The sequence below is a fragment of the Pinus tabuliformis genome, chromosome 5_2 (assembly GCF_031772625.1).
Source record: "Pinus tabuliformis cultivar Carrire ecotype Pingquan chromosome 5_2, CPIR1, whole genome shotgun sequence".
In the NCBI taxonomy this organism is placed as follows: domain Eukaryota; kingdom Viridiplantae; phylum Streptophyta; class Pinopsida; order Pinales; family Pinaceae; genus Pinus; species Pinus tabuliformis.
The window spans coordinates 1,034,234,494-1,034,306,582 of record NC_142306.1 but is presented as its reverse complement, the minus strand read 5'-3'; the positions used below and the strand labels follow the sequence as shown (position 1 = coordinate 1,034,306,582).

At 39.1% G+C, this 72,089-nt stretch overlaps 2 pseudogenes; both read left to right on the top strand.

Moving 5' to 3' along the window:
• The first annotated feature begins 13,497 nt into the window (after positions 1-13,497).
• Positions 13,498-39,197, top strand: LOC149162767 (cullin-3A-like; annotated as a pseudogene).
• Positions 39,198-42,836: 3,639 nt separating this feature from the next.
• Positions 42,837-44,279, top strand: LOC149162766 (cullin-3A pseudogene; annotated as a pseudogene).
• Positions 44,280-72,089: the final 27,810 nt, after the last annotated feature.

The following is a 72,089-nucleotide window of genomic DNA, read 5'->3' as shown; positions in this document are numbered from 1 at the left end:
ATCCATGTCTTGAAGCTCATCTTTAGGAACTAATAGCTCCTCATCTGCATGCAAGTGTAGCTCCCTCTGAAGCGAACACTTCATGGCTTTCTCCTCTTGAAATTTTATATCCCATCGCACAACAGTCTTACCACTGTCTGGAAAATACACATGATAGTTGTGGGGCATTTCAATGTACCCCAAAAATATACCAACCTCTGCAGTCGGCTCCAACTTCTTCCTAGCATCCTTCGTCACATGCATGTAAACGTTAGCACCAAAAATCCTCAAATGAGAAAGATCAGGCTTCTTACCAGAATAAGCCTCCTCGGGTGTACTCATGCCAAGTATACTGTGAGGACAACGGTTCTTCACATAAACTGCTGTATTGCATGCTTCCACCCACAAGTGAAGGGGTAGGCCCTGATCATGCAACATTGCCTGTGCAACACCCACGATCGTTCTATTCTTCCGCTCAGCAACCCCATTCTACTGTGGGTTATCGGGAGCTATGAGCTCTCTTTGAATCCCTTCTGCCTTGCAGAAATCCTTGACTCATCAGAGATGTATTCACCACCATTATCGCTCCTAAGAGCCTTCACCTTCTTCCCCGACTCCTTCTCAACCAGTGCTTTGAATTCATAGAACTTTGAATATGTCTCGCTCTTCTTTTGCATGAAGAAGATCCAGCACTTATGAGATAAATCATCAACAAAAATCACATAATACCTATGTTTTGATGTCGAAGCTACTGAGAAAGGTCCACACATGTCTGTGTGAATTCTCTCAAGGATCATCGTGGTGTGACTATCCTTCTCGTGAAAGGTGGCTTTCACAAACTTTCCCAAAGTACACCCCTTGCACTGATCTGACTGTGCAAGAGTGCCTTTAGGAAGCCCTGTAGTGATCTACTATAGTATATTCAAGTCTCCATGGTGAAGGTGAACCAATCTCCTGTGCCACAACTCGCCATCATCCTGGCTCACCAATCCTTCTGCCTTGCATGCCATTGCTGCGCATCCATCTACATGCAACTGATAAAGGTTCCTCACTCGAACCCTTATCTTCCGAGTTTCTCTAGTTGTCTTGCTACGCAGGAAAGCCTTTCCCTCGCTGAAAACAACATCATATCCCTTGTCTTCTAACATCACCACAAAGATAAGATTCTTCTTCAATCTTGGAACCTACATCACTTCCTTCAATACAAAGGGTTTACTAGACTCCCTCTCAAAGGAAATGGTACCAATACCAGTCGCAGTGCATCTTTTATCATCGCTCATCTCGATGTGCACTCCAAGATCTTTCTCATCCAGATTAGAAAACAAGTCTCGATCTCCTGTCATGTGAAAAGACGCACCACTGTCCAAGAACCATACCGATCCCATCACACTTGAAACCAAGCATGTGATCAATGAAAAATCAAGCTCAAACTGCGAGGCTAGAGCCTCTCCTGCTACAGATCCAGCAGCTTGCTTGTTCTTCTTCTTCTGCGGACAATCTGTGGTTTTACCGGGAAAAGTGTCTATTTAGAACTGCTCTATCCCACTAAGGTGTGACAGCTGCCTTAGAAACAAACAGAGAAAAACTACTTTTGTATTTCCTTTATGAACTGTAGACAAAGAGGAATAGAAAGAACCAACCTGTGTCTTGCGCTAATCCTTTGATCCAATCCCTCTCTTCTTTGACAGTCTCCAGCTACCTGCTCCCTTACTTGCCCAGCTTCACCAAGTATAGGTAAGATCACAGAAGAAGAAAACTATACAAAGACATGGATCTATATTCATAAACAACTTAGGATCAGATTTAAGTTAACCATACAAATGTAACGAGCATCAATGATACAAAAGCATGGAGGAAAAACTCAAATAGTTTTTATTGATAAACAAGAAGATCCAAGAGGAGTTACAACCGATGGTTCCTGACCCAGCATCAACCTCCCAGCAAAGAAGCCCCTCTTCACCTCCAACAAAGCATAGATCACCCAATACTCTGATGTTTGTCTCAAAACCAACAACAATTCCTTACAATGTGCAAAATTCTAGCCTCTGGATCTCTGGGATGAGGGATCCATATATAGATGTGTGTAAGGAGGATGAGTCAGCTTGTGATTTGATTAGTGTCTTCTCTCTGTCAGTTCTTGCTTCCACTTGGATACTGCAGGCCTCTTACTCATCCTTGGTCGAATTCAGTGAGGCAAGTGTCATAGGAGAAGATTATGGAAGCTTCCATTGTCTCTCCACCTCGCGGAATGACACTGCCATTTGTCATTTCTCACCCAACGCACCCTCATAGTGCATTTAGGTGTGTTGCAACGCACCTAGCTAGTGTGTTTAGGTGCTATGCAACGCACCTAGCCAGTGGAGCAGCTGAAATGATCCTGTTTTGACTTATTCTGAGCAGTTTCTGGTGGAGAACTTCTGGGAGAAGCTGTAATTTGTTGACCTTGTTCCTTTAGGGGTTAGAACAACACTTTTAGGGACTTAGGAGCCCTTGGTTTATGGACATTTCATGCTTGGAGTTGCAAGGCACAAAAATGTCTATAACAGTTGCCCCCTAAAGTATGAGGCCGTTAATTGGGTGAAATGCTTTATTATGAGGATCCGAAGTTCTTTCAATGCTGGGAGGAGACCTGTAATAAGATACAATAAAATACATTATCTTCATACTGTTTTTCATGATCTAGCTGAGGCGGGCATTCCCATGCTCAGCTTTATAAATTCATTTTCATGTACATAGGATAGACAATCGTCTAATTGTAGACTGATGATTCTGATAGAGCCACCATCCTTTTGGTAGGATGATTATCTGTGCTGCAATGCTGTACATTTAATGTCTTTATTTCCCTGAATATATATCGCAGCCCGGATGGATGAAACTAGATCCGGGGTCTTGAATCTTGTCTGATCTTCACTCGGAGTACAAGTCGATCCATGTGAGAAATGTTTTGAAGTCGAACATGGAAAGACATCGCTTGATTACCAGTCAATGATGTAAACTGTTAACAAGCGCGAGAGGAATCACCGATAATGATAATGACCCTCAAGGTACTACAGTACAATTCACGTGGTGTGAATAAAGGACTTGGCGTCAAACACCACGCAAAATTTTTCGGTCGAAGGCCATTGATGTAAACCTGTCGCCGGAAGTGAGAAACTTGCCATTGAGGCATGCAAGCTTCAAAGTACTGAATGGGGTGTTCCTAGACCAACTTCTTAGATAATGAGCTGATGTCGACAAGAAGTGATCCGTCACAGGGGGGCCTTAATGAATCCCACATCAATGACACGAAACGGAGCAAATGATTTTGATGGAGGTGAAAAACGATCTGATGATATACGGTTCAGGGTGGCGGTCATGAAAGAGTGGACTATAATGTATGGCAGTGGGTGGGACACAGGTGGCTTCTCTGGATGACTTCTCTTGAACATGTCGGCGACACTGATGTGATGGATTGGTAGCATTAACCCCAAATGTGGATGGTATGGTGTGACCATGGCGATGTGACCAGTGAATGAAACAACCCAACCCGACTTGGACACGGAGTGGAAGTGTCATGTTCAAGAGCGACTTGCTACCAATAAAAATTCTTTGAGTTTTCTTCCCAATTTTTCCCCAGTCATTGCTGACCAGTACCTCTTTATTTTTGTCAAGCTTGAGGAGGATAACATATGCTTGTTCTATAATTTTCCCATCGGGCAAACCCATCGCTATGTTTTAACGAGCCTAGCGATAGTGAAACTCGTTCTCGTCTAAAGACAAGTTTGTCGCTATTAATCTTTTTAACGAGTTTAACGACAAAGATAACTCAGTCCTTTTCATTTTTAGAGAGTCTGGAAAGGTACGTAAAGGTAACTCCAAAATTCCTTTTTCGTCATATAATCCCTTAAGTCTGAAAAAGTATAAAACAATACAGAAGGGATGAATTTTCAATAGTTTTAACGAGCCGAACAAAACAAGCGCTCGATCTTTTTGTGCAATGATCCCTCAGGTCCAAAAAGATTAAAATCTAGATGAGGGATAGCACTTCCTGTCCCTTTAACAAGCTGGAAGGCCAAGGACTCGGCAATCTTTTCATATTTTACGAGTCAGTTGAAAAGAGCTTAAAGAAGACTCGTCTTTTGAGGAACGAGTGATAAAGTGGGTAGCGGCTGATTCCAGGTAAGGTTTGGAATTTTCCAATCACGGCAGTGTCACAAGGATGGCTAGTGAAATCACTCTTCGCAGCTATTCCTCAAAATGGATAAACCATCAAATGGAGGTGAATGATCGGCCAATGAAAAAGTGGAGGTGACGGTGCAAACACGACCAAGGCTTTAATGGTTGAAGTACTACATTCACAGTGGTTATTTACCGGGGAATAGTTCATTTTTTAACGAGCTTAAACACGGGTGGAAACATTTGCTCGGTGCGGGTTTATTTTTTAACGAGCTTGAACCTTGCGGTAACACTACTCGATTAATCCAGTCGTATGATAAGAATGTCTCATATAAAAACGGCAACTTTTAGAGTTTTTCCCCACATCCTTTCTTTATGCAAGTTAGGAAACGACCAATCCTAAGGGTTTAAAGGGTTAGAGGTCCTAAAAATTAAAAAAATAAATAGTCGCTCTTCGCTTGCATGCCCCTAGGTATAAAAAAAAGTTTCAAGGTCACCCTCTATTCGAGCTGACAAAACATTTGTTTTATCAGGAAGGGTATACCTCTTACAGGTTACCCAAAGATTGTTCTATTCACGGCGTAAATAAAACATTTCTTCGACGATGTCTACCGAGATAAACAAAGGTGAGTGGCGGCGCTTGCCAACTAACTTTGACAAGAGAATCTTGTTCTAGAATAACCCCCTCTTCTAATCACGGACGGGGGTACAGACTAGTCATATTCTCCCGCATAAACCTAACCTATACCCGAATTTTTCCTGCCGAAGCAAACCAGGATGCATGCCCCCTGGGTTTCAGTCATATCCCTTTGAATTACTCGCGCTCATCGGGAGGACGGACTAGAGATTGAGACATTTCTTGCGTGAAAAGACCATTTAGGGATGGTATATGACTATTTGCTCTGTGTGATCTGGGAAATGAAAGCTGGTCCACGAGCTTGACCACTCTTCCTTCGTGCGGAAAACACATTACTCTAAAGAGTGAGGAGACAATTGCCCCCATGCAATAAACATAGTCTTGTCCAAGGAGTAGATTGTAATCCAGGGGTCCGTGAACTACCATTACGTTCATGCGAATTGTCTTCCTTCTCAATGTTATGGGCACATCGGGAAGGATCCCTAAAGGTCGACTGGTTCCTTTATCAAAGCCTGTCAGATTTCTCATCTTAGGCAAAAGCGATGGCGAACCAAGCGCTTTCCAAACAGTTGAGGAAAGGATACTCACATAAGCCCCCTCATCTGTGATGGTACCAGCCATAACCATTCTATATATTTGAACGATAATTCGGAATGGTACGCTTGCTGGTAAGCGGGGCCTGCCTAGTTGATTCCAGTCGAAGGAGACAACTAGGTTGCTTGGAGGTGGGACCGAATAGACGGCCGGGTACGGCTCTGACGAACTTCCATCCTGCGGTAAAGGAATGGGTAAATTTCCCCCTTGTTCGTTGGAGTCTGTGTTTATGAAGAGAATTTGGACGGTGTCATCCTTGTTCTCTTTAGTGACTGTATCATCTGAAGATGAAACCTCTGAAGGCAAGACCGGGTCAACTGTCGCCTCGATCTTTTGACTTTCGTCTGGTATGGATCCAGATGGTTTATCTTCAATGGTAGGTGCTTCAGCCGACCACCTGAGCAGGCCAGCCGAATTTTCAAGTAGCGACGGACTCGGCAAGAGTTTTTTATATCCAGGAGGAAGTCGTAATGGTGAAACTGGACGATCATCCAAAAATCTTTTAGCTTTGTCTAAGAAGGGACAACGGTGGATGGCATGATCTCCTTTGCACAGTTTATAAGGAAACCTACATTTCCCTTTTTGTCCTGGGGCTTCACTTTCACTAGTTGACGGTGTGCTTTCAACATGCTCATCAGAGGTTGACGACACCGGGTTGTGCAAACGAGGAGACCAGTCCCTTAATATCCGAGGGATGCAAGGACAATCTCTGTGAAAGTGGTCTCCTTTGCAAATGACACATGGCGATTTAGGCCTGGTCAGTGCAGTGTGTGGATTTTCGTTAGACGACACTCGTTTTCCGCCATTCGCCTTTGGTTCCTTCTTCTCCTTCTCTTTCTTCTTCTTTTCCTTCTTCTCCTTAGGAACTTGACTTTTGGCTTTACCAGCCCCATCAAGCGAAGAGGAAGGAGGAGAGGAAGAATTAGAGGAAGTAGAAGGTTGGTGGGCAACTCTAGACTCGTCTAATTGCTGATTTGATTGTTCAGGAATAATGGTGTTATGAACGACAGAGGTTGAGAAGAGCCATACAGGAAAACTAATTGTCAGTCCTGGAAGCGACAATGTGGCCATATAGGGTGTTAGTGTCAGTCTTTCCAGCCTTCCTACAGTGATCAAATACACTCTTACAAAGTGGTCTCAGAGTGTCAAGGTCAAATTTTGTCATTTCAGTGAGTCTTCAAGCAAAATTTGGTCACTAGGCATTAGGTCTAGGGTTTGCCTTAACTCCTTCTAAAGTTGTCAAAATGTTGGTCCATGTCACCATTCAGCTGAGTCTATCATCATTCATAGGGTTTTCATTGTCATGCCAGTGTCTAAATGAGTCATTTTACATCTTGTTCATGCTTCAGTTGTGCCTTGGCAAGGTCATTTCCCTCTCCTAGGGTTTTGAAAGCCAATTTCTCTTGGATGGTCAAATCACCGACAAAACTTGTTTCCTGATGTTCATACACCTTCCCCTATCCTTAAAGTACCTTATCAAACACTTCCCATCCCTTAGATCTGCCAAATTCCTCATTTTTGCACAAACCCTAGTTTCTAGCTACAATCTGGCAATTTTCTAGGTTGGGCCTGTGTTTTTCCCTTTTGGACCCCTTTCCCTCACTCAATCCCTGAGATTCCACTTTCCCCTGCTTCCTAACATCCCTCCCTACTTCCAAAAATTTCCCCAAGAATTTAGAAGCCCCCTATCCCCTTCATTTCGCTCCATTTCGACAAGATTCCTTGTTTCACACATCGGGACAAGTCGCATTCAAATGATGTTCCAGAGCAATAAAAGATGAATTTTGGAAAAATGAGAGAGGTTTTTGTCCAAAACATGCCAAATAAGAAAAACCTCCTTCACTTTTTGCACAGGTGTCATGGTTTTAGAGAAATGTCAAAGTTACAATCGCCGGATCCAAGGCGGTTGGCCAAGGCACAAAAAAGGCGAAAGAGGCCCGATCCCCTCCATATCTTGGCTGAGGCTTCACCCAAATATCATGGTGCTCAATAGCCTAGCCACAGCTCAAATCCCAAAATTTTTTGAGAATTTTGGGTAATTTTGGCAATTTTTGGAAATTTACAGGTTTTGCCTCCTCAACGGGTCTCACCCCCGGTGAGACCCTTTGTCATGGCAGCTCCTTTTTGCAAAAACTCAGCATTTCTAGATTTTTCATGCAAAATTACATATTCCCATGGATGGAATTGAGTTTTTATGGGGTTTTGAGCCTCCAGAAGGTCAAAATACATGCAAAATTTGACTTTCTGCCCCTTTTTTGAGTTGCAGAAAGAAGTCTTGGGAGAATTGACTTTTGACTCGGCAAATGAACTCCAAATTCAAAAATTCTAGTTGGGTTGAAAATTATACTTGTAGACCTTTCCAACGAGCTATCCTGCACCCAATTCTGACACCTGGAAGTGCCCCAAACAGAGCTCCAAAGTGCGCAACCCGTTGAGAAAAGGGGCGCGACCCGTTGAGCAAATGTTGCCAGATTTGACCAGTTCAGCCCAGAAATTGCAGATTTGACCCTTTTCGACTTTCTGAGGTTAATGATGGTCCTCTTGGATGTAATTGTGACACTTTTTGGATACTTTTACTCTTTTTTAACACTTCTAGAAGATTTATTCATGTAAAGGGTAAAAATTGAATGTATGAACTGGTTTCCAAGTTTATAGAGGCAAGTTGTTTTGACTGCCTATTTTGTAGTGCTTAGTTTAGAAGTGGTTCAAACAGCTCCTAGGATAGTGAGCTCGACCCATGGAGGCAGGGAAAGAGGTTAGATCATCTATATTATGTACTTTCTTGCTCATTTTCATGGTTGGACTCTTGAGGGAGAAGCTATCATTGTATTATCACTTGTATCTCTGCAATTTTTGGCTAAGGAAGACCAGGGTTTTGCAGTCATCTTTGGGATTCTTGTGGACTCATGTGTTGATGGTGTGTTTCTTCATGTTCTTGTAAGCTTTGTTATGTGATTCATTTCCTTTCTTTACTGCTGCACATTAAACAAATGAAGTGATAAAGTATGAATTCATGCTAGCCATGCTCTGCTTTTAAATTTGTTTAATTTCAATGTTTTCTTCTGTCTAAAGAGAATTCAAAGTGATTGTTTGCTCTCTTTAGCTCCTCATCTTTCATTCCTGACCATTCATTTCAGTTAAAGGCATCAATACAGGCTCCTACCTCGCCCCAAAGACCTCCCTGCAGAAACTGTGTCAAATCCCCGCACCCTAAATTGCAGCTCCTCAATTTGCCACCAAAAACCCCAAAAACCCCCAAATCAACCTTTATAATCAGTTTACTAGCCTAATATCAGTGTTACCTTGTTGGTCATCTCATTCTATTGAAAAATCTACCGAGATTGACCGGAGAGAGCCTTCTCCTGCCCCGTAGGGCTAGCTACGAGGCTGAATGGTTTGATGTAGCTTTGAGGTTTGCCTTTTTCAGCCTGAGGTGAAATTTCAAGTGCTAACATGGGGCACACCAACATCTCCCCAAGAGGAGAAGGGACTAGGATTTCCTCCAAGGGGAATTCCTTGGTTGGTAGACTCCATTTTCTCAACCCAAGATAAACATAGGAAAGGGTAATGAATATTCCGTTTAAAATAAATTTTTACACGCTTTGACACAACTTGCTTTTTTAGTTTTTAAGAGTCGAGAAAAAACAAAAGATGACTCTAGTCTCCTTCGATTTTTAATGAGCCTGAAGTGACAAGTGCCTAGATGGACCTTTTCCGTTAAGGAGTCTGAAAAGGAACGAAAGGGACTGCTCTGGAGATCTAGGTAGAGGGAGTACCAAACCAATCGCAAAACTGCAGAATACTTTTTACGGTACAGTAGTCAAGCTTCCCGAATGCTGTGTTCAGTGCATTGCGATCGATAGGGCGGCAGACATGGCTTCCTATGGATAAAGGATTTAAGCCTATAGGGGTCTCCCAAAATATACTCGATGGTACGTGGGAGCACAAGTCCGTACTGGAAATAATCGTCTCAAAGTGGAGGAACCACCCAACCATCAATGAGGACAACATTTACCAGGCTTTACGACGCCGGAATACGTCTCTAGCCTAGACCTCTAAATGTTGTGCGTTAAGTTCCAAAGCGTTGTTAGATTCATTGAATTTATTTTAAGTTGATCTTGCTTATGAAGTTTGCCTGTTGGGTTCACCACGAGATGTAGATGTAATTCCTAAAATGCAATCTAAAGATGATAAACAAACTTTTATCTCTTTTGTGCAATGAAAATCCTAGCTACTAGAGGAAAAGAAAGACACAATCTTTTCACAAAGATCAAAGAGCACACTGTAAATGCACTTTCCTAAATCAAGCCAAACAGAGTGTCAATATGCAAATGCACATGCATGTATTTGTTTTCGACTTTCTTAGTATTGATGCTAAAAATAAAGTTGATGTACAAATCTGAATTTTTTCAAGCAACAAATACAAACAAGCTTCTTTTCGAAATCAAAAGATAGAGACGATTATGACACCTTACGATTTTGAAATGAATACTCGTTTTGACACTAGAAAATCACCAATTCAGACCAAAGGCAATAGTAAAAGTATAATCGACCATCAACAACAATCAAACTTTTTCCTATGATCGAAATCGACACTTGCGACAGATCCAAATCAAAGGACAACAGTACGACTATTCTACTTTTGCAATGGAAAACTGTAAACGACTCAACAAACACACAAAAACATCTACAGTTCTTTTGTACAAAGGAGGCGGAATAACAGAAAGGAAAGGGGTTTTAAATAGACATACACTGATCACAGGCAGCAAAATTCAGAGACAAAACTGGAAAGATTGAAGCACAAGAACCTCAGCTGCACAGGGCTAGTCTGATCAGCGCACTTGTAACACAGAGAAACTGCATTGCAGCGCAGGTTGCCCTTTCAGGAAGTGCATTGAAATGCAGGATCTCTTAACAGTACCTGCACTGGGCCAGACGAGAATCTGTCTGGGTTCTGGGTCACAGTTTGCAGTTTAGTCTTTGTTTTTTGGCCCAGTAAAAGCAATCAGTAATGCACAATCAGGGGTAGATCTAAGGAGGGTCTAAGAGCTATCACAAGGGCAATCAGATAGTTTGTGAATCGACTTTTCAAATCATAAACAGATCCAGTAAATGGATTGAAGCAGCAGATGTCTACTTTGCATTTGTTATGGCAAATGCAGTTCGAATGCTACTTATAAGTTTATGAAACAAACAACAAAGAGATACACAAACAAACTAATTAGACAATCGTCCCCAGCGGAGTCGCCATTTTGTTACCAGGAAAAGTGTCTATTTAGAATTGCTCTATCCCACTAAGGTGTGACAGCTGCCTTAGAAACAAACAGAGAAAAACTACTTTTGTACTTCCTTTATGAACTATAGACAGAGAGGAATAGAAAGAACCAACCTGTGTCTTGCGCTAATCCTTTGATCCAATCCCTCTCTTCTTTGACAGTCTCCAGCTACCTGCTCCCTTACTTGCCCAGCTTCACCAAGTACCTGTAAGATCACAGAAGAAGAAAACTATACAAAGACATGGATCTATATTCATAAACAACTTAGGATCAGATTTAAGTTAACCATACAAATGTAACGAGCATCAATGATACAAAAGCATGGAGGAAAAACTCAAATAGTTTTTATTGATAAACAAGAAGATCTAGGAGGAGTTACAACCAATGGTTCCTGACCTAGCATCAACCTCCCAGCAAAGAAGCCCCTCTTCACCTCCAACAAAGCATAGATCACCCAATACTCTGATGTTTGTCTCAAAACCAACAACAATTCCTTACAATGTGCAAAATTCCAGCCTATGGATCTCTGGGATGAGGGATCCATATATAGATGTGTGTAAGGAGGATGAGTCAGCTTGTGATTTGATTAGTGTCTTCTCTCTATCAGTTCTTGCTTCCACTTGGAGACTGCAGGCCTCTTACTCATCCTAGGTCGAATTCAGTGAGGCAAGTGTCATAGGAGAAGATTATGGAAGCTTCCATTGTCTCTCCACCTCGCGGAATGACACTGCCATTTGTCATTTCTCACCCAACGCACCCTCATAGTGCATTTAGGTGCGTTGCAATGCACCTAGCTAGTGTGTTTAGGTGCTATGCAATGCACCTAGCCAGTGGAGCAGCTGAAATGATCCTGTTTTGACTTATTCTGAGCAGTTTCTGGTGGAGAACTTCTGGGAGAAGCTATAATTTGTTGACCTTGTTCCTTTAGGGGTTAGAACAACACTTTTAGGGACTTAGGAGCCCTTGGTTTATGGACATTTCATGCTTGGAGTTGCAAGGCACAAAAATGTCTATAACATGTGGCATCTCCATTCTCAGCTTTGATGTTTCTAAGTTTATCCTTGAGCGCCATTCCACCAGCTCAAAACTCAACCGCTTCTGATCTAAAATTCGTGAGAACAAAGTATTTCTTATACAGAGATCGATTGTATGGGCATTCACCGGATATCTCACCTTCCAAAAGAAGGATGAATCTAGAGGCTACCTGGCCCGATTACAGACTCTGCCTGAAGAAATAAAATGTAATCACTTTCTAAATAATAGATCTGATGATCAATCCTCGCTTTGATATCCTGTAGAACTTTTTCTACAAATCAAAGAGCTCCGATACCATGTAGAAATTTTGAATAATTAAACACTTATTCACAGAGATTATCCCGATTATACACTATTGTGGAATGCATGCATAATACATAACCTCCTCTATGTTGATCATCAATTTAGTAGCATCAAAAACAATGAAACATCAATAGCATGTACACATTAACACAGTATGTAACCCGGGGAAATCTTACAGCTAAAAACCCCACACTATCTGTATATTAATGATTGAGAACATGTAACATTACATAGTACAATACTCCTCTCAAGTATCCAGCACTATCTCCACCTATTACACACAAACCAGCTCAGACCTAAACAAGTCACAGGTTCAAATCTCCTCCACTGCTTTGCCTGCCTCTATTGCACAAACCTGCTGAGAATCACTCACACTGGAAATCACATGAGCACAGGCTACAATTTCCTTGGTATTAGCCCACATTGCGCAGTCCTCATTGGCATAACTCAATCCATGCATGTGAAAAATCTCATGCACAACTGATAGTCACAACTCACTCTTTCACTTACCTCTAACACCTGTCTCTGTTGAACTGTCCATGCACTGAGTTAATTGATGTATTATTTAGTTCCTTTATGAGTTAATAATTAGTGAATTAATTAATATTTAATTCACACAACTCATTGCTAGAGTATTCTTTAGTTAGACTAAAATACAACTAGTTTAACCAAGTCAAACTGAACACAACTCCATCAACTCCACAATCAACTCCACCAAACTCAACCACTTGAGTCCTAATTGAAGTCCACCATGCAATAGCTCAACTGACCCACAAGAAAATCATATTTCCTTCTGACAGCTGCATGTGCCACATCTGTAGCTTAAACTGAAGTGCTCCAAGAGAATAAGATAATGTTTAGAGTCCAAATATTTCTAAGGGCTAATAATATTTGACTGTTTCTACTTTTAGCCTGGCAGTCTAAAAATAGACTCTGATCACTCTGCTGTGAACCAAAAATAGAAGTCCATCTATTTTTCCCAACATGACCAATCATCCATAAACAGCATCCTACAACTCATAGACCATGATCCATATGTCTAAAAATAGACATAGTATAAAAATAAACTTTGCGCCAAAATTTGCCTGCGGCCCACTTAGTGAAGGCGACTCCTTTCCACTAAGCTCCACCATCTTGTTGCATTCTCAACAATAGCAGCAAGAGGTAGACCCTTAGGAGATGCCTTCCCACATTAACACCCGAGAGAGCTGGAGAAGGGATGGACCAAAAAGAAATCCAAACCGACCAAGACCTCGCTGGACCCTATCACATTAACGGAGGGCAAATTATATGACATCGGTGACATAATCACAGATGTCACGTGGAAGTGTTGCAACAATCTGAAAAGTAGCAGCAGATCATCCTAGGGGCCATCCAGACTAGGTTGCAGGAGTTACAGACCCACGTGTCGCAATTTGGTATGCTGTCTACCATTTAGCTATCGACGCATCAAAGGCTGCTGATATGCCGTGCACGAAGGCTTCCAGTGTGATAGTGCTACCAGATGGAGCACTGACCATGGAAAATGAGGTTGACAGGCACACTTTCAGTGCATTGAAGGGAGTTCGAGTGAACCTAGTAGTGCTTTCGGGCGAAGCACTCCACCTCTTGCAAGATGGAGTAATTACTGAGCTGAGCGCTCGTGAGCGTTGCGCCCTCCAGGTGATCAGCAAACAAAGGATAAACAATGAATAGATGGCCCTATAGTGAAATGCTTCCATCGCCATTGAGGCTGAGGTGACCACCTAGAGCAAGAAGATCATGCAGGTCATGAAGGAGGTATGCAGAATGGTCCCAGAGGGCCATTCTGGGGGAGGAGCTAGTCGAGGTCCACATTCGCAAATTGGCCACAGGGGCACGTGACACTTGGACAGAGATGGCGCGAGTTCTCTTGGAGCTGAACCTACAGATTACAGAACTATAGTTGAGGGCTCAACCTTCAACACCGCCAGGGGTAAAGGAACAGTGGGTGGCCGCTGTCACAGAAGCAGTCACGTCGGTGGAGAGTGCAGTAGCAGACTGCACACAGTTGTTTGAACAATCATTTAAGGTCTTGAATGTTGGAAATAATGTTGAGAAGGGGGTGAATTAGTATTATGAGATCAATAATTTATTTCCCAAACTAATTTATATATGCTACTTCAGTGAAGTGAACTAGCTTGTACATGCAACTGTGATTAAAGAAACCAACATATATCTAGAGAACGTGTGATTTAAACAATTTATCATGTGTTGAACTTAAACCAGTACATTAGTAACTTATTAGACAATGCAGTAAAAGCAGAATAAAGCATCACACATAAGAAACACACATGAACACCAAGATTTAAGGTGGAAACCCAATGTGGGTGAAAACCACCTGCTGCTGTCATCTCTGTCTTCTTTTAATAATAAGAAAATTTGTTTACAATCTTGTACTGGCGTAGACTCATAGCAGTACGAAGGCACCCACCTGTAGAAGGCTACAACCTTCTCTCGTTTTCCAGCTTCTACTGGAAGGGATTTGCAACCCCCTATCTCTTGTACTAGCCAATATGATTACTAGTACGTAGGCACCGACCTACAAAAGTCTACGACCTTCTTTCTTCCTCTAGGGATCACGTTTCATGAATTTTCAGACTGGACACTCCTGGATCACAACACCACAATATGAACGCCACATTTCATCCAATTTTCAGACTGGACCCATAAAAAACTTTTTAAACTTAAATTGCATAAACCAACATTCAATTAATATGAACAATCAAATCATTGACACCAGAATACTGTGCTGAACCCAAAACCCTGCATCATCATTCAGAGCTAGTTGTAACCTCAGAATTAATTCATTAGAGTGTATATGCTACTTGGCTAAACCAAAACTGCATGTATACACTACTTCCATTAATCAAACCTGTGTATATCTTCAAAAACTACTACAAACATAAACTTTTGAATCAAGTTTGTGTTAGTGTCAGTCTTTGCAGCCTTCCTCCAGTGATCAAATATGCTCTTACACAAGTGATTTTAAGGTGTCAAGGTCAAATTTTATCATTTCAGTGAGTCTTCAAGTAAAATTTGGTCACTAGGCATTAGGCCTAGGGTTTTCTTTCACTCCTTTCAAAATTGTCCAGATGTCAGTCAATGTCACCATTCAACTGAGTCTAACATCATTCAGAGGGTCATAATCATCATGTCAAGTTCCATTGGGTCATTTCACACCTTGTTCATGTTTCAGTTGTGCCAAGACAAGGTTCATTTCCCTCTCCTAGGGTTTTGAAGCTAATTTCTCTTGGATGGTCAAATCATCGAAAAAACTTGTATCCTGATGTTCATACACCTTTCCCTATCCATAACGTATCTTATCAAACTCTTCCCATCATTGATATCCCTCAAAATCCTCATTTTCGCACAAACCCTAGTTTCTTGCTACAACCGGGCAATTTTCCATGGTTGGGCCTGTGTTTTGCCTTTTTGGACCCCTTCCCCTCACTCAATTTCTGAGATTCCACTTTCCTCTACTTCCTAACATCCCTCCATACCTCTCAAAATTTCCTCAAGAATTTAGAAGCTCCCTATCCTCTTCATTTCGCTTCATTTCGACAAATCCCATGTTCCACACATCGGGATATGTTTCACTCAAAAGATGTTTCTAAGAAATCAAATATGAATTCAGGAAAACTGAGAGAGTTTTTTTTCCAAAACAGACCAAGGAAGAAACACCTACTTCATTTTTTACACAGGTGTCATGGTTTTGAAGAAATGTCAAAAATACAATTGTCTTGGGAGAATTGATGCACCTCTGGAGCGACCTTGGAAAAATCAAGTTTTATCCTAGCTTGGTTGGCCAAATGACTTGCTTGATGATCCAAATGATAACTAGAGACAAGTAGCTTTCCCTTGAGCTATCATGAGCTCAATGTGGAGTTGAGGAAGGCATTCAAAAGTTTACTGTAACAGCACTTTGCCTTTAGGAAGCCTCATTTGGCATAGTTCGACCAGTCTTGGGAGATTTGATGTTTGAAAAGGAAAATTAACTCCAAATTGCAAAATTATGGTTGGGTTGGAAAGTAGACAGGACGGGATTTCAAATGAGCTATTGTAAGCTCAATTTGGGATTGAGGAAGGCATTCACAAGTTGACCGCAACAGCACTCGGCCTTGAGGCAGCCTCATTTGGCACAGTTCGACCATTCTTGGGAGATTTGATTTTTTATAAGGAAAATTAACTCCAAATTAAAAAATTCCCGTGGAGTTGAAAATTAGACTCAAATACCTTTCCAATGACCTATCCTTCACTCAATTTGGACATCAGGAAGGCCTCCAAAAGTCACCTGGAAAAGAGCACGACGCACAGGAGGAGGAGCACGACGATTTTATAAATATTTTCACTCCATATGGTCAGTTATACAAGTGGCAAAGGAAGGCAAAGGGTCACCCAAGCCATGTGTCATGTTTTTGGTGCTACACCTGTAGCTGATGCTTGGCTCTCCACCTTCATTTTTTGACTCTTGGGTGTTCTATCTCTTCATGGCACATTCTATATATTGTATGTAAACCATTTGCAAACCAATTTTTGTTTGGTTGGCTTGTAACTTCTGGGAGATTGTGGGAAAGAAACTTTGTTTCTCCGCTATGTATTTTTGACAGAGAATTAATGAGAGGCAGCATCTCTATTTCATGAGATTCATGTGGTTGTGAGTGTAGCAAGTGTGTCTCTTATCTTTCATATGTATCTTGTTATGTTTCATAGTCCATTTCATATTCATTTCTAGTGAAGTTTTTTGAATGAGATTAGGTAGAATTCAATTTTATTTCTCTGCCTAGAGGAAAACTTCATGTATAGTGTTCATTCTTCTGTTGAAAAGGATTCATCTCCTATGCCCTTTTCACCTTCTTAATCAATCTCTCCATTCCGCCATATTTTAAAACTAAATTGCTATGCTTTCCGCCTACCTTGCCTCACGAAACAATCTATGCCTTTATGTTAAGTTCTCTGTTCATTGAGGTCCAGAGGTCCCATAACATCCCAGAAACAAAGTCATTCATAAAAATCACTCTTTATATTCATTTTCACTTACTAGCCTAAGACAAATAGTTCATTGTAAGTCATCTCAGGCCATTTCATTTACTTATTCTTTGAGTGTGACTTGGACAGAGCCCTCTCCTGTCCTCGTAGGGCTAGCTACGAGGCTGAGCTTGGTTTGATGTTGCCTTGAACCTCTCCTTCTTTCAGCCTAAGGCAGATTCAAGCGCTAACAGTCTGTACCAACTGGCAATATATTGAATATCTACTGTCAACTTATAGAGCTTTACACAAGCAGTGACATAGATCACTTCTTCTCACTTATACAATCAATCAATCAAATACCAGCCTCCTTATGCATTCAATTTTACATTCAGATCTAAGAAGACTTCATTGACAGATAGCAGTAAAACAACAGCACTTATCTGATAGATTAGTCATCAAGATTTTTCTTTTGCATACGCTACTTGGAAGAGCCAAACCAGTGTGTATACGCACCTTCATCAAAGCGAACGAGCATAAAAATCTGCAAATACTTCAAAACTTCGTTGCACCTCTGGACTTCAAACAAACCTAGATCATGATATTTAAAGAATAAAATAGGTGTACATAATCAGATCTAACCCAATATCAGATCATTCAATAATAATAAGTCATTATGATATTTATCCATCATTAGATCTCATCCATCATCAAATGCTCAGGTGCACATTTAGTCTAGATCAAGAAAAGCATTAGAAACCCATAACATGTCTATTTTCTTTTGATATGACACTTTATAAAATATTCATTACTTGTGCACTTAGCCCTTTGATCTTCTCCTCCTTATATACTTAGATCCTTTGTCAATACCTTAGACCAAAACCACTTAGGACCAATACCTTAGACCAAATACGTAGGGTCAATACCTCAAACCAAATACTTTGGACCAATACCTTGGACCAAAATACCTTGGACCAAATAACTCAGACCAAAACCTTGGTTTTCCAACATGTACATGCTTTTCCTCCTATGGGAGTGCGCGTATATGCATACGCTCCTTTTGTTCTGTGGACCAATGTGTATATGTTGTTTTGACTAAGTGGACCTAGGTATACTTCTTAAACTGCTTTACATCAACCTTTTCCTTTACATTCTTTATTCTGATCAGTAGACCTAAGTTCCATCTTCCTGTTCTTCTGTACTAATGTCTTGTTACTTCTAAATAGACTTGTTACACTGTAATTTTCCATATTACTTATGAAGTGATTCCTTTAAACTGCCATGCATTCTGTCACATCTGATATCTCTCCTGTAGATACATCTAGTTACCATATACAAGTGAGTTGTTCTATTATAAGTGGGTTGCCATCAAGTACAACACATGTATCATAATGCCAACAATCTCCCCCTTTGGACTTGATGGAAACCATGTTGGTGTTGATTACTGCACGTTGTAGAAACTGTTAGAGATAACAAGCAACACCAAGATACTCTCCCCCTTGACATCAAGGGCAAAGGGTGGACCAAGATATTTTCCCCCTTTGATATGAAGAATGTCATATCTGAACAGCTTAATATAAACATTGATCATGCTCCCCTTAGGAACATGCTGAATTCTCTGATTAGACTCCCTCTTTGTGCATGTTCTGATATCATTGTACATGTTGTGATGCACTAACCGTCCATGCTCCCCCTGAGCACATGCAGAGTCTGCAAAAATATTTTCCAAAAGAATAACGTGACTCTATAACTCAACTATGTGAGTTTGAACTTCCTATCACCAATGACTCATACATACATTAATCTCCCAATCAAGTCGGGATATACTGAATTTGACTCATCCACCCAACCAAGTGGGGATATACCAATTGTTTATACATGACAGAAATACAATAAATATTATATCATCCATCCCATGCAAAATGGGGATACAAATTACATCATTTGTCCAATAGGACTCATTCAAATGTATGGGAAGTCATATCACACTCTAGACTTTTACATGACTTAAGCAACAAATGGTATAAATATCTGAAGCCATGGTTGGACTCAGCAACCATAATGGCAACAATGCAGAATGCGTGTGAAGGCTAATGCCCCCCTTGAACCTGTGCTACCTGTGCATTGTTAACAAGTCATTAATCAAGGCATCTTTGTCAGTCAGATAAAAATTAATGAACAAAACATATCCTTAGACTGTAATCATCAACATGAGACAGAGCACCCATATCAAATTCTGACCCACTTTTTTCCTGTAAAAAAAACATATACACTTCCTCACCCACAGAAACTTGCGTGTATAAATGACTATACTTAATGAAACATGCGTATATTAACCTTCTTCTGAAAAATTGGATTTAACAGTGTTGGGTGTGGAGCTCGATTATCTTTTGTATTCAAAGGTTTCAGCTAGATGTATACCCCAGGAAGATTGTACACCCCTCCACGTGGGGGGGTGCAGGGGAACTTGCCCCCCCTCGTGGGGGTTTAGGGGGGCCGATCCCCCCCGGCTGGGGGGTCCAGGGGCTAGTGATCCCTCGGCAGGGGCTCAGGGGGCAGCGCCCCCGGAGCTAAAAGCAGATATAAAATTGTCTTGTAAAAGTATAATAATTTCTAGTTAATCTGGGCCGTTCATTAGGTGAATGATATGACGGTAGAAGTTATGTTTAGTTTAGGGTTTTTTTCCCTAGAAGGCAACCCCTCTCTATATATGAGGGAATTGTATTGCCTCTATTTATATTTGTGTTCTGAGTGAGGAAAAGAGAGGAGATTGAGAGTGAAGAGGGAGTGACAGCAGATCTGTTGTAGGTTGTATCTCTTCAGTTTGCTGGATAATATAATAAAAGAAGGACTGGTTGTTTCTCCATGGACATAGCCCAAACTGGGTGAACCATGTATATCTGTGTCTCTCTTGTTTTATGCATTTTTTGTGTTTATATTTCTACAATATTTTATGTGTTCCATTGCTCTGTAATATATAATTTCTAACAAACAGTAGGATGATGCAGCAACTACTCCCAACTTTTGTCTAATATATTCAAATGTTTCTCTAGGTAGTGGTTTAGTGAATATATCAGCAACCTGTTCTTTGGAGGGAACATACTCCAATTTTACCTTTTGTTCATGCACTTGTTCACGTAGAAAATGGTACTTGATGGGTATGTGCTTGGTCTTGGAGTGCATGACTGGATTCTTTGAAATACTGATGGCACTTGTATTATCACATAGAATGGAGATGGGTGGAGTACATTTGATCTGAATGTATTTCAAAGTTTGCATCATCCAAAGTAGTTGTGTGAAGCAAGATGCAACAACCACATATTCTGCTTCAACTGTAGATAAAGCAATTGAACTTTCTTTCTTGCTGAACCAAGACACTAACTTGGAACCCATATAGAATGTGTTAGTGTCGGTATCTTCATCCCTCCATCAGTGATCAAATTTCTCTTTTTGCATGCATATTAGGTGTCCCATCCGATCAACCGCATTCCATTAGGTCATGGATCAACTGATGGTAGTGGTTCATTGTCAATTCCCTCATGGAATTTACTTGCTGGCTTGTTTTCACATGATTAGGTCATTTATTGCCATTTTTGTTTTATTTCATTTACAAAAGTTAGTTTTAGGGTTTTAGTCTCATTAGGTCTAAAGTTTGCCACCATGATCATCCAAAACTAAATAAAAGGTCAGCAGGCACATGAGGAGGTTTTATAAGTTCAGAGAATCATAAATTCACTGATGATATGCTCAATAAATGGTTTTTACCTCAAAACTCTGTTTTGAGGTGAAAACAGGTTTTTTTTTTTTCATTTTATGTACAAATTTTATGTAATTTAATGTGTTTTTATATGTAATAAGGTCCAGCTGCTGCCCTTGTTCACCTTGCCAACTCCAACCACTGCAAACAAAAGCAAAAGCATCAATGCATCAGTTCATCAAGTGATCAAGAAAAGTCAATGCAAATGAAAAATAGAGTTTTAAAGCAAAAGTGACTATGACATTATAAAAGTGGGTTTGAAAGAAGGAAAAATCAAAAGGCATCCATATATAAAGTGAAAGGAGTGATATTCATCTATTTCATTGTGCAAGATACCCTTGGAGAGCTAAAATCGCGATTTGGAGGCAAATTGAACAAAGGAAGTTGAAAACCCTGTTTTCCAAGCAAATCTGCCTGGCGCTCCGCATTAGATTGGCATTGCGCATTAGTGGGTTTCTGCTAGTGTTAATTTACAAGGGCATTGCGCATCAGGAGGGCGCTGCACATTGGGCCCAGTGCGTTGCGCATCAGCCAGAAAGCTGCCAAAACATTCCAAATCACCCAATAACCCTAAAAAATGTTGCATTTATCTTCTACAAGTAAGTCTTCATTGCAGTTGAGCTGAATTTGATCTTCTACATGTTCACTTCATGAGTTTTGCATTTTAAAACATCAAACCCTAGCTTGTCTTCATCATTTTCCATTTCATTGTACAACTTTCACTCCATAACCAAACCCAAGATCATTTTCCCCTCTTCTATCTTACATTGCCCTAAATCAATCCATTAATCCCATTTTCCATATCCGACTCCCCTAAGACAACTCATTCCCTTCATGAAACCCTAAATCCCTCACAAAACCCTAGTTTCCTAAAACCTATCCCTTCATTCCCCAACTCCATTTCCCATTAGTAAAATATCTTCATACTCATCTCCCTTGTCCTCCCCCATTATCATTTTCCAACATATTATCATCACATCACTTCCCTAAGACAAGCACCAAGTACCATGACAAGAAACAGTGAGTCAAGTTATGACAAAGAAACATTAAGTGACAGCTCAAGAGAAAGAAATGTAAAGCCTAGGAGACCTCATAAGGGTGGAAAAATTATCAGAGAAGAACCTATTAGCATGACTGGAGTCCTTGCTTGCCCCCTTGCTACCACTTGTTTCAGATACTAATCTTGCTTTGAGTTTTGTGAGATGGTTGAGAGGGTTAAGTATCATCATGAGTTAGCAAGGCAGTTTGTCATAAACATGGAGAATAATGTGGTACACCTTGCTGGGATCAATTTCACTCTTTCACTAGCTATTATTGCAGAAGCCACTAGAATGCCAGATGTAGGGGAAAAGTGGAACAAAAGGTAGAATATCAGCAAGCAGCATTATGAACCATATATTAAGGCCAAATATCATGGTAAACTAAGCAGGGTGTTTCCTTTCAAGTTCTTGGAGGACCAGTATGTTCCACTTATGAAACTTATCATCAAATACTTCACATGTGAGGGTAGGTTCTCTAGACTCTATGCCTACCATATCAGATTACTTATGCACTTCACCAGGGTCAGAATGATGAGTATTCCATATTTCATATGCAAAAACATAGAGAGGATGATTGTGATTGCAAAAAGAAAACCATACCCACAATAGCTCAACAGTATTTATCACTTTGCTGTCATCAAAATTGTTGTTGTGCATCAGCTCACTCAGTTGGGAGTGTCATGGGAAACTTTCATTGCCCATGAAATCTTCAAGGGGCCTCAAATTTTTGTAGATCCTCAAGAGGAAGGTGAACCTTCCGGGCAACAAAAAGAGCCTGAAAGAAAAATTGAAGAGGCTCACATTCCTGTGTTTATAACTTATGAGAAAGGCACCAGGAGGCTTTTTGCAGCTACCAAACGAGTATTATCTCCACCAGGGGTGGAAGGGGTCTCGTTTTCTTCATCAGATCACAGGAAAATGCTATCTTCACCTGGGGTGAAAGGGGCTTTGCCTTCTTCTTCAGCTGAACAGGTACAAGACAAGGACAAAGGAAAGCAACAAGTGCATGATGAAGGCCCTACTGAAGGGTAGGATAGGGATTTTGTTTTGGTTGAGGAAGATGACACTGATTTGGGCTCTCAAAGCTCAAGACTCAAGGATATGATCATCAAAGAGAAAGAGGCTGAAATCCAAGCCTTATCACTTGACCTTGAGAGGGCTAAATGGATCATTAACTTCCTTGAGCAAGAGAACAAGAAACTGGAGGACAAACAAGCAATTATGGAGCTGCAAACAATTAGAGAAAACAGGCAAGTGGCAAAAAGAAGAAAAACCAAGATGACATCCCTAGAGCAAGAAATTGAGGCTGACCGAGAATCATGGTTGGAAAGAGTGAATATCCACCTTGAGAAGCTACTTGATAAGGCTAATAAGGAGAAGAAAATTTTGCACCACATGGCTTATCATTACTTAGCTCAGAATAAAATTTGCAAGACAAGGATAAATGGCCTAACAACTAAGTTAAAGAAAGCCTTGAGAGCCAAAAAGAGCCAAGAAAAACTTAGAATTTTGATTGAAGCTTCCTTGGCTCAGCAAAGCAATTTGTAAGCTTGACTCTTGCGAAATTTGAAGCAATTTTGAGAAAATTTGTCATTTCACAATTTTTAAATGTAAAATACAGGACTTTTCAGCCGATGGAGCTACGCATTGAATTGGCTAGGAATTTTGTAAAATGGCTTGCATTTTTGGATTCCTCATGGAAAAATAATGAAACCCAAAAAGTTTAATGAAATTTGGAGGAGATCTGGGTCACCTAAAGAGCAAAAAACACCTAAAAAATGCCCTCTCTGCCACTTTTTGGACCCACAGGAACCAGTATTGGGAGAAATGATTTTTGAAGGGGAAAATGGACTCCAAATCCAAAAATTCTAGTTGTCTTAGAAAGTAGATAGGTAGAGATTTCTATCAAGCTATCGTAGGCCTAAGTTTGTGAAGTGTAAGGCCTTCAAACGGAGCCTTGAAGTGGCGCTACACATCAGGCAAATTTTTGCCAATTTTGCCTAAAAACTCAGAATTTCGCCTAGTTTGCTTCCAGTTTGACTTTTTCTTCTTTCTTTGGTAAATTGATGATGTAATATGATGCAAAAATGATGAAAAATGACTTGAGTAGGTAGATACATCAGTTAGAGTTGGTTTAAGGATGAATGAATCAATTTCCATAGTTTTAGAGGCAAGCTATTCCACTGCCTATTTTTCAGTTCCTAGTTTAGATCTTGTTGAAACAGCTCCTTGACTCATGGATTCGACCTCTGATGGCTATAATAGGTGGTTTGATGCCTATATCTTTTACTTTCTTAGTCATTTGTCAAGGTTGGACTCTTGTGGATGCATTAAGCTTCATTGTAAATCACTTTTGCAGTTTGGCAAGGGAATGAACCAGGGTTTTGCTGCATTTTTTGGGCTTCTTGTGGTAATGTGTCTTTGAATTGTTTCTTCCTTTGTTATTTAGTTTCTCTTATGTGTATATGTGCCAGCATCTACTTCTTTCTTCATAACTAAATGAATCAAGATAAATAAGTGGAATCCATTGATATTTAGTGCTCTGTTTTGAGGTTACATTTAGTTTTAAATGTTTTCTGTTGTTTGAAGAGGACTCATGAACCTTGCATGCCCTCTCCAACTCCTCACTGGTCTTAGACTTACCATCACATCCAATTCAAAGTGTCAAAACCAATTCAAAGTGTCAAAACCAATTCAAAGTGTCAAAACACCTACCTACCTCGCCCCATAGAACCTCCTGCAAATCTGAGTTGATTTCCCAGACCCAAAACTGCCTTCCCCATATGATCCAGCAAACAACCATTAAAATTAATCAAATTCCTCTTAGAATATACCTAGCCTGAATTAGTATTCATTTGAGTCATCTCAAGCCTTGTCATATTTTCTTTGAGATTGACAAGGAGAGAGCCCTCTCCTGACTTGGTAGGGCTAGCTACCACGTTAAGCATGGTTTGATGTTACCCTAGACCTGCCTTTCTCAACCTGAGGTAGATTTAAGCTATAACAGAATGCACCACCACTAGTGTTTTTCTATCATCAACACTTCCTTCCCAATATGTATCTGTATATGCATGAAGAGTAAGATCTGCATCTCTAGGATACCATAGTCCAAAGTCTGGAGTTCCTTGAAGATATTTGAAAATTATTTTGACTACTCGAAGGTGTGATTCCTTTGGATTTTCTTGGAATCTTCCAACTATTCCTACTGCATGCATGATGTCAGGTCAAGTACCTATTAGATAAAGCGGACTGCCAATCATGGATCTGTAAGTTGGTTGATGTACCATTGTTGATTCATCATTTGAGCTGAGACTAAGCTGAGACTGCATCCTATTACCATTGGGGTATATACAGGTTTAGAATCTTCCATTCTGTACCTTTTCAAGATCTGGTTGAGATATTTGGCTTGTGAAGAAAAATTCCATCTTCAGTTTGTTGAACTTGTAGACCAAGAAAATAGGTAAGTTCACCAACTAAAGAAATTTCAAATTCTTGCTACATTATTGAAGAAAAATTCTGATTCATGGATTCTTCATTGCTACCAAAAATGATATCATCAACATAAACAATAATAATTAGCAATTTATCAGTTTCAATCTTTGTATATAGATTTCTATCTGCAGAACCTTTTGTAAAACCTTGTTGGTGTAGATATTTGTCAATGCGGTAATACCAGGCCCTTGGAGCCTGTTTTAGACCATAGAGAGTCTTTTTGAGTCTGCATACAAGTTTTGCATCATTTGCAAGAATGAATCCTTTTGGCTATTCAATATAAACTTCTTCTTCTAAATCTCCATTAAGGAAGGTTGATTTTACATCCATTTGGTATACTTTGAATTTCCAAAAGATAGAAAGAGAAAGAAACATCCTTATGGCTTCAAGTCTGGAAATAGGTTCAAAAGTTTCTTCAAAATCTATACCTTCTTGTTGAGCATACCCTTTACAAACAAGTTTGGCCTTGTTTCTAATGACTTCTCCATTTTCATTCAGCTTGTTCTTGAATATCCATTTAGTTCCTATAATATTTTTATCATGAGGTCTAGGAACTAATTCCCAAGTATCATTCTTTTCAATTCGCTCAAGTTCTTCATCCATGGCCTTGACCCAACATTCATCTTTGCATGGTTCATTTCCATTTTGAGGTTCAGTGGAGGATAGTAATACTAGATAGCTTGAGGTCCCTGTAATAGTTTTTCCTGTCTATACACCTGCCTCCTTTTCCCCTAAAATTTGAGTTTCTGGATGGTTTTCCTGAACATACCTGGATGGAGTCTTTTCTTCTACCATTATATCTTCTTCTAGTGCTTCATTGGTTTCTTCTTCAATGTAATTTTGATTTGAAGTGGGAAAGTAATCCCCATCTTCCTCATTGTCATAATATTCTGTTGATTTTATATGTTTTGGATTTTTCCATGCTTCATCAACTACAACATCAATGCTTTCAACAATTTTTCCAAGACTTTTATTATAACATTTATATCCTTTACTTCTAGAAGAATAACCAAGAAGAATACCTGCATCTGCTTTGGGTTCAAACTTACCAAGTTTTTCATCAGTTCTTTAGATAAAACATTTGCTTCCAAAAACTTTAAAGTATTTTACAGTAGGAGTCTTACCATACCAAAGTTCATGTGGATTTTGAGTGCTATTTACCCGAACATGTGCTTTGTTGAGAATAGTCATGGCAATGAATGCAGCTTCACCCCAGAAGGTTGTAGGAGTTCTATATTCATCTAGCATAGCTCAAGCCATTTGTTGAATTGTTCTTTTCATTCTTTCTACCACACCATTTTGTTGAGGAGTTCTTCGGTGCAGAATTGCATTTTTATTCCATGTTGTTCACAAAATTCAAATAATTCATCTGATATAAATTCCCTCCTCAATCAGATTTGAGGCATTTGATTTTTAGATTTGATTCATTTTCAACCAAATATTTGAAGGCTTGGAACTCCTCAAATGCTTCATATTTATGCTTTAGAAGACCTATCCAACACATTCTGGAAAAATCATCAATGAACAAAATAAAGTATTCTTCTCCACGAGGTGACTTTTTCCATGTTGGTCCACATAAATCAGTATGGACTAGTTCAAGAGGCTTACTAGCTGACCCATGTTTTTCCATGAAGTGAACTCTGGTTTGCTTACTAATTTGACATGGTTTGCATATTGTATTTTTTTGGATGTTGATATCTGGAAGATCACAAACAGGCTTGAGTCTACATGCTTTTCTTATTTGAGAAAAGCTTAGATGTCCCAATCTTCTATGCCACAGCCAGTTTTCATCATTTTTGTTTACATAGCACTGTTGTTGTCCTCCTTTGAGCATGTATAAGTTGTTTGGAGTTCTTGTACCTTTGATCACGGTCTCTCCTGTATCAATCTCACGAACAACACATCTGTTTGATCGAAACACCACTTCATTTCCTTGATCACACATTTGACTAACACTCAATAGGTTATGCTTTAAACCATCTACATACATAACATTTCCAGCTTTAACCTTTTCTTTCAAGAAAACAAAACCTTTACCTTTTATGACAGCTAGAGTGTCATTTCCAATTGAGACATTCTTTTCCTTTTATAAGGCATTATATGAGTGAAGTTTTTCTTTGTCACATGTCGTGTGTTTGGAGCATCCACTGTCGATGTACCACTAATTTTCTTTTCCTTCTGCATACAAGGCTATACCACATCTTTCTGTTTGAGATTCTTTCCTTCTCCATATCTTGGGATTTAATGGAATTTGCTCCTTTTGAGGTGTTTGCCGAAATTTTCTCCTGCATTCAGATTATTCATGACCAAAGTTATTATAGATTGAGCATTCTATTTCATTTTCAAGAGGAGAAAAGTTATTATAGGAACTTCTCTTTGATCCCTGTTACATTCATTTGATTTCGTGCTTCTCTAGTCATGATGGTTTTGTAAGCAACACATTGAGTAGCTTTGTGCCCAAAATTATGACATGAAAAACATTGCCCATTAAAGAAGTTTCTTCGGCTTTTGAATTTATTTACCTATTGATTGTATTTTCTATTGACATTCATCTTTGGAGAAAATTGAGTATGATTTTCTTGAGGTTGGTTGTGGCTTCTATTGATATTCATCCTTGGAGAAAATTGAGGATGATTTACTTGGTGATCAATTTTATGCCTTTGCTGATGATTGTCATACTATTCGCTGGTCTTTTCTGCATCAAGATAGCTTTTGGTGGAGGTTGACGACTTTTGTGATTGAGATGCTTCATCAGTATATCCAAGACCTGTCTTTATCAGAGGAGAACGCTAAACTTTGATAATTTCATTTAAAGTTTCTGATCCTTTAGCAAATATAAGATTGAGAGATTTTGTTTTCTCAAGATCTTTTCTTAGACCCACAATTTCACATTCTAGTTTTTCATTGTTTTTTTCTTTTTCAACAAGTTGGTATGTCAAGGTACCTATGATCATATTCTTTTCTTCTAAACATATTTTGAGTTTAGAGATTTCTTCATGAAATTTTTCCTCTTCTAAAGCATCCCAAAAATTATCATCGTCATAATCCATGAGAAGTCTATAATCATCACTATTAGATAAACCATCACTATCCTCTTCTAAACTATCCCAAAAATCATCGCTATCATAAGCCATGAGAAGTCTGTAATCTTGTCCAGTTTCATCTTCATCACTATTAGATAAACCATCACTATCTTCATGAGTATAGTAACTCCTTTTATTCACAACTTGTTTCATATTCCATTTTGCATATTCCTTTCCTTTTTTCATATTTATCTTTATGAGGACATCCGGTAGCATAATGACCGACTCTACCACAAGAAAAGCATTTGAAAGGGAGCTTACCTTTAAACCTTCCAGAACCCCATTGAAGCTTATTGACAGAATTTACCTCATCCTCTTCTTTTGAAATGTGTCCCGATTCATTGTTTTCTTCCTTTTCTTTTCCTTTTGCTGAAGCTTTAAATGCAGCTTCTCTCATATCTGATGGACCTCCTTTTCTCATCTCAAAAGAAGTTAGGATTCCGTGAAGTTGTGTCATAGTGATATTCTGTAGATCCTGTTTTTCTTCTATGGCAGACACTTTTGATTCAAATTTAGCAGTCAAGGATCTCAAAATTTTCTCAACTAAGGTAACTTCCTTTATTTCTTCACCCAGATTCTTCATACAATTAACAACCTCATTTATACGTAAGAAGTAACTAGATATACTTTTATTACTATGCATCTTAAGAGTTTCATACTAAATTCTAAGAGTTTGAAGCTTAGCATGTTTTACCTGAGAGTCTCCTTCGTAGCTATAAACGATTTTGTCCCATATCTCTTTGGATGATTTGTGTTGCATGACTTTGACAAACTCTGATTGTGAAAAACTTCCCAATAAAGTATTGATAGCTTTGGCATTGGTTTCATATTTCATTTTACCTACCACGTCGGTTGGAATTGCTGTTGGAAATGTATATCCTCCTTCCACAATTTCCCAGACATCTGTTCCAAGAGATTGTAGATAGGATGTGCCTCTTATTTTCCAATAAACAAGGTTTCTCCCATCGAAGATTGGTGGTCTAATGGGTCCCAAGCTTTCGTGATTATTCATCTTGATGGATCTCCCTTCAAGCGATCAAGCTTATTTTGAAGGACCTGCTCTGATACCAATTGTTGGAAATAATACTAAGAGGGTGGGGAATCAGTATTATCAGATCAATACTTTTATTTCCCAAACAGATTTATATACACTACTTCAGTGAAGTGAACTAGCATGTACATGCAACTATGATTAAAGAAACCAGCATATATCTAGAGAACTTGTGATTTAGACAATTTATCATGTGTTGATCTTAAACCAATGCATCAGTAACTTATTAGACAGTGCAGTAAAAGCAGAATAAAGCATCACACATAAGCAACACACATGAACACCAAGATTTAAGGTGGAAACACAATGTGGGTGAAAACCACCTGCTGCTGTCATCTCTGTCTTCTTTTAATAATAATAAAATTTGTTTACAATCTTGTACTGGTGCAGACTCATGCCAGTACGCAAGCACCCACCTGCAGAAGGCTACAACCTTCTCTTGTTTTCCGGCTTCTACTGGAAGGGTGCTGCAACCTCCTAGCTTTTGTACTAGCCAATATGATTGCTAGGACGTAGGCGCCAAACTACAGAAGGCTACGGCCTTCTTTCTTCCTCCAGGGACCACATTTCATGAATTTTTAGACTGGATACTCCTGGATCACAACACCACAATCTGAAGGCCACGTTTCATCCAATTTTCATATTGGACCCATCAAAGACTTTTTAAACTTAAACTGCATCAACCAACATTCAATTAATATGAAAAATTAGATCATTGACACCGGAACACTGTGCTGAACCCAGAACCCTGCATCATCATTTAGAACCAGCTGTAACCTCAAAAATCATGCATTAGAGTGTATACACTACTTGGCTGAACACAAACTGGATGTATACGCTACTTCCGTTAATCAAACCTATGTATATCTTCAAAAACTACTATAAACATAAACTTTTCAATCAAGTTTGTATCAACCAACAATATATTGAATATCTACTGTCAAATTACAGAGCTTTACACAGGCAGTGACAAAGATCACTTCTTCTCACTTATGCAATCAATCAATCAAATACCAGCCTCCTTATGCGTTCAGTTTTACATTCAGATCTAACAAGACTTCATTGACAGACAATAGTAAAACAACAGCACTGATCTGATAGATCAATCATCAATCTTTTTATTTTGCATACACTACTTGGAAGAGCCAAACCAGTGTGTATACACACCTTCATTAAAGCGAACCAGCATACAGATATGCAAATACTTACTTCAAAACTTCGTTGCACCTCCAGAATTTAGACAAACCCAGATCATGATATTTAAAGAATAAAATAGGTGTACATAATCAAATCTAGCCCACTATCACTTCTTCTCACTTATGCAATCAATCAATCAAATACCAGCCTCCTTATGCATTCAGTTTTACATTCAGATCTAAGAAGACTTCATTGTCAGGCAATAGTAAAACAACAACACTGATTTGATAGATCAATCATCAAGCTTTTTCTTTTGCATACGCTACTTGGAAGATCCAAACCAACATGTATACACACCTTCATTAAAGCGAACCAGCATACAGATATGCAAATACTTCAAAAATTCGTTGCACCTCCAGACTTTAGACAAACCCAGATCACGATATTTAAAGAATAAAATAGGTGTACATAATCAAATCTAGCCCACTATCAGATCATTCAATAATAATAAGTCATTATGATCTTGTTACATAATTAGATCTCATCCATCACCAAATGCTCAGGTGCATATTTAGTCTAGATCAAGAAAAGCATCAGAAACCCATAACATGTATATTTTCTTTTGATATGACACTTTATAAGATATTCATTACTTGTGCACTTAGCCCTTTGATCTTCTCCTCCTTATATACTTAGATACTTTTTCAATACCTTGGACCAAAACCACTTAGGACCAATACCTTGGACCAAATTCCTAGGGTAAATACCCTAGACAAAATACCTTGGACAAAAATACCTTGGACCAAATACCTCGGACCAAAACCTTGGTTTTCCAACATGTACGCGCTTTTCCTCTTATGGGAGTGCATGTATACGTATACGCTCCTTTTGTTCTGTGGACCAGCATGTATACACTGTTTTGAGTAAGTGGACCTGCGTATACTTCTTAAATTTCTTTACATCAACCTTTTCCTTTACATTCTTTATTTTGATCAGTATACCTAAGTTCCATCTTCCTGTTCTTCTGTACCAATGTCCTGTTACTTCTGAATAGACCTGTTACACTATAATTTTCCATATTACTTCTGAAATGATTCCTTTGAACTGGTATGCATTCTATCACATCTGATATCTCTCCTATAGATTCATCTAGTTACCATATACAAGTGATTTGTTCTGCTATAAATGGGTTTCCATTAAGTACAACACATGTATCATAATGCCAATATTGACTAGCTTACAGGAGGACCCAAACATCCAGAGGCTAGAGATTGAAGCATGTGAACTTCAACAGCGCTATGACGAAGTTAAGGGTACAACACGAACTGTTGCACTGACACAGAGGTTAGCCAACCTGCAGGAAGCCAAGCAGTTGAAGGAACAAGTGGATGCAGCGCTGCACAAGGAAGTAGTGCTCAAGGCACAATTAAAGGCATGGCTGGAGGAAGCTTACACATTCATAGGAAACATTGAAGGAAAGCTTGTGACTCTGCAAGCGACACAACAAAATCTTCAAGCTAACAGTGCATGAGCAGTAACCTAGAAGACAATTGAAGATGCAAAGCAAGAAAGAGCTCAATGCACTAACGAAGTTGCGGTCATCTAGGTTGAGCTAGACAGACTTCGCACAAAGATATCCGTGCCTACTGAGTGACTTGAGGGTGAGTCAAGATGTTTGTGTTGGGTTCCTATTGGGAGAGGGATCCCCCAAGGGCAGTTTTGGGGCTAAAAGCCCATGTTTAAGTCAATTTTTGTAATATAACTGTAAAGACTTCACATTTTGTGGTCGCGAAGTGTGAAGGTATTATGGGTCAAAAAGGGTAGTCCGCCCTTAGTTTTGTAAAGTAAACTCGGCTGTAAGAGACCTACCCGTGGTCTTCGGACCATGGGATTGTATAAAAAGAGCTAAGCTCTTAGTAGTTAGAGAAGAGATAAGAAAATGGGAGATCATGTAATAGAGTTATAGCTCTAAAGAATAAGTCTAAGTCTTGGGTCATAGCATAGGTAGAGGCTCTATAGTTGAGTGCGCGGAGGCTTAGGGTAGAAGTCGACAGTGAAGTGTGTAGACCCCTGTAGCTATGTGCGCAGGGTGGATAGAGTCTGTAAACGCTTGGAAGATATTAATAAAAGGAGTTATTCTACAATTTTTGTCTTTGTTTTGTTGATGCGTTTGGATATTTTATGTATGAATTTCCTTTATTATGCTAATATGATGCGCAAATGAATGCAAGCACATTGAATAATTGAATGCAATTGAGAATATATTCTTGTGCGGTGATAGCTTTAAGTATTTGATAAGATAAGCAAGTCACTTAGACTAATTGGAGAACTTGTATGGCACACTGCTCTAGCAGCGCGAAAGTACCCGAGCAGCAGGCTAGGGCTACGCGATGGTCGATCATATACTTTTGCGAAGGTATTGAAGGCCGGAATAGAGGATTTGTCTTGCAAGCCCTAGAGCAAAGCGACCTATGCAAAGGCAAGGATATAAAGAATCAAACGACATCACAACCATCTCACGGTGCGAAAACTTGGTTCCAGCATCCCCCCATACTCTTTCGGGTGAGACTTCGGTCTGTGCTCTGCGGGCTGATGCTGAAAGGGCCAGTAGTGTAGGGATTTGTTTAGCTAATTAACATTGAACCTCAGTCAGGCCCCCTCAATCCAACAGGCTCCAAACTTCAAATGACGGAAAAGTTTCAAAGGGATCTTGTAACAGCTACAACACTTGGCGATTCACTAGAAGAACCCAGACTTCTCTGTTTAGGTCTAACTTTAAGCATAGAGCCTAGCCTTTTAGGAAGTATTGTCTCATCCTATAGATTACCTTGGCTTATTTACTTAGCCTAGTTATAGATTTAGCTTCTCCTATTCGTCTTGTATGCTTAACACACTTCACAAAACTACTCAACATTTAGTTGTTTTGATTAGGGAGAAGGATAATATGAGTTTCATGAGTTTAATATGTTGAAAGCGCTAATGTCCTATCTTGTTTTTCTCTACTACCAGCAAGCCTATGCAATACCCTAGTGGAGTCACTTCAAGGAATCACAAGCATTGCTTCACTATCAGTAGGCCTGTTCAGTACCCCGACAAAGTTTCTTTCTTCAAATCTCTGTGCCGGAAGCATTTCTCTTCTTTCACCCTTTATTTATTTTACCTTACTATGTGCATTTAAATTTTATGGGTGTTTATTTCTCCAAGGGAAGAAGAAGGATCCCCACTTATTTTATGAGAAAGAGACGGTTTTCCTTGTTTTGCAGAGACTCTTATGTATGTTCCTTTGAAATTAGTTTGCTTTCTTAAGTTTTATCCTTTCCTTTCTCTACTCGACTGAGTTGACACGTTAGAAACCAATCAATATAAATGGATGATTCAAGGAATGAATATCCTATAATGGATACGAAGATCATAGATCTTCTAAGGATTTTGTTCAGAATGAGTTGTATTTTCTATATGTGCATCATCGAACTTTATAGATATTAAGGCCCAAATAAAGAAGGAGAACAAAATTAAGTTTTAGTTGTCACAGTGCCCTCTTTTAAAACTTTCACCACATTTCCTCATAGCTAAACAAACACTTTACACACAAAATCTTATTTATGTACAACAATCGAGAAAGGAACACATACATGAGGAAATAATATAGTTGTAGGTAATGTAGTGTAATGAAGAAGAAGATACCAATCAAAGATATAATAATGTAGGATAGTTTACACAATGAACTGTAATGCGAGGACAAGAGATAATGAATATAAAAGATGCCGAATGCCTATATAAACAGTGAAAAAAAGTACAACAAATATAATAAAGAAAGAAATGCAACTGAACCCAAAGCCTAGTATAATAAAAAAATAGGTCAGGTTCAAGTGAAAGAAAATTGTTGCTTTCAAAACATGCACATGAGAGATGAGGGGTTGATCACTCACATAATTTAACAGGCATAAATATTTCGGCCATTGATGATGCCTATCTTGATAATCCAAATTAAAGGTTTCAATGTTGGGTACATTCGTGAAAGATATGCACTTCAATCTTGGATTTGATACAAGAGGTTTGCATCAACATGAATTATTTAAACCAAAATCCTTAATCTGATTAGAAACCCAATGTTGAAAATTAGGAAAATTATCTTGAAAACATTGAAAATCTTTCAAGGATGTGTTTACATCTAATGAAATAATGTGAAGAATAGAATCTTATAGAAAAATTCTAACCTAACCTAGTTCGAGGATCTTATTAAGATCACGAGAACCTGACATAACCATCAACGAAAGTCGAAGTGCCTCAACTCCCTAACAAGTCCTTGAACTTTGAAATGTTGGATGGTTAAATTTTGAGGGTACAATCATATCAACATTTTCCTGCAGACAAATGTCATCAGTTATTTCAACAAGATCATTATTAATCAAATGGAATATATTAGAATCAACAGTTTCATTGGACATTTCAACATAACCAAATAGATCACCTAATTCATGAGATTCTCCAAGATTTATAATTGGAGATGCATAAATTGAAGTGGTTTCATGAACAACCCGGACAAGTGAATTAACCTCATCAGAAACTAGAAATTGTGAACCATAGGATTTTTTTTAATGATTACATTATTTTCATCTTTACCATGGGTGACCTTAGCACCTTGTTTCAACTTCAAATTTGATTACTCAGATGGTGAATTTGAAGAGCATGGAATATTTTCATCATTAGTTATTTCATTACATGTTGTAGGACACAAGGGGTAGTGGGCCGAGGAAGGAATTTTCATGAGATATTCTTCTTTGATCAGAGTAAATCTCATATCTAAGCCTTTCATATCCAAGTCTTCTTGAGAAATCGAGAGATTGACAGATGTACCTGGGCATTCATCACCATATATAATAATGGAGTTATTTTTGTTAGGATGATGGTTTCCCAAGCCTTTATCTTGGTTAAGATATTTGGTTTCATTCGACTTATTATCAAGATCAAAATATCCTTGATCAACAAATAATGTAGGAACATCATCTTGACATAGAGGAATTTGAAAGAGGGAAGAGAGATGGAATTTGTATTCATTATTTGTTCCTTTATTTGTGATATGTGACCACCTTGTATCGGATTTCCATTTGGACCAACAAATTGAGAATCAACAATATCTAAAACGACTGCTAGTGGAGTGGATTGATCAAATGAACTGAGGTACAAAGAGCTAGGAGGTGTAAATGATAGAGGATGAAATGTATCCCTTGAAGAAATAACGTTGTTAATCAATTAAAATTCATGGTTTAACTAATAATAATTAATGTCACCTCGAGGAATCAAGGGATCAGTCTTAACCTCGGGATCTATGAATTTATTAGAATATTCTAAGTTCTCCTAGAAAAAATATTGATCATGTAAAGAAAATGAAGGTGGAAGAAGCGGATCAATAATTTCATCTTTAGATTTCGCAACTCCAACATTGGCACAAGAGACCGCTTTATTTTGTAATGAAAAAGGAGGAAGAGAAGGGGTAAAAGAGGTAGTAGATTCCACCTATGAGATTAGAGGTGTCTCGTGACTAAGAAAAGTTTGAAAAATATAATTTTGGATGAGACATGTTTGATTTGCGATTTTAGTATAATTATCATTATAAGATGACCCATTATCAATAGGGAATTTAGATTCAAATTGTTTCAAAGATATTTGAACCAAATGTTGAAACTTTGAGCATGATTTTCCTATGTGGGTAGAAGAGGAATAAATTTATCAATCATCACCCTACCTGACTTTTAAATTAGAAGCCACCATAGGTAGTAGACAATTGGATGAGACTAATTTAATTGATAAATTTTTGCGGAAAAATATCTTGTTGCCATGCAAATTGATGGAATAAAAGAAGAACCTTTATGAAAAAATGAAGTTAGTCCATGTGAAGAATTACTCATTGTCAGTTATGATCAAAATAATGTTAAAATTGCAGAAATCAACCCCTCTTGAATTCAAAAATCATCCCTTTACTTTCAACTGATTAAAATGAACAATTTCTCACTGTTTTAAGGTAGAACATTGATGTTTTTTCTTGGGATTACAAAGAAAGGAAAGGAGTCCATCCCTCAATCTTTACACATCATATATACATCAAAGAAGACCATAAACCTATTCTCTAACCTCAAAGGATAATGAACCATGCACTCAAGGATATTATAAAGGAGGAATTGCAAAATAGTCAACCTCATCTCCCTTCCCGTGCACAATCTTAGTTCCAGTGTTCACAGCTTGTCACTAGGGATCAAAATGGGCTCTTAATATGTCTGGTTTTTAGAGATATTTTTCACAGGATCTTCATCTCAAAATATGCCATAAGTGTTTCCATCAAAAGAAGCTTGGAAAGAGCTTTCCAATGGTATATCACACTCCCAAAATTGGCACCTGGTTCAGAAGACATGACCAAATGAATGATTGACTCAAAGGTCTCCCCGCACAATAGTTCATGTGTTTAATGATCTTGAGGAAGCTAGCAGATGTCAACAGTGGGATTGTGATAGAGAAGAAGAGAACATAGCATTTAAGGTCTATTGTTGTGCTGCTAATCCTCATCTCAACATATGGCGAGCTTGTTTCTTTGCTTTGATTGAAAGAGATATCCATGAACCTGTGCAGAGGGCACTGTACATTGCTGACAGTGATATTGTTGGTGAAAAGTTTATAGCTGTTGGTCTCATGGTTCTAGAAAGAAATAATTGGAGATTTATAGGTATGAATCTTGGGTGAGGCAATTGTTACGGGCTATGATGCCATGCACTGCAGATGATTCAGGACATTTTGATGAATATGGATAGAACTAATGTTACAAACCCCAACAAAACACCTGTCCATGAACATGGATTAAATCTATGGAGAGACCATATAGTTTGTGCTGCAAAAATTAAGGATAGGCTATTGAATACTCTTCTTGAACTTATACATTGTGAAAGAACTGGAGAAGTCATCACTCGAGGTTTAGTGTGTAATATCATTAAAATGCTAACATAGTTGGGGCCTTCTGTTTACCATGACAATTTTGAGAAACATTTCATGGAAGAAGCATCAACTTTTTATTCTATTGAATCTCAACAATTTATTGAATGTCGTGATTGTGGTGACTATCTGTAGAAAGCTGAGAGAAGGTTAAATGAAGAGATAGAGAGGGTTTCACATTATCTTGATTCAAAGAGTGAGGTAAAAATTACATCTGTTGTTGAGAAAGAAATGATAGCAAATCATATGTAGAGGTTGGTGCACATGAAGAATTCAGGGCTTGTAATCATGATTGTGAATGATAAGTATGATGATTTAGGATGCATGTGCAACTTGTTTCGTAGGGTTCCTGTAGGACTTCCTACAATCTGAGATGTAATGACTATCTATTTACGTGAAATAGGGAAATAGTTAGTCACTGACCTAGAGAAACTGAAAGATCCAGTGGAATTTGTGTAATGCCTTCTTGATGAGAAGGACAAGTATGAAAAGATTATAAGTGAGGCTTTTAGCAATGATAAAACCTTCTAGAATGCCTTAAATTCATCTTTTGAGTATTTCATCATTTTGAATGCAAGGTCACCCGAGATTATTTCTTTATTTGTTGAAGACAAGGTTCGAAAACAAGGAAAATTTTAAGGATGGAAAATTTTCTTGAAGTTTAAAACATTGGCGAATCTCACTAATCCCTAATATGCAAATTATAAATGTTTATGGATATATTTGTAAAATTAATCAAATTTATAATTATTTTATATATAGTCTCTCTATAATGTTGGCGATTTTTAAGGTAAAATAATTTTATATTCTAAAATTTGGGCGAATCGTCTTTTATAAAATTGGAAATTAGCGAATCTTTTTTTTGGAAAAATCATGGAAAATTAGCCCACTGGGCGAACATTAGCCCCTAAAATTTTCCATGTTCGAAAATGCCTCAAAGGGGTCAATGAGGAAGATGTTGAAGTGGTTTTGGATAAAGTGATGATGTTGTTCCGGTATCTTCAAGAGAAGGATGTCTTTGAGAAGTACTACAAGCAACACTTAGCTAAGAGACTTCTATCAGGCAAGACTATTTCAGATGATGCAGAGAGGATCCTAATTGTAAAATTGAAGATAGAATGTGGTTATCATTTCACATCAAAATTAGAAGGTATGTTCATAGATATGAAGACTTCTCGTGACACAATGCAAGGTTTTACTACAATGTTGGCTGAATCCAGTGAAAGCAATGAAGGCCCTACTTTGGCTGTCTAGGTTCTCACGACAGGTTCGTGGCCAACACAAACTAGTGCCAGGTGCAACTTGCCTACAGAAATCTTAGCAGTATGTGACAAGTTAAGGCATTCCATCTTAGCACTCATACAGGTAGAAGGTTGACATGGCAGAAAACCATGGGAACAACAGACCTAAAAACAACCTTTGGAATGGGTCAAAAACATGAACTTAATGTCTCTACTTATCAGATTTGTATTCTTATACTTTTTAATTTAGCAGAGCACTTGAGTTACAAAGACATTGAAGCCAACCCCAAAATTTCATATTCCCTGCATCAAAAATCACAAATTTTATTTAAAAAATTAAGAGCCGAAGACCCAACTCAGCTCCAAATTCCATGTTCCCCTGCATCCACAATACACACAAGTAAAAAAATGAAAGCCAAGCCAATCTGGAGTGTGGCGTTGCGCTTTTAGCTATGGTGCTATGCTTCTAGCTGTGGCGCTGCGCTTTTGGAGTGTGGCCCTACGCGTAGCGCTTACACCTAGGAAACAAGCTAAATGCTTCCTTTAGGGTTAGATTGATCGTTTGACAACTACAAATGAAGGATAACCAAAAGAAACATGGAGATCTTGATGAGAAAAGTCATGTAGCAAAGTTGATTTGTTAAATCCCCTCAAAATTTGATTTTTGTATGCATTTGGATTTCTGATTTAAAATTTGATATTCAAGCAAGCAAGGATATTATTATCAATCGAGATGTGACATGTTGACCTCCAACATTGTAAATCAAGATCATGATTAGTTTTGAAATGATCCATCTCCATATCTTTAAGCCTTTGATCATCCACCAGTCAAAGACTGTGGAAGCAGAGCTTTACTGACAAGTCGTTTACACCGACAAAGGCAAGATGAAGAAGACTTTTAATTAGATTGTCAGATAGGGAATTTGACAGATACAGGGATGATGACCGATATGTCAAAAAAGTGATTCGGGATAGGGATTATGAAGTTGAGCTACAATGCAAGAAGAAATGGTGTTGCGCGTAGATCCTGTGTGTCGAAACAGGATTCACGCTTTGCAGAAAACATTCTAGCTTTTCATTCAACATTTTCAATGCGGTTTGCAGCAAGGCCTAAATTTTGTGAATCCTAGGATCACAAGGTAGATTTTAAAGAATTTTTATCTTCACTTATGAACATGGTGGACCGATTTTTCCAAAAAACAATGGTATGATTGCCTAATGGGACGAAATTGAGTCTACAATAGATGTTTTGAAGGCAAGTTTAAAGCCAATAACTAAGGTGGATGAAGAGATTGCTTGGCCTCCAAAAGCACCCAGAAAGTATGACTTTGATGCACAGGGAAATAGTATAGAGGGAATAAGAAGGTCAGTTGGATGAAGTTTTTCATTTAGAAGTCAAGGCAATGTCTGATGCAGCTAAGTCTGGTTGGTCACAATTTTGCAAATAGCTTGCAGAATTCTAGGTACAAATGGCAGCCAAAGAACATCCAAAGAGGAACAAGAATAGCAGGTTGATCAACCAACTCCAAAATTCGTGCAGGCAGGTGCAAGGTGGTAGTCAAAAGGAAGATTTTGTGGAATATGGTTCCACACTTAAAGGAGCAGATATAGTGATGTTAATCCACTTGGAAAACCTTCACTTAATTTGGGTTCTCAAAAACTATTTCTCATGGTTCTTAAGATAGTTTGGGATTTTAGTTGCAAATTAGTTTATAATATTGTTTTATGATAGGATTTTATTATTATTTTATTTTATTTCCCATTTCCTATGTTGAGGAAATCAAAATAGATTTGTAATTTACTATATCTAGGATTATTTTTAAAAGATAGAGGTTCGATTTTTGCAGCAGAGAGAGACTGCTTGGGACTGTGTAAAGTTTTTCTTGAATATTATTTTAATAAAGTAGTTTCTACCCTTTAGACCTCGGATCCATTAGGGTGTTTAATGTCTAGTATGTTTTTCCTATAATTCACATACATATTTTGTTTTTTCTACCTTGTTACACCATTATCTAAGAGATGTGTTAGGAATTCATCTACACACGATGCTCCTTTCATGATGATTTTGTTGTTAAATGTAGTGGTTGTGTTTGTAGAATCCATCCTCTATTAGATTCTTTGTTGAGTAACCCTGTGTTTCTCTTTCGTCTAATGTTGCTACTGTAGATCCATCCCCTGTTTGATGCCTGTAGGGCAATGGGCTTTCTCCCCTATTCTTCTCACATTTGCAATATTTTATCTGGCTGAACATTGCACTTACTTTTCCCCAAGTTTGCCGGCAGAAACTGGCATCGACTCCATAGCCCAATGGTCCTTTCTCTTGCTGTTTTCGACCCAAAAACCTTTCAAACAAATCCCCACACTCCATAGCTAGCCTAATATTCAGTTATCATAGCCACATTTTGTTGGCAAAGAGAGAGCCCTCTCTGGTCTGGCAGGGCTAGATGCCAGATCGAAAGTTTGGTCTATGGTTACCTCGGAATTGCCTCTTCCCAGCCTTGAGGTTCATTCTGAGTGCTAACATATTGGGGCCTCTGCCGGGGAACAAGGTGACAGATCTTCTCTGGGAAAGATCGTTCAAGTTGAAGATCTAGTTGCTGATGGTGGACAACAGTCAAACACATATGAAGGCTAAAATCATCTACCTGATGACTCCATTGTTCAAGATCCCAAGCTTCAAAGTTTCAAAGCGACTTCACTGCCAACAAATCCAGAATCTAGATTTCAGAATGTTGATGGTAATCACCGATGACAGGGTATGTGGCAAATTCGTTATCTAGTGAAATGTTATTGACTTTAAGGGATGAGTTAGCAAAATTTCAGATTGATTAGAATTTCTCAACATCAGTGTTTCTTTGTTTGAAATCTAGCTGACTCACACCTGAAAGTAAATATTGTTTTCTCAGCTTAGTTGTTGAAATATTAGAAAATGAAATTGAACTATTGGATGTTCAAATTAAATCAAATGAATTTCGAGATCCTAAAAAGTTCTTGGAAACTCTCCCTCCTTCAAAACAAGAAACAATAGGGTTGTTTGTGGATGTTTTCATTGACAGTTTGTAGTTGGATACCTGTGTTGAGGAGTTAGGGCAGCAAATGGAGTTTGGTCTCTTTGATCCTATTGTAGCATACATGGAAAAAAATTTCAGTTTGAATGATAAACCAGATTGTCATTTACACAACTAGACTCATTTTGTGCATGTATGGCTGTCAGCATTTCCAGTTGTGTCTTAGTTCAAGCACTTCCAAGCAACATCCTTGTCACAGTTACTTGATTGGTTGATTTGGTATTACAACATCACTTGATCTATTGATTTTGTAGCAAAGTAGGGTAGGTTTGTGCATAAATAAGCTGCCCAAGGCAACACATTGCTTCCGGTATTTGTTAATGTATAGGTTGCAGTGTATCTATGTTTTTGGTTGGTATAAGTTGTTCAGGTTTGCAACTGTTTGTTACCGTATTTCCCAATGGATGAGGCATTTGTTCTACAGTGTTCTTGACACCTCCAAGGAGCTATCATCCCCAATAAGGTTGATGTTACTTCCAGTCTTCGCAGCCTGTCACTAGGGATCAAAATGGGCTCTTATTATGTCTGGTTTTTAGAGATGTTTTGCACAGGATCTTTAGTACAAGACATGTCATAATTGTATCCATTAGAAGAAGCTCGAAAAGAGCTTTCCAACAGTATATCACACTCTCAAAACCGACTCTTGGTTCAAAAGATATGACCAAATGAATGATTGACTCAAAGGTCTCCCCGCGTAGTAGTTCATGTGTTTAATGGTCTTAAGGAAGCTAGGAGATGTTAGTGGAGGGATTGTGATAGAGAAGAAGAGAACATAGCGTTTAAGGTCTATTTCCATGCTGCTAATCCTCATCTCAACATATGGCGAGCTCATTTATCTGCTTTGATTGAAAGAGATATCCATTATCCTGTGCAGAGGGCATTGTACATTGCTGAGGGTGATATTGATGGTGAAAAGTTTACAACTACTGGTCTCATGGTTCTAGAAAGAAATACTTGGAGATTTATAGGTATGAATATTGGGCGAGGCAATTGTTATGGGCTATGATGCCATGCACTGCAGATGATTCAGGACATTTTGATGAATATGGATAGAACATATGTTACAAACCCTAACAAAACACCTGTCCATGAACTTGGATTAAATTTGTGGAGAGACCATATACTTTGTGCTGCAAAAATTAAGGATAGGCTATTGAATACTCTTCTTGAACTTGTACATTGTGAAAGAACTGGAGATGTCATCAATCGAGGTTTAATGCATAATATCATTAAAATGCTAATAGAGCTAGGGCCTTCTGTTTACCATGATAGTTTTGAGAAACATTTTGTGGAAGAAGCATCAACTTTCTATTCTATTGAATCTCAATAATTTATTGAATGCCATGATTGTGGTGACTATTTGTAGAAAGCTGAGAGACGGTTAAATGAAGAGATAGAGAGGGTTTCACATTATCTTGATTCAAAGAGTGAGGTAAAAAATACAGCTGTTGTTGAGAAAGAAATGATAGCAAATCATATGTAGAGGTTGGTGCACATGAAGAATTCAGGGCTTGTAATCATGCTTGTGAATGATAAGTATGATGATTTAGGATGCATGTGCAACTTGTTTCGTAGGGTTCCTGTAGGACTTCCTACAATCTGAGATGTAATGACTACCTATTTACGTGAAACAGGGAAATAGTTAGTCACTGACCTAGAGAAACTGAAAGATCCAGTGGAATTTGTGCAATGCCTTCTTGATGAGAAGGACAAGTACGAAAAGATTATAAGTGAGGCTTTCAACAATGATAAAACCTTCCAGAATGCCTTAAATTCATCTTTTGAGTATTTCATCAATTTGAATGCAAGGTCACCCGAGTTTATTTCTTTATTTGTTGATGATAAGTTTCAGAAAGGCCTCAAAGGGGTCAATGAGGAAGATGTTGAAGTGGTTTTGGACAAAGTGATGATGTTGTTCTGGTATCTTTAAGAGAAGGATGTCTTTGAGAAGTACTACAAACAGCACTTGGCTAAGAGACTTCTACCAGGAAAGACTATTTCAGATGATGCAGAGAGGAGCCTAATTGTAAAATTGAAGACTGAATGTGGTTATCATTTCACATCAAATTTAGAAGGTATGTTCACAGATATGAAGACTTCTTGTGACCCGATGCAAGGTTTTACTGCAATGTTGGCTGCATCGAGTGAAAGCAATGAAGGGTCTACTTTGGCTATCCAGGTTCTCACGACAGGTTCGTGGCCAAAACAAACTGGTGCTAGGTGCAACTTGCCTAAAGAAATCTTGGTAGTATGTGACAAGTTAAGGCATTCCATCTTAGCACTCATATAGGCCGAAGGTTGACATGGTAGATAACCATGGGAACAACAGACCTAAAAGCAACCTTTGGAAAGGGTCAGAAACATGGACTTAATTTCTCAACTTATCAGATGTGTATTCTTATACTTTTTTAATTCAGCAGAACACTTGAGTTACAAAGATATTGAAGCTAGCTCCAAAATTTAATACGCCTTGCATCAAAAATCACAAATTTTATTTAAAAAATTAAGAGCCAAAGGCCCAAATCAACTCCAAATTCCATGTGCCCCTACATCCACAACACACACAAGTAAAAAATTCTAAGCCAAGCCAATCTAGAGTGTGGTACTGTGCTTTTAACTGTGGTGTTGCGCTTCTAGCTGTGGCGTTGCGCTTCTAGAGTGTGGCCCTACGCGCAACGCTTACACCTGGGAAACAAGTCAAATACTTCCTTTAGGGTCATATTGATCATTTTATAGCTGCATGTGAAGGATAACCAAAAGAAACATGGAGATCTTGATGAGAAAAGTCATGTAGAAAATTTTATTTGTTAAATCCCCTCAAAATTTGATTTTTGTATGCATTTGGATTTCTAGTTCAAAATTTGATATTCTAGCAAGAAATGATATTATTATCAATCGAGATGCAACCTGCTCACCTCCAGCATTTTAAATCAAGATCATGATGAGTTTTGAAATGCTTCATCTCTGTATCTTTAAGCCTTTGATCATCCACCAGTCGAAGATTGTGGAAGCAAAGCTTTATTGACAGGTTGTTTACACCGACAGAGGCAAGATGAAGAAGACTTTTAATTAGACTGTTAGAGAGGGAATTTGACAGATACAGGGATGATGATCAATATTGAAAAAAAGTGATTCGGGACAGGGATTATGAAGTTGAGCTACAATGCAAGAAGAAATGGCGTTGCGCATAGAGCCTATGTGTTGAAATTGGATTTATGCTTTGCAAAAAACATCCTAGCTTTTCATTCAACATTTTGGATGCGGTTTGTAGCAAGGACTAATTTCTGTGAATTCGAGGATGATAAGGAAGATCTTGAGGAATTTTCATCTTCACTTATGAATGTGGTGGACTGATTTTTCTAGAAAATAATGGTATGATTGCCTGATGGGATGAAATTGAGTCTGTAATAGATGTTTTGAAGTCAATTTTAAAGCCAATAACCAAGGTGGATGCATAGATTGCTTGGCCTCCAAAAGGACCCAGAAAGTATGATTTGATGTGCAGGGAAATAGTACAGAGGGAACAAGAAGGTCAGTTGGATGAAGGTTTTCTTTCAGAAGTCAAGGCAATGTCTGATGGCAGGTGCAAGGCAGTAGTCAAAAGGAAGATTTTGTGGAATATGGTTCCACACTTAAAGGAGCAGATACAATGATGTTAATCCACTTGGAAAACCTTCACTTAATTTGGGTTTTCAAAAACTATTTGTCATGGTTCTCGAGATAGTTTGGGATTTTAGTTGCAAATTAGTTTATAATATTGTTTTATGATAGGATTTTATTATTAATTTGATTTTTATTTTTATTTTAATTTCCTATGTTGAGGAAATCAAAATAGATTTGTAATTTAGTATATATAGGATTATTTTTAGAATATAGAGGTTTTATTTTTGTAGCAGAGGGAGGATGCTTGGGTCTGTGTAAAGTTTTTCTTGAATATTATTTTAATAAAGCAGTTTCTGCCCTTTAGACCTGGGATCCATCATGGTGTTTAATGTCTAGTATGTTTTTCCTATAATTCACTTACATATTTTGTTTTTTCTACCTTGTTACAAGATTATCTAAGAGACGTGTTAGGAATTCCTCTGAACACGATGCTCCTTTCATGATGATTGTGTTGTTAAATGTAGTGGTTGTCTTTGTAGAATCCATCCTCTGTTAGATGCTTTGTTGAGTAACCCTGTGTTTCTCTTTCATCTAATGTTTCTACTGTAGATCCATCCCCTATTTGATTCCTGCAGGGCAGCGGGATTTCTCCCCTATTATTCTCACATTTGCAATATTTTATCTGGCTGAACATTGCACTTACTTTTCCCCAAGTTTTCCGGCAGAAACAGGCATCGACTCCATAGCCCAATGGTCCTTTCTCTCACTGTTTTCGACCCAAAAAACTTTCAAACAAATCCCCGCACTCCATATCTAGCCTAAGTTTCAGTTATCACAGCCACATTTTGTTGGCAAAGAGAGAGCCCTCTCTGGTCTGGCAAGGCTAGATGCCAGATCGAAAGCTTGGTCTGTGGTTACCTCAGAATTGCCTCTTCTCAGCCTTGAGGTTCATTCCAAGTGCTAACACATAATTCATGCTTTCCCAATTTTCGGATCACGCACGGTTCCCCTGAACCCGTGCACCTAGTGATAAGTTCCTGTAACCCTTTGACTGCCTTGCTGTCGCACAACAGTTTCATGCATGTCTCCAGAAAGGTAGTGAGCATGGAAGGATCCATCCCTGGTTCTAGTTGATCCTTACTACCTGATGCGAAGGCCTCTGTGAATCTCTTCTTAGCTTCCGTGAATGTCTCCTTCGCTCATTCTAAATAAAACTTGGGTTCCTTTACAGAAGCCTACCAAAACCACGTTCTTTCTTATGGCTGCTTCCCCTTGTCATCTCCCATTGTCACATCACTCCTGAGCATCATGTTTATATTTGGATCTTCTTCACACAGTTCAGACCTCATCATCTGTAAATTCTGGGTTAGAGGGGGCTGGAGTACCCCCTTTTCGCGCATCTTTACTATCAGCAAAGGGGAATCTTCTACCTCATTATCAAACTGACTATAGTACCAACATGATATCCTAGTCGGGTTCATACAATCGCAGGCACAATGCTCTGGCCCTCTGCAATTGTAATAGATTATTTGTCCGCGACCCCTTCCTGGTCTCATTCCTCCTCGACCCCGACCGCGCCCTTGAAACCCAGCATGCACCATCCCTACATTTGGGTTGAGGGCTTGTTTTTCAGCTTGCACCCTGTAGGTAGGAGTCTGATCGATCATTAGTTCATAGCTTCGGCAGGTGCGTTCATCATGGCCTACCGACCTGCAAAAATTACAAAACAACTGCTAGGACGTCTACCTGTACTTCTGGAATAGATGACAATTATCCGTGGTATGTTTTCCTCCTATATGGAAGATTGTGCAACATAATGCAAACGCTGCGCTTGGCCCCACCTATGCCTCCGATCTTAATGGTATTGGCCCTCTTGCTGCCAAGTAGTTCGCGAACACTGAACAATGATCTTTGTCGTGGCCTTGACTTTTGCATTTTATTTACCATACTTCCTCACACACCTTTGGCTGAGGTGCCCTATCCTGTTTCAAACTCTGCATTTCTAGACACAAATTCTGTAGCTGTCCATAGATCTGTTGGACTCCCAATCTAGGGTCTTGTATAGGGATCTCATGCAACCTCATTGCCATCTCCAATGCTTTGGCCTGGGTAGAAAGTTTTTGTTGTGACAACGCCGTCCTTAAGTGTGGCGTAATTGAGGCCACAAACCATGCATGATGATGTGCATCCGTTAGCGTCATATTAGCTTTGTGAATCATAATTTTTAGGCTTTGGTCTAGATCCCACGAAATCTCGCCTGGGAGCATCATGATCACTTTAAACTCAATGATTTATTGCGTCTCTAATTTTGGCCTGCTAAATTCCCTGTTCAATGCAGTCTGGATTTCTGCAATTCCTACGTTCGGCTGGTCATTAGAATGCTTGATATACCATGTTAATGTGTGATCCTGCAGCATGCTCACCAATGTAGCCTTTTTAATGTTATCATCCACGATGCCCTGTGCTTCCCATACTGCTCTTACCACAAACCAAAATTGATTCGGGTCTTCATTTCCTACTCCTCTGAACACCAGCAGTTTGATCACACTTGCCATACTAAATTGCGGAGGTGGTGCAAGTAGAGTGGGTGGAGATGGAGGTGAGGGAGGTGAAGCAGATGATGAGGTGGGTAGGGGTGGTAAACGCGGAATTCCCTGCCTTATCAAACTGATTGCGCTTCTTGGAGAAACCTTCACAAGCTCATCCTCGCTCTCTCACGAGGGTGAAATTAAGGGACTATTTTCTAATTCTTCACTGCTTCCGCTTCTATAGATCTTTCCACTCCATGCAGTTCCAAACATTAATTTATTCGCATAACACGCTTTTCACACAATAGCATATTAATCCAAGTGTTCAAAGATTTAACATACTTACCTCGCGGTCCCTTGAGAAAACGTCGCTCTGCCTCGTTGTAGCTGACAGTCATGTCTACCATGAACTCAATGATAAATCCTCCTATATTCGGTCGAGCTAGTGGTCCACAACGCGCGCTAAATTATCTTATGAGGCTTCTAGTCTGCGCACTAGTTCTAGAGTCCACACTATTGGTTTGTCGAGCCTATACCTTCCCTGGCTGTCTACTAACTTTGTGATCCACTCAAACAACTCAGATGGAAAAGATGCAAATAAGATTTCATGGATTTCAGTGTATAAGTGGTGATCCAACCACTGCTCCTTAGATACTCGCGAATTTCTAATTTCCTGCACCGCGAACTCGTGAATCTTCTTGTCCAACCACTCTTCAATTTTGTTCTTTGTAGGGTTCTAGTGGCACGACATCAGACATCCTTTATGCAAATCCCCGATCTTGGCAACAAAATCATTTGTTGGCTTAGTGGGGCTTGACCCAGGTTAAGAGATGATTTAGCTAAGCAAATCCTGGTACTACTGGCCCTTTCGGCAATAGTCTATGGAGTGCGGACTAAGGTCTCACCCGAAGTAGTATGGGAGGGTGATAGAACCAGGTTTCCGCACCCTTGGGACGTCTGATGGGGTTCTAGAGGCTTGCGATCTGACTTGTCGCTATGCACACTTGTGATCCCTTCGTGACCTACGGTGCGGCTTCTGCGTAACCCTACTTGTGGTGTGACCCGTATGATACTCAAGATCCTTATTAATTAATCGATTACTTAACATGTGTGTGTAGGATTTATGGTTAGTACAACATATTCATCAATCCTAACAGTATGCGCAATACATAAACGAATACAACGATAAAGAAGATAATGCACATCAAATACACAGGAATATGAATCAACTTTTATTATTCTTCAATCTTTCTTACAAACCCGTCACCTCCCTGCGTACTCAGCTATAGGGGTCCACGCACTCGGCTGCAGACTCTACCAGGCCTCTGCACACTCAACTACAGAGTCTCTTCCTACTACTACAATCCAAGACACTTAGAACTCTACTCTAAGCTTGAACCATTCCTTCGCTATTCATCTATCCATCACTTCCTTCTCTTGCCTTTACAACTTAGAGCCTCACTCTATTTATACAATCCAATGGTTTGTGGACCATGGGTAGGCTGAATTTACACTAATTTACAATACAATGCTTAGGGCGGACAACCCTATGACTCAATTGTACACTTCGTGCTCCACACCCATAATTTGTAGAGTTTTACAACATCTTTGACCAGAAATTGGGCATTGAGCCCCAAAAACCTACTATGGGGGGATTCCATGACCAACACTGATGAATTACATGTTAGAGAAGATTTCAGCATAGTTTTTAAGAACTTTATTTTTGGTTCTGTTGTACCTTAAGAAACCAATTTCCTGGTTGTGTAGAAATTGTGCTTAAGACATTAATGATTATAATGATTGTCACTTGTTTGTCACTTAATTGTATGTTGTGTTCTCAAATGAAGGACCTGGGAGACTTGTTTTTAACCCTCAATACTTAGGTGACATGAACATATCAAAATGCCATTTGATTACTAAATATAAATGATAAATGAAGAAAGCTTGAAGAAGTCAGAGACAATATGTTGTTTTACACAAAATCTACTATCTATGACACTTGGAGAAGTTAAAGATAATATGTTGTCTTACACAGAAACTACTATCTATAACTTAGAAGAATGGTAGAGGTGAGAACTTCAAGTATAGGAGTGCTCTTTTAAGGGATTTTAACTTCATTTACATAAGAAAATAAATACCTACAGCTTCATTACCATACTTAAAGGAAGAAAACATATGATGACACATAACAGAGAAGACACAAAATCATACCCAACAATGTGTGGAAAACTTCTGATTCTTTCATTAATCAACAATTGTATCAGGAATACTGTGGCCTAGTATCTAGGTTCTCCAAATTTCGAACCCATTCTCTGTAAATTTTCCTCTTTTTATACATTATGAAATAGTTGGTAATCACAAAAATTGTCAAACTACTTAACTATTCTCCTAACTATCTAAAGTAAGATTTATTACAGAATATTACATAGAGGATAAAAGACACCTCGTAAATAAAATAACAAGAAGTAACAAAATTTAGAAAATGATGATGATTTTTCACTTTTTTGATTTGTTGCTTCGCTGCTGATGAAGTTTCTTTGTAGATGCTTTGATAATGGTTAAACTGTTTTAAAATAACAAACTGTATTTGACAAAACCCTATGTTTGGACTTGGGCCCATGTATGTATCGGGAGTGTTTTGATTGGCCAAAACACAAGGAAACCCGACCAATCACCAACCCTTTGAAGTTTTGATCATCTCCCTCTAATTTTGATTATTTTTCTTAAATAGAGAAATCGACTAATTTAGACGGAACATAGTTTACCACGACACTGAAAAGGATTAACAATCTGGTTTATAAACCTGTCAGGTTCGCCTTAGTTGTATGCGAACCGCCCGATCACTCATTCAATAAATGGTCTGATCCTTTGGAACTCACGAGACTTTAAACCTGTTTGAACTAAAGCTTATCAGCGAAATAAATATGGGACAAAATCGTTCTAAGCTACGAAGGAGACTCTCAGGTAAAACATGCTAAGCTTCAAACTCTCAGAATTCAGTATGAAACTCTTAAGATGCATAGTGATTAAAGCATAGCCAATTGCTTCCTACGTATAGATGAGGTTGTCAATTGTATGAAGAATCTGGGTGAAGAAATTAAGGAAGTTTCCTTAGTTGAAAAATTTTTGAGATCCTTGTCTGCTAAATTTGAACCCAAAGTGTCTGCCATAGAAGAAAACAGGATCTGCAAAATATCACTATGATGCAGCGTCATGGAATCTTAACTGCCTTTGAGATGAGAAAAGAGGATGATCAGATGTGAGAGAAGCCACATTTAAAGCATTAGCAAAGGGAAAGGAAAAACTCTATGAATCAGGACACATTTCAAAAGAAGAAGATGAGGTAAGTTTTGTCAAGAAGCTTCAACGGGGTTCTGGAAGGTTCAAATGTAAGCTACCTTTCAAATGTTTTTCTTGTGGTAGAGTTGGTCATTATGCTACTAGATGCCCTCAAAACAAAGAAAATATGTCTGAAGAACGTAATAGAAGTTATTATACTCATGATGATAGTGATGGCTTGTCCAATAGTGATGAATATGATCAAGAAATTAAACTACTCATGGCATATGAAAATAATGGCTTAGAAAAGGAAGATTTCCTTAAAGAAATCAATCAACTTAAAATCAGTTTGGCAGAAAAGGATACAGTGACACATCAACTCACTGAAAAGGACAAACACAATGAAGTGTTAGAATGTGAAGTAGTAAGTCTAAGAAAAGAACTTGAAAAGACAAAGACTCTAAATCTTAGATTTGCTAAAGGATCAGAAATGTTAGATGAAATCCTCAAAGTTCAGCGTTTGCCCATTATAAAGACTGGTCTTGGTTTTCATGAAGGTGAATCTAGCTCACAAGGTAAGGTAAGAAACTCCAATGAAAAATCTGAGATGCTCAACAAGGAAATAAAAAGTCAACCCCATCAACAACCAAGGAAAGAAATTCTTCAAAGAAAATCTTTTACTCCTAACTGTGGAAGTGATAGTCGGTTATTTCCTTCAAGGAATGATGTTGAATGTTTTATATGTCATAATTTTGGACATGTTGCAGCCAGATGCAGAAGTAGAATGGTTCAAGACCATCACATAGAAAGATCATCACGTTCTAGGTACTTTAAGGGATATTGTTTTGCTTGCAATATGTTTGGTCACAAAGCTATTGATTGCAATAAAAGGAATATGAAACATTGTTATAGACATTTTTGTGCCTTACAACTCTAAGCATGAAATGTCCATAAACCAAGGGATCCTAAGTCCCTAAAAGTGTTGTTCCTGCCCCTAAAGGAACAAGGTCAACAAATTACAGCTTCTCCCAGAAGTTCTCCACCAGAAACTGCTCAGAATCAGTCAAATCAGGATCATTTCAGCTGCTCCACTAGCTAGCTGCATTGCATAGCACCCAAGTACACTAGCTAGGTGCATTGCAACACACCTAAATGCACTACCAGGGTGCACTGAGCGGGAAATGACAAATGGCAATGTCCTTCCGCGAGGTGGACAGACAATGGAAGCTTCCAAAATCTTCCCCAATGACACTTGCCTCACTGAGTTCGACCAAGGATGAGTAAGAGGCTCTCAGTCTCCAAGTGGAAGCAAGAACTAACAGAGAGAAGCCACTAGTCAAAACATAAGCTAACTCATCCTCTTTTCATACATCTATATATGGATCCCTCATCCCAGAGATCCAGAGGCTAGAATTTTGTACATTGGAGAGAATTGTTGTTGGTTTTGAGATATAGATCAGAGTATTGGGTGATTTATGCTTTGTTGGAGGTGAAGAGGGGATTCCTTTGTTGGGGGGTTGATGCTGGATTAGGAATCATCGGTTGTAACTCCTCTTGGATCTTCTTGTTATATCAATAAAACTATTTGAGTTTCTCCTACATGCTTGTGTATCAATGATGTTTTGTTATATTTGCATGTTTAGCTTAAATCTGATCCTAAGCTATTTATGAATATAAATCCATGTCTTTGTGTAGTTTTCCTCTTCTGTGATCTTGCAGGAACTTGGTGAAGCTGGGCAAGTAAGGGAGCAGGTAGCTGGAAGTTGTCAAAGAGGAGAGAGATTGGATCAAAGGACTAGCGCAAGACACAGGTTGGTTCATCCTATTCCTCTTCGTTTATAGTTCATAAAGAAGAATACGAAAGTAGTTTTCTCTGTTTGTTTCTAAGGTACTGTCACACCTTAGTGGGATAGGGGCATTCTGAATAGACACTTTTCCCCTTAACAAAATGGCGACTCCGTTGGGGATCGTGTCTAGTTAGTTTGTTTGTGTTTCTCTTGCTGTTTGTTTCATAAACACAGAAGTAGCAATCGAACTGCATTTGCCATTATCAAATGCAAAGTAGACACCTGCTACTTTAATCCATTCACTGGATTTGTTTATGATTTGAACAACTGATTCACAAATGATCTGATTACCCTTTGTGATAGCTCTTAGACCTCCTTTAAATCCACCCTCTGATTGTGCATTACTGATTGCTTTTACTCGGCCAAAAACCATAGATTAAACTGCAAACCGTGACCCAGAACCCAGATAGAATTCTCATTTCTGCCCCAGCGCAGGCTCTGTGAAGAGATTCTACATTTCAACACAGTTCCCAAGAGGGCTACCTGCGCTGCAATCTAGTTTCTCTGTCTAACAGGTGCGCTGATCAGCCTAGCCCTGTGCAGCTGAGGTTCTTTGCTTCATTTTTTCAGTTTTGTCTCTGATTTTTGCAGCCTGTGATCAGCGTGTGTCTGTTTAAAAACCCCTTTTCTTTGCCTTAATTCCGCCTCCTTTGTACAAAAAGACTGTAGATGTTCTTTGTGTGTTTGTTACATCATTTACAGTTTTCCATTAAAAAAGTAGAATAGTCATACTATCGTCCTTGGATTTAGATCTGTCGTAAGTGTCGATTTTGATCTTAGGAGAAAGTTTATTTGCTGTTGACAGTCGATTATGCTTTTACTTTTACCTTTGGTTTGAATTTGAGACTTTCTAGTGTCGAAACAAGTGTTTATTTCAAAATCATAAAGTGTCGTAATCATCTCTACCTTTTGATTTCGAAAAGAAGCTTGTTTGTGTTTGTCACTTGAAAGCAAAGTCAAATTTGTACATCAACTTTCTTTTTAGGCATCAATATTAAGAAAGTGAAAACAAATACATGCATATGTGCATTTGCATATTGATAGTCTGTTTGGCTTGATTTAGGAAAAAGTGCATCTACAGTGTGCTCTTTGCTCTTTGAGAAAAGATTGTGTCTTTCTTTTCCCCTTGTAGCTAGGATTTTCATTGCTGAAAAGAGATAAAAGTTTGCTTATCATCTTTAGATTGCATTTTAGGAATTACATCTACATCTCGTGGTGATCCCAAAAGGCAAACTTCTAAGAAAGATCAACTTAAAATAAATTGAATGAATCTAACAACGCTTTGGAACTTAACGCACAACATTTAGAGGTCTAGGCTAGAGACGTATTCCGGCGTCGTAAAGCCTGGTAACTGTTGTCCTCACTGATGGTTGGGTGATTCCTCCACTTTGAGATGATAAGTGCCAGTACGGACTTGTGCTCCCACGTACCGTCGAGTATATATTGGGAGACCCCTATAGGCTTAAAACCTTTTATCCATAGGAAGCCGTGTGGGCCGCCCTACTGATCGCAATGCACCGAACACAGCATTCGGGAAGATTGACTGTTGTATCGTAAAAAGTATTCTGCAGTTTTGTGATTGGTTTGGTACTCCCTCTACCTAGATCTCCAGAGCATTCCCTTTCGTTCCTTTTCAGACTCCTTAACGGAAAAGGTCCATCTGAGCACTTGTCACTTCAGGCTCATTAAAAATCGAAGGAGACTAGAGTCATCTTTTGTTTTTTCTCGACTCTTAAAAATTGAAAAAACAAGTTGTGTCAAAGCGTCTAAAAATTTATTTTAAACGGAATATTCATTACCCTTTTCCCACGTTGATCTTAGGTTGAGAAGATGGAGTCTACCAACCAAGGAATTCCCCTTGGTGGAAATCCTAGTCCCTTCTCCTCTTGGGGAGATGTTGGTGCACCCCATATGGCCACATTGTCGCTTCCAGGACTGACAATTGGCTTGCCAGTATGGCTCTTCTCAACCAATGTCGTTCAGAACACCACTATTCCTGAACAATCGAATCAACAATTAGGCGAGTCCAGAGTTGCCCACCAACCTTCTACTTCCTCTAATTCTTCCTCTCCTCCTTCCTCTTCGCTTGATGGGGTTGGCAAAGCCAAAAGCCAAGTTCCTAAGGAGAAGAAGGAGAAGAAGAAGAAAGAGAAGAAGAAGAAGGAGCCAAAGGCGAATGGGGGAAAATGAGTGTCGTCTAATGAAAATCCACACACTGCACCGACCAGGCCTAAATCGCCATGTGTCATTTGCAAAGGAGACCACTTTCACAGAGATTGTCCTTGCATCCCTCGGATACTAAGGGACTGTTCTCCTCGTTTGCACAATCCGGTGTCATCAACCTCTGATGATCATGTTGAAAGCACACCGTCAACTAGCGAAAGTGAAGCCCCAGGACAAAAAGGGAAAGCTAGATTTCCTTGTAAACTGTGCGAAGGCAATCATGCCGTCCACCGTTGTCCCTTCTTAGACGAAGCGAAAAGAGTTTTGGATGATCATCTGGTTTCACCGTTACGACTTCCTCCTGGATATAAAAAACTCTTGCTGAGTTCGTCGCTAGTTGAGAATCCAGCTGGCCCGCTCAAGTGGTGGGCTGAAGTGCCTATCATCGAAGATAAACCATTTGAATCCATACGAGACGAAAGTCAAAAGGTCGAGGCGGCAGTTGACCCGGTCTTGCCTTCAGAGGTTTTATCTTCGGATGATACAGTCACTGAAGAAAACAAGGATGACACCGTCCAAATTCTCTTCATCAACACAGACTCCGACGAACATGGGGGCAATCTACCCATTCCCTTACCACAGGAGGGAAGTTCGTCAGAGCCATACCCGACCGTCTACTCGGTCCCACCTCCAAGCAACCTAGTTGTCTCCTTCGATTGGAATCAACTAGGCAGACCCCGTTTACCAGCAAGCATACCATTCCGAATTATCATTCAAATATATAGAATGGTCATGGCTGGTACCATCATAGATGAGGGGGCTTCTGTGAGTATCCTTTCCTCTATTGCTTGGAAAGCGCTTGGTTCGCCATCGCTGTTGCCTGAGATGAGAAATCTGACAGGCTTTGATAAAGGAACCAGTCGACCTTTAGGGATCCTTCCCAATGTGCCCATAACATTGAGAGGGAAGACAGTTCAAATGAACGTAATGGTAGTTCAAGGACCCTTGGATTATAACCTACTCCTTGGAAGAGACTATATTTATTGCATGGGAGCCATCGTCTCCTCACTCTTTAGAGTAATGTGTTTTCCGCACGAAGGATGAGTGGTCAAGCTCGTGGACCAGCTTTCATTTCCCGGATCACGCATAGCAAATAGTCATATACCATCCCTAAATGGTCTCTTCAGGCAAGAAATGTCTCAATCCCCAGTCCGTCCTCCCGATGAGCGTGAGTAATTCGGAGGGATATGACTAAAACCCAGGGGGCATGCGTCCTGGTCTGCTTCGGCAGGAAAACTTCGGGTATAAGGTAGGTTTCCGCGGGAGAATATGACTAGTCTGTACCCCGTCCATGATTGGAAGAGGGGTTATTCTAGGATAAGATTCTCTTGTCAAAGTTATGTGAGTTGGCGGACGTCGTCACTCACCTTTGTTTATCTTGGTAGACACCGCTGAAGAAGTGTTTTGTTTGCACCGCGAATCGAACAATCTTTGGGTGACCTGTAAGAGGTAGGCCTCTCCCAGTAAAACAAATGTTTTATTGGACTAAAGAAGGGGTAACCTTGAAACCATACTTTATACCTGGGGGCATGCAAACATTTTGGAGTGCAAGTGAGGGGCGGCTATTTATTTTTAAAATTTTTAGGACCTCTAACCCTTTAAACTCGTAGGATTAGTCGTCACCTAACTTGCATAAAGAAAGGATGTGGGGCAAAAATCTAAAAGTTGTCGTTTTATATGAGAAATTCTTATCATATGACTGGATTAATCGAGAAGTTTTAGCACATAGTTCAAGCTCGTTAAAAAATAAACACAAGACATGAGCAAATGTTTCCACCCGCGTTTAAGCTCGTTAAAAAATGAACTATTCCCGGGTAAATAACCACCGTGAATGAAGCATTTCAGCCATTAAAGCCTTGGTCGTGTTTGCACCGTCACCTCCACTTTTCCATTGGCCGATCATTCACCTCCATTTGATTGTTTACCCATTTTGAGGAACAGCTGCGAAGAGTTATTTCACTAGCCATCCTTGTGACACCGCCGTGATTGGAAAATTCCAACCCTTACCTGGAATCAGCTGCTACCCATTTTATCACTCGTTCCTCAAAAGACGAGTCTTTTTTAAGCTCTTTTCAACTGACTCGTAAAATATGAAAAGATTACCGAGTTTTGGCCTTCCAAATCGTTAAAGCGACCGGAAGTGCTATCCCTCCTCTAGATTTTAATCTTTTTGGACCTGAGGGATTATTGCACAAAAAGATCGAGCGCTTGTTTTGTTCGCCTCGTTAAAACTATCGAAAATTCATCCCTTCTGTATTGTTTTATACTTTTTCGGACTTAAGGGATTAGATGACGAAAAATGAATTTTGGAGTTACCTTTACGTACCTTTTCAGACTCTCTAAAAATGAAAAGGACCGAGTTATCTTTGTCGTTAAACTCGTTAAAAATATTAATAGCGACAAACTTGTCTTTAGACGAGAACGAGTTTCACTATTGCTAGGCTCGTTAAAACATAGCGATGGGTTTGCCCGAAGGGAAAATTATAGAACAAGCATATGTTATCCTCCTCAAGCTTGACAAAAATAAAGAGGTACTGGTCAGCAATGACTGGGGAAAAATTGGGAAGAAACTCAAACAATCTTTATTGGTAGCAAGTCGCTCTTGAACATGACACTTCCACTTCGTGCCTGAGTCGGGTTGGGTTGTTTCATTCACCGGTCACATCACCATGGTCACGCCATACCATCCACATTTGGGGTAAATGCTACCAATCCATCACATAAGTGTCGCCGACATGTTCAAGAGAAGTCATCAAGAGAAGTCATCCGTGTCCCATCCACTACCATACATTATACTTCATTCTTTCATGACCGCCATCCTAAACCATATATCATTAGATCGTTTTCACCTCCATCAAAATCATTTGCTCCATTCCGTGTCATTGATGTGGGATTCATTAAGGCCCTCTTTTGACGGATCACTTCTTGTCGACATCAGCTCATTATCCAAGAAGTTGATCTAGGAACACCCCATTCAGTACTTTGAAGCTTGCATGCCTCAATGGCAAGTTTCTCACTTCCGGCGACAGGTATACATCAATGACCTTTGACCGAAAGATTTTGCGTGGTGTTCGACACCAAGTCCTTTATTCACACCACGTGAATTGTACTGCAGTACCTTGAGGGTCATCATCATTATCGGTGATTCCTCTCGCGCTTGTTAACAGTTTACATCATTGACTGGTAATCAAGCGATGTCTTTCCATGTTCGACTTCAAAACATTTCTCACATGGATCGAATTGTACTTCGAGTGAAGATCGGACGAGATTGAAGACCCCAGATCTAGTTTCATCCATCCGGGTTGCGATATATATTCAGGAGAATAAAGACATTGAAATGTACAGCATTGTAGCATAGATAATCATCCTACCAAAAGGATGATGGCTCTATCAGAATCATCAGTCTACCATCAGACGATTGTCTGTCCTATGTACATGAAAATGAATTTATAAAGCTGAGCATGGGGATGCCCGCCTCAGCTAGATCATGGAAACAGTATGAAGATAATGTATTGTATTGTATCTTATTACAGGTCTCCTCCCAGCATTGAAAGAACTTCAGATCCTCCTAATAAAGCATTTCACCCGATAAACGGCCTCATACTTTAGGGGGCAACTGTTATAGACATTTTTGTGCCTTACAGCTCTAAGCATGAAATGTCCATAAACCAAGGGATCCTAAGTCCCTAAAAGTGTTGTTCCTGCCCCTAAAGGAACAAGGTCAACAAATTACAGCTTCTCCCAGAAGTTCTCCACTAGAATCAGTCAAATCAGGATCATTTCAGCTGCTCCACTAGCTAGCTGCATTGCATAGCACCCAAGTACACTAGCTAGGTGCGTTGCAACGCACCTAAATGCACTACCAGGGTGCGCTGAGCAGGAAATGACAAATGGCAGTGTCATTCCGCGAGGTGGACAGACAATGGAAGCTTCCAGAATCTTCCCCAATGACACTTGCCTCACTGAGTTCGACCAAGGATGAGTAAGAGGCTCTCAGTCTCCAAGTGGAACCAAGAACTGACAGAGAGAAGCCACTAGTCAAAACATAAGCTGACTCATCCTCTTTGCATACATATATATATGGATCCCTCATCCCAGAGATCGAGAGGCTGGAATTTTGTACATTGCAGAGAATTGCTGTTAGTTTTGAGATAGAGATCAGAGTATTGGGTGATTTATGCTTTATTGGAGGTGAAGAGGGGATTCCTTTGCTGGGGGGTTGATGCTGGATCAGGAATCATCGGTTGTAACTCCTCCTGGATCTTCTTGTTATATCAATAAAACTATTTGAGTTTTTCCTACATGCTTGTGTATCAATGATGTTTGTTATATTTGCATGTTTAGCTTAAATCTGATCCTAAGCTATTTATGAATATAAATCCATGTCTTTGTGTAGTTTTCCTCTTCTGTGATCTTGCAGGAACTTGGTGAATCTGGGCAAGTAAGGGAGCAGGTAGTTGGAAGCTGTCAAAGAGGAGAGAGATTGGATCAAAGGACTAGCGCAAGACACAAGTTGGTTCATCCTATTCCTCTTCGTTTATAGTTCATAAAGAAGAATACGAAAGTAGTTTTCTCTGTTTGTTTCTAAGGTACTGTCACACCTTAGTGGGATAGGGGCGTTCTGAGTAGACACTTTTCCCGTTAACAAACATGTAAGATGTTATGCGTGTAACAAGTTTGGACGTAAAGTAAAGGAGTGCAGGAGCAAATTTCGAACACCAAACCAAAAGGAGCATGCATCATCACAATCCAAGGTATTGAAGAAGACAAAATTATTGTCAGAAAGATGTGGCATAGCTCAGTTTGCAGACATAACAGACCCAGGGGAAGCTGAAAGTGTAAAACTTTAGTATTCCAATTTTCATACGTAGCTATTATGAAGAGAAGTTGCATATATACGTGAGATAAATGCTTCACAATCACGTATATGGTGTTATGAGGAAAAAGCAACGGGACAGGCTCAAGTAAAGGAGTCTGATATGGTTCAGTCACTTATCTGCTCTATTTGATGATGGCATGTCTTGGTGCTCATAAGTTTGCATAGGTTCAAGGGGAGCATATGCTTCTAATAATGCATTGTTGGCATTATCTTAGAAGATCTTGGTACAGATCCACATAGTTGTTTTGATTCAGGTGACTCCTTTGATGATGGACATATATAGGTTGCTAGTGTGTATGTTGCTGACAGATGCTTATGGTATAGATCATATATGGCGTATGATAGTTGTTGGTGACTATCATGGTCTAGTTTAGGTCTTTGGTCTTTGTTAAAAAATGTCATGTATATCGTTTAAAGACCCATGATTCATATGATGTAATAATTTCTATTTCAATCATGAATAAACATTTGGTATATCCCCACTTTTTTGGGTGGATGAGTCAAAAGTGGTGTATCCCCACTTGGTTGGGAGATTGATGTTTGTAAGAGTCATTGGTGATAGGAAGTTCATACTCACTTAGTTGAGTTATAGAGTCATGTTATTCTTATAGAAAATGTTTTTGCAGACTCTGCATATGCTCAGGGGGAGCATGGATGATATAGTGCATCTCAGCATGTACAAAGGGGGAGCTCAACCAGAGATTTCATCATGTACTTAGGGGGAGCATGGACATCATAATGTATATCAAAAGGGGAGAATATCTTGGTCCTCCCTTTTCCCTTGATGTCAAAGGGGGAGAGTGACTTGGTGTTGTTGTTGCCATCAAGTCCAAAGGGGGAGATTGTTGGCATTATGATACAGGTGCTGTCCTTGATGGCAACTCTCTCAGATAATAGATCACAATATAGCAGGTTAAAAACAAAGAATTACAGATCAGTCTTCACAGAATGAAGAAAGAGAAGTATACGCAAGTTCACCATTGACAAAGCCGATTATACACGTAGTTTCACTGTATGCAAGTCGAGTATACGTACACATGCACTTTCACAAAAGGAAAAGCGCGTATACCTTAGAAAACTAAGTTTTGGTCCAAAGTATTTGGTCCATGGTATTTTGATCCATGGTATTGGTCCAAGATATCTGGTCCGAGGTATTGACCCTAAGTATTTGGTCTAAGATATTGGTCCTAAGTGGTTTTGGTCCATGGTATTGAGAAAGGCCTAGAACTATAAAAGGAGGAGAAGATCATTAGGCCAAGGTGTGCAAGTATCGAATATCTGATGAAGTGTGAGATCTATTATGCAAATTATTGGGTTATGGTGCATAGCTAGATTTGAACCAAGGATGAACCTTAGCTAATGATAAGGAATCAGATCTAATGATGAATTGGGATCTTAAGTTGTAAAATGAACTGTCTTTTGTGTTGAAGATCATGTATATTCTATATCTGAATACTGATGCATATATTATTCTATAAATGATATGATCTAGGTATAACTAACATCTGGAATAGATGCAGAACTCTGAATTTATATTTGTAGATGTATACGCTGGTTGGATTTGAGACAAGCATGTGTACACGTAGGTTTGACACATGGAAGTAGCGTATCCATTATAAAATATGTTTTAGTTGCTGCTGTTCATTGTTGCAGAGTTTTGGGTTCTAGATACTGTAGTCTAGTGATAGTACTCGGAATGATCAGATTGATGGGTTGTCTAAGTGAATGATTGATTTGGTTGTGGATGGTTCGAAAGGTGATTGGTTGATGTTGTTGATGGATCCAGTCTGAAAATTTATGAAACGTGGTCCCTGGAGGAAGAGAGAAGGTTGTAGCCTTCTGTAGGTCGGCACCTATGTGCTAGTAAACATATTGGCTAGTAAAATATCTAGGGGGTTGTAGCTCCCTTCCAGTAGAAGTTGGAGAATGAGAGAAGGTTGCAACCTTCTGTAGGTGGGTGCCTACGTACTGGTATGAGTCTGCACCAATACAAGATTGTAAATAGGTTTTTCGTATATTAAAAGAAGACAACAACAAGTGGTTTTTGTCCCGCATTGGGTTTCCACCTTAAATATTGGTGTTCATGTGTGTTTCTTATGTGTGATGGTCTGATCTGTTTTTACTACACCTGGTTACTGTTTATATGGTTAATGACGTATTGATGCACTGATTAAAGATCAACATATGATGAATTAATTGAATCATAAGTTTGTTGGATATACGCTAGTTTCCTTAAACACAGTTGCGTGTACAGGTGAGTTCCCTTAACTGAAGTAGCGTATATAAATCTGATTATGGAAATGGAAAAGTTATTGACTTGATAATTCTGATTCACCCCCCCTCTCAGTATTATTTCCAACATAAAATACACCTTGTAAATAAAATAACAAGAAGTAACAGATTTTAGAAAATGATGATGATTGTTCGCTTTTCAGATTTGTTGCTTGGTTGCTGATGAAGTTTCTCTGTAGATGCTTTGATAATGGTTAAACTATTTTAACATAACAAATTGTATTTGAAAAAACCCCATGCGTGGACTTGAGCCCACGTATGTATCAGGAATGTTTTGATTGGCCAAAACACAAGGAAACCCAACCAATCACCAACCCTTTGAAGTTTTGATCATCTCCATCTAATTTTGATTATTTTGCTTAAACAACGAAATCGACTAATTTACGTGGAACATAGTGTTAGGATATTCCGACACATAGGAAATAGTTAAGTTAAACTTGGTCTAGTATAGAGTTAGGTAAAGTGTGTTTCTTTACCGTTGTACATTTTGTAACTTACAATCCGACAGTCACGATATGTAGTGATCCGACGGTTCACTCTCTCCTCGGTATTACCGACACTTGATCTATGGCTTGACACCCGATTGGTCCATGAGTTCTATTTAAAGCGCATGGAGGGTCATTGTTCGGGTAATCCGTCTATGAGAGAAAGCTTATGTAAATTTTCATTCTTTGATTAATAAATTGCCTGAAATGGCCACGTTGGCTCAGGCCGTGGACTGTTTCCCTCTTTGAGGGTTTTAACCACGTCAAAAATACTGGTGTATTGATTTGAGATCTGGTTGTGAGCGGTGTCCTTTTGGTGTTCTTTCTGAGGAACTTACCCTGTAAATTCCTACATGGTATCAGAGCTATTTGAGGGCCGCGTCCGTTGGTGATCCAAATCTGAAGCCGGTAGAACTGCATGCGGCTTTCATTTCCTAGATCTACTGTTTCTGACTGCTTTCGGGCCGAGAGGACTGCTCTGTTGTGTTCGGAGCATCTGTTCCAGTGAGGAACCCCTTTCGTTTCACGCGAAAAGGTTTCAGGTAGCCCTATCTGCGTCATTTTTAAGATCTGGAGGTATACAATGTTTATCTGCAGTTTACTGTTATTTTCTCTCTGGTTATTTCGGTTTCTGTTTATTTAGCTTTTTTTATTACCGGATCTATACCTTTCATTTCTGCGAATGCTCTTTTCCCTGCGACTCTGTGCGATATGGGCAAATCAGAAACAGAAAGGAAGTTTTTTTTCTCATGCGTATGCTCTTTTCCCTGCACCTTAGTGTAATCTTGGAAAATCAGAAACATTTAGAAAAATATTTAGTTTCTGGCTAAAGCTAACTTTGAGCCGTAAGGTTCATTTTTCTTTGCATATTCATGTTGGGTTTTGTGTTTTTGTTTTGTAGGAAAAAGGAGCTTTCTCAAGGCAAGCACGCAACCCAAGCCCCCCCCCCCCTCTCTCTCTCTCTCAAATTTTTTGTATAGCTCAATTGGTTCAAAGCTATTTTTAGAGAGTAGAGGTCTTGGGTTCAAATCTCCATTTTGTGGGGGCGTTTTTTTCTCATTCCCGCACATTCGCGCACTTTGCCGGCAACTTCAACAATTTGTTTTCAAAAAGCCATAACTTCTTCATCCGGAAGCCTTTTTCAGAGCCGTTTTTTTTAAAACAGCCTAATTTTTCGAGATCTATCCATTGGAACACTTACTTTCAGCATATTTAGCTTCAGTTTTTTTAAAATGGAAAGTCCATGCCAAGTCATTCTTGACAGAACTAACTACTTCCAATGGATAGCCTACATGGAAGATTTACTTAGAAGTAAAGGTCTCTACAGAATAGCCACAGACCAAGAGAAGAAACCAAAAGATGAAGACAAGGCTGCAAAATGGGAAAATAGACAAGAGCAAGCATGTGGTTTGATAGGGATGTCTATTTCTCCTGATCTTAGATTCCATATTGCAGAACTTGATACTCCTCATGAAGCATTGGAACAAATCACTAAAGTTTTTGGGATTAAAATTGAAATTAGAGCCCATCAACTTGAAAATGAGTTGCTTACATTGGATCCTAATAATTTTTCTTGCATTGAAGATTTCTTGTCCAAATTCAAGACCCTTAGATATCTCTTGGAAGGTGTTAAGGTTAAGAAAGAAGATAGTAACCTTATTTATTCCATCCTTACTAAGTTGGGACCAACCTACTCTGTATTTGTTTCCACCTTCCATTCTACAAGGGAAGCTTTCATTTGTCAAGGAAAAGACTACAAGGCCCCTTCCTTTGACTCTTTTTGTGATTCTTTAATAAGAGAACAAGAAAAACTCTTACACCTTGGTCTTCTTAATCTTGGAAACTCTTCCAAGAAAGCGTTAGCCGCCCAGCAGCAACCAAATTCAAAGAATCCTAAGAAGTCATATCCTAAAAAGAATGGTCCTAAACCAAACAAGAGTCCTAAGAAAACTCAGCCTCAAAATGAAAGATCATTTCAGCAAAATGATAGGACCAATAAAAACAAATGGAAGAAGACTGATAGACATTGTAACTTTTGTAATCGAGATGGACACTTAGAATCTAAATGCTTTAAGAAGATGGAAGCCTTGGAAGCCGCAATGAAGAAACATAACATCCATGTGGAGCATTCTTCAACTTCAACTTCAACTTCATCTTCAGGAATGGCACTTTCTGCATGTCGTTGTCAATCATCTCAGTCTGGTTATGCATTAAATGTATCTTCTTCTTCTCATTCTCATGAGTGGCTCATTGATTCTGGAGCCTCTTATCACATGGCCAAAAACAAAGCCACGTTTTCTTCTTTAAATGATTGTAACACCAAAAATATATATGTTGGTGATGATAGATCTCTTAATGTTGTAGGGACTGGAACTATTCATCTAGACAATGGTCAGTTTAATGATGTATTATGTGTTCCAACCTTATCCTGCAACCTTCTATCTGTATATCAGATAACTCATTCAGGTTAAGGTAAAATTGTTGAATTTTCACCTCATGATGTTGTAATCAAGGATCTAAGAGATCCTTAACAGATTCTAGCTACTGGTATTGTTGATGATTCCACAAGGTTGTATAAGTTTCACAACTTTGGGTCATCAAATATTCCCTCAGTATTTTTTGCTCATAATGATGAAGTGAGCAAACTTTGGCATGAGCGATTTGGTCACTTAAACTATCGCTCCCTTCAGCATCTATGTAAAGAAAATATGGTGACAGGTCTTCCTATGGTATCTTGCAGAGATGGTGTTTGTTCCGGATGTGTACTCGGAAAACATCATCGGGACAGTTTTGAAAAACGTGCCTCTTGGCACGCCTCAGCCCCTTTACAGCTTGTGCATAGTGATTTATGTGGTCCACTTCCTGTTGCTTCATTCTCTGGCTGCAAGTATTTCTTAACTTTCATTGATGATTTCTCCAGACGCACTTGGGTATACTTCTTAAAACTCAAGAGCGAAGTATTTAACACATTTTTGGCCTTCAAATCCTTTGTTGAAAAACAATCTAGACATCAAATTCTTAAGCTAAGAACTGATAATGGTGGAGAATATGTTAAAAACACATTCATCAACTTTTGCACCAAAAATGGAATTCAAATGCAACATACTGTTCCAGACACTCCACAACAAAATGGTGTAGCTAAAAGGAAAAATCGCACCTTAAAGGAAATGGCTAATTGTATGCTGCAATCTAAAGGACTCAGTCTTAGTTTTTGGGCCGAAGCAATTAATTGTGCAAATTATATAATCAATCGCACTCCTACTAAGGTTCTAAAGAATATCACTCCAGAAGAAGCTTGGAGTTCCATTAAACCAGATGTAAGTCACTTTCGTGTTTTTGGAAGTGAAGCATGGGCCCATATTCCAGATGAAAAGCATAAAGCTTTAGAACCTAAGAGTGAGAAATGTACTTTTGTTGGATATTCTGAAGATGTAAAAGGTTATAGACTTATTCCATTTAAGTCCAAAAATGTTATCATTAGAAGAGATGTAAAATTTGATGAAAATAAATCGGCCTGCGAGCCTAGTCTGGCGGATGTGCCACCTCTTCCTATCTCTTCTACTTTTGAAAACATTTCTTCTTCAGATGATGAAAGTGAGGATGACAATCCTCCCCCACCTTCTCAGGATCCTCAACTTCCAAGATGGGTCCGTGCTACTCGGGATGCAGCAGGTGATCTTGCCGGTGATCCTACAGATCAGCGACGTACATGTTCTCAGTTTGAAAGAGCCTCTTCTTTACTGGCTCAAGCTCCAGTAAATCATGATCCTGACACTTTTGCAGAAGCTTCAGGCCATCCACATTGGGAAGCAGCTATGAATGAAGAATATCATTCATTGTTGGCAAATGATACATGGGATCTTGTTCCTCTACCAAAGGGACGCAAACTTGTTAGATGTAAATGGGTTTACAGAACCAAGTATGGACCAGATGGGAAAGTAGATAAACATAAAGATCGTCTTGTTGCTAAGGGCTTTTCATAGGTTGAAGGCATTGACTACACTGAAACCTTCTCCCCTGTTGCCAAAATGAACTCTATCCGCCTTGTTCTTTCCCTTGCTGCCTCTTTAAAATGGGAAGTCCATCAGATGGATGTTAAATCTGCCTTCTTGCATGGGGACTTGCATGAAGAAATCTATATGGAACAACCCATTGGCTTCATCCAAACAGACTCCAGCCTTGTATGTCGACTTAAGAAATCCCTTTATGGTCTCAAGCAAGCTCCTCGGGCTTGGTATGCCAAAATGGATAGCTTTCTTTTAGAATCTGGCTTTTCTAGGTGTTATTCTGACAATACTGTCTACACCAAGAAAGTGGGCAACTCTCTTATCATCCTTGTTCTTTATGTTGATGATCTTATTCTTACTGGTAGTGATCCCAACCTTATAAACCATGTGAAGTCCAGCCTTAAAAAGAAATTTGAAATGACAGACTTAGGACACTTACACTATTTTCTCGGTCTTCAAGTCTTGCAATCCAAGGAGGGTATTTTCCTTTCCCAGTCCAAGTATGCTTGTGATATTCTTCGTCATTTTCACATGGAAGACTGTAAGCCAGCCCCTTCTCCCTTTCAGTCTGGAGTCAAACTTTCAGTCTCTTGTACTTCTCCTAAAGTTGATGCTACCTTATACCGTCAACTTGTAGGAAAACGCTTGTATTTAACCCTTGATAATAGGAATGCCCAGTGATGAAGGAAATCTGGCCTCCATGCCATATAATATCTCATAAGGGCTCATCCCAATGGATTTCTTGGTTGACAATCTGTTTGCCCATAGGGCATTTGTGAGCTTTCTATGCCAGCTCTTCTTGTTTTCTTCTAAGATCTTCTTGATAATACTGATCAGGCTCTTGTTAGATGACTCAGCTAAGCCATTACCTTGAGGGTAATAAGTTGTGGAATGGCCTAAAGTGATATGGAATTTATGGCAAAAATTGATCATCTTTTTGGATTTGAAAGTAGCGGCATTGTCAGTGATGATCTTCTCAGGGCAGCCAAATCTAGACAAGATATTGCACTTAAGGAATTGGATAATGGTGGTGTCATTGGCCTGCCTGCATGGAATGGCTTCAATCCACTTGGTGAAATAGTCGATGGCAGTTAGAATCCACTTATGTTGGCCTGAGGAAGAGGGATGGATTTCTCCAATGAAGTCAAGACCCCATTGTTGAAAAGGCTTTTCGGTTGAGATGGGTTTAAGAGGCAAGGGCAACAGCTTTCTTTTGCCCTCAAAGATTTGGCATTTGTGACATGAGATAGCAAACTTCTTTACATCTGCAAACAAAGAGGGCCAATAGAAACCAGCCCTTAAAATTTTATCAGTAGTGGACTTCCAATATAGATGTCCTCCACGGTCCCCTACATGGAATTCTTTCATAACATTATTAGTTTCATTCATGGTCAAACAATTAAGCAATATGCCTTCATGATTCTTCCAAAATAAAGCACCATCTAAGACACAAAATTTCAAAGCCTTCATTCTTAAAAATCTCTTCTTGGTCCTAGACAATCCTGGGGGAGCAAACAGGTTTAACAATATAAAGCATATATCAGCATACCATGGGGATTGCAGAAAGGTGTCACTGATCTGTCAAGTCACCAGCTCCTGTTCATTGTCTAGTTGGTTGATGTCTAAGGCTTGAAATTTTGTTTCGGACATCAGTTTGGCTAAACCTTGTCCCTTTATTAGCTTGGTTGGTTTTATTTCTATGTCATACTCAAGAATGTTAGCAATCCACTTGCCTCTTTTGCCTTCTAATCCTTCTTGGGTTAACATGTCTTTTACAACCGCATTTGGGACATAGGCAATCACGTGTGAATATAAAATGTAAATTCTGAAGTCTTTGATTGCTTTAACAAGGGAATAGGCCTACTTCTCCATGATTTGGTACTTCAGGGGTGCATCTCTTAAGGCTCGGCTGAAAAAGGCAATTGGATTTTCATTTCCTTGGTCATCCTTTTGCAATAGGACAGCAGCTATGGTATTATCAGATGCAAATGAAAATATGATAAAGTCCCTATCAAATTGAGGACTTGTGAGGATTGGGGCTTGAGTTAGGGCAACTTTTATACTCTCAAATTCTTGCTTGGTTTCAAGAGACCATTTTACCTTGACATCCTTCTTTAACATGTTGCTCAATAGTTTTATCAGCTCGGCTAGATTTGGGATAAATCTCCTTAGGAAATTGATCTTTCCTAGGAATGCTTGCAGCTCTTTTATGTTTCTTGGATATGGTATTTGGAGAATGGCTTGGATCCTTTACGGATCAATTCTAATCTCGTATTTTGAAATGATATGTCCAAGTAATTTGCCTTCTTCAAGGCCAAATAAAGACTTCTTGGGGTTCAAGGAAATGCCATATTTCCTACATGTTAGGAACACTTGTCTCAAATGTCTTAGGTGCTCTTGATCAGATTTGGAGAAAGGGGTAAGATCATCAAGATAGACAACCAAGAAATCATGGATTTCCTTGGCAAATGCAATGTCCATGGCCCTTTGAAAGGTGGCACCTGCGTTCTTTAGGCCGAAAGGCATTTTCACATATTTAAATGTTCCCCACGGTGTTGTAAAGGTTGTCTTGTCTTGATCATCTGGGTGAACCAGTATCTGATTAAAACCTGAAAAGCCATCTAGCAAAGAGATTCTAGATGACCCCACTACTCTTTGTAGGATGTGGTCCATTTTGGGCAAAGGATAGTGGTCCTTTAGGGAGACTTGATTTAAGTTTCTCAAATCTACACAAAGCCTAATCTCACCTGTTTTCTTTCTTGTGGGAACAAGATTGGATACCCATTCAGAAAATCTAATGGGTGCTATGATACCTGCTTCAAACATTCTTTTCACTTCTTTCTCAATTAAAGGGAGAAGCACAGGATTGATTCTCCTCAGTTTCTGTTTGAAGGGCTTTTGATTTGGCTTTAAGGGAATGGTATGTTGAATAATTGAGGTGTCATAGGACTTCAAGTCCTCATAACTCCAAGCAAATACATCTTGGAATTCTTTGAACAAATCAACATATTTGGGCTTTTGATCGGGTGGCAAAGATTTAGATAGTTTGATCATTTTGGGCTTCTCTGTTGTCCCAATGTTATGTTCTTCTATCTCAGTGTTTATGGGTTGCAATTTTGGTTTTCTGGGGACATCATTGGCGTCAAACATGTCTTCTAGCGGGGTGAGGCCAACCGGGAGAAAATTGTCCTTTAGATCAATGATTTCGGCCTCTGTTTTGGCTATTTCCTCCAAATGCATCTGTTTCAGCTCTTCTATGTTTTCTTCATCAAAGATGGTTGGCTGTAGCAATTTTCTAGCTGTTTCAGCTGTTACAGTTTGTTGGATTTGGTTTATTGCTTGCAGTGGATCATCCATAGCATCCATATCAATGTTTAGGCCTGAAAAATCATGCTGTAAGGTAAGAAAATTGTTGATTTGAGCATCATCCTCAAACACTTGCCAATCTTTAACATTGTTAGGGACAGCAGGCCTGTGCTTTATCTCAGCAGTAAAGTGGTGATTTGACTCAAAAGGAAGCTTGCAAGTGCTAGCAAAAGTAGCTAGGTTGTGAGCATGCATGTTATTGCTTCTAGGAATCTTAGCAAGTTTGGATTCAGTGAAGGTATCAAGTATTGCAGTGGCAGCAGTCCTATAAGCTCTTAACCTTCTATCATTGGTAACAAAGTTGCCTTTCACTTGTTTGATTACTAGGTCTAAGTCACCTAGAATGGAAACTTTGGCAGCTCCTAAAGCTTTGAGCAGCTTAAGGCCTAAGAGGAGTGCCTCATACTCAGCCATGTTGTTGGTGCATTTGAAATTCAATCTATAAGCATGACCCTCTGCATGGCTATTATGTGTATTGTGAATCCATATTCCTGCCCCTGCTCCTAGCTTATTAACAAAACCATCAAACACTAAATACCATGTGATTTCTTGCTTGTGGTTGATATTAAGAGTTTCAGTCATTTTAGGATTGGGCAGACCTAGGTTTTGTGCTTCATGTGGTTCTTCTTGTATGCTAGTTGCACTGACTGTTTTGACAGTTTCCTGGTTATGGGCAACCGATTCTTGATTGATGCATGTTTCTTGTTCTAAAGGCAAAGGCCTCTCATTAGTTGGAGGACTTGTTTCATCATTAAACAAAATAAAAGAATCCATATCAGAATGGATTGAATAGATAGGAAAATTCTGGGGCTTTTCCTCACTACTTACCACATACTTCATCAGTGTTTCTCTATACAGTCTCTTTGGTTGCCCAAACACTGAAATAGTGGCATAGGAGAGGTCTAATTGGAGAGATCCTTGGAGTTTTTCCCCCCAAGATCTTGACAAGAGCATGCCATACTTTGGTGGGATGTCAGCAACCACCACGTCCATTAGGATTGTCTTGTTGGGAAATTGGACTAAGGAGACACACAAGTCTTTGATGAGGCCTAAATATTTGACCTGACTTGAGTCAAAGGAGAATAGATCTTTGTAGGGTCTTGTGACATCAAGGTTTAGTTTCTCCATTACAGCTTTGGGCATAAGGTTGTGTGAGGCACCTGAGTCAAACATTGCATTATGTAAAACTTTATCATGTATGTACAGACTAACATAAAAGGGGAGAACAGCTCCATGTGCTGATTTGCCATCAACTTCTGGACCAAAAAGAAATTCAGGTGTATCATCTAAAACATTCACATCATCCCTATTCTCTGGCATTTGCAGTGATCTTTGGATTTGTTGCTTATACACATCATGCTTTGCAAGTTCAGATAAGGGGATGGAAATCTTAAGTTTTCTTATTTCTGCTTCTAAGTTGAATGGCTTCTCCAATGGAGTCTTTGTGTTGGCAATAGCAGATTTCCCCTTTTCAAGTGTATTTTCTGCGTTTTCCTCTTGATTATCAGTGTTATGGTGAGTGATACCTTGCGGTATTTCTGTTTTGGGAAGGCTTTTAGGAGTGCTATTTACATTTTCCTTTGAGGACGAAGGTAGCAGAGGCTGATCATTAGAGGGCTGCATGTCTGGTGTGTCCTCTACAGTCACTTGGTGTGGGTTTGGGACAGTTATATCAGTTGTTTCTGTTATAATAGCCTTTCCTCTAATCTGGTTGGGTTGTTTGCCCTCCTTTGGTTTAAATTTCTCGGGCACATCTATGGTTCTT